The sequence below is a fragment of the Oryzias latipes genome, chromosome 5 (genome assembly GCF_053564925.1).
Source record: "Oryzias latipes strain Hd-rR chromosome 5, Olatipes_Hd-rR_3.1".
NCBI lineage: Eukaryota > Metazoa > Chordata > Actinopteri > Beloniformes > Adrianichthyidae > Oryzias > Oryzias latipes.
In genome coordinates, this window is record NC_136241.1 from 5,970,934 (window position 1) to 6,041,807 (window position 70,874).

The window sequence follows — 70,874 nt, forward strand, 5'->3', positions numbered from 1 at the left end:
TATAGTAATGGGATGAAAAGTGCATTGCTCGGGTGGGAGCAATCTTTAGGTCCACGGAAAGCCTTTTCATGGATCATGTGGTATAAAATGAGTGGAGATTTGGTTGTTGACATCCCACTATCCCCTGTTCTGTCCTCACCACCCGGGTCAGGTCGCTCCTGTTCTGGTTTGGAGGACTTCCAAACCACACTGTCATACTGAGACGCAAGTCGCTCTCAGTTGAAGGTCTGGCAAAGTTCAATTCAATTCAGTTTTATTTTTACAGCCCAAATTCACAACAACAGTCGTCTCAGTGGGCTTCGTACCAGTAACTATAGAGTAAACATACAGTCAAAAGGATAATAAATGCATAGAACTCAATAGGAGAATACTAAACTTTAACTAAAGAGACCAAACTAAACTTGGCATCCCCGCCCTCAGACCCTCCTTCGCGGTAAGGAAGTTTGCAAGAATCTGAGGAGGCAGTCCAGTCCGCTTCAAATTCCTGAGGAAGAAGAGCTGAGCCTGCTGAGTCTGCTGAGCCTTGAAGCTGAAATTCATCCAGGTCCTCATCTTTGAGTTATGTTCCTTAAACAGCAGTGACAGTAAAGCTTTTAAACTCATTAACATTTTTTTTCAGACAAATTGCTTTTCGAACTTCTCCTGTTGAAAAATATATAAATAGAGAGACAGAGAACTTTGAATCCATATTTCTTGCCTGACCACAGTCTGCCCTTTTTTGCTGTGTAAACCCAGCTGACCATACTTGAGCCTTATTTGGTCATTAGTTCCAGAAGAGACCTCCACCGTTATCCTGCACCTTCGAGCCAAAGCTGCTGCTGCTTGTGTCATCCTCATCGACCTCAGGAGAACCACATTTTTCTGAAAGTCCAGCCGTCTCTGTGTGGAGACTCTGACACAGGCGCTGCAAAGTGTTGTGGACTTCAGAACAACAGCACATAGTTTCTGTTCTTTGATAACGCTCTAAATGGTGAATTCTCTCTTTTAGTTCATTCTTTTTGCTAACCTACATCAGAATGGATTCATACCTATATTTTTTTTTTTACCAGAAATCTTTAACTTTAATATATGAATGCTCCTCTTATATCTCAGGTCTTTAGAAGCTGAAAATGGGTCACTGAAATAAGTGTATTGATGAAAACAAAATTAAACTCAAAGGATCTTCAGAGTTAGTAAACATCTTTTATCTGACTTAAAGATAAATATAAGCTTCCTTGTTACCAAGCTCTGATTTGACCATTTATTATATTAAGTATATTCACCAAAAAATTTTCGTATTCTTTTATTTCTTAAGAAAATATTTTTTAAAGTTGTCAGAAGTAAACCAAGGGTGATGCAAAATATGACCTTTTTTTTTTTAGCTTACTTTAACTATGAAGAGTAAATCACAAGTTCCCGCCAATCCTGTGAATACATTTGAATGAGACATTTGCCACAAAGATAGTGCCCTCTTCCCTCCAGACTGTGCTTTTTTTATTCATAGATTCACATACTGTATCAGCTGTATCAAATTATGCCCCCCCCCCCCCCCCCCCCATGGGTATGGACCCCCCCTCTCTCGGTTTTATTTGCACTTTAGACATGTAGGGGGGGTGCTTGGACATCACTGCTAGCAAGCAGCAGATGTCCTCCTAGCGCCCTACCCGCCAATTTTAACTGCACCTTAGACATTTAAGGCTCCTTGGTGGGGAGGGTGATGGGACATCACTATGAGTAATCAGCAGATGTCCCCTCAGTGCCCTACCCACCAATTTTAATTGCACCCCCTTAGTACACACACCCTTTACTCCTCCAAATGTACACTCCAACACACATACATGCACACACACACACCCTCACAAACACACACGCATTTCGCAAGGAAGGTGGGACCTCGGACCATCTGTCCCCTACCCCATCCTTGGTAGGGGGTACTGGGCCCTTGGCAACGGCGGCCGTGTCCCCGGGGTGCTGGTTTCCTGGGCCCGGCAGTCCTCTATCCACACGGGGAGAGGGATCCCTGAGCCTTTAGGCTAGGCAAGAAGCCGGGGATCACATCACACCTGAGCCGGGGGGTGTCCGTGTCCCTGTGGTGTGGGTTCTGGTCCTGGCCCCTGGGTGCCGGGCCTCGCCAAATTTCCAACTGTGGCTGAGCCTGGTCGGGCCATGTTTACAACATCTCTTGTGGACCCCCTTCTCTCCTGGGTGCCCTCCTCCTAGGCGGGGGCAGCTGGGCCCTGCCTTGCTCCTTCCTGGGCCGGGTGGGGGGCTGCCTGGAGCGCGGAGCGGGTCTCCCTTGGGGGGTCCTGGCTCGTACCTGGGGTTGGGGCAGGGGGATGCCCAGAACTCCTGGGTGGTGATGGGGTGCTCGTCTGGGGTTGTAGGCGCTCCTCTCAGGCGGGGCCTTGCGTTGGGCCCTCCCGGCGCGGCGGGGGGGCTGCTCTCCTCGTTGGGCCGGGGCTGCGCTCTCTGTCCCCCCCATGCCTCCCTGCTCTCTGGTTCTGGGGGCCTCGTGGCAGTCCGGCTGGCCCTGGCCGGGGTGACGGATGGGATCGCCCGGGGGGTGGTTGTTCTCTATCTGCTGCTGTGTGGGGGTTGGGGGGGGGGGTTCTGGCTGCCGCTACCACTGCGGGGGTCTTGTTGTGGGGATGGCTGGACACTCTCCCTCTTTCCTTTCACATTCCATCGTCCATTTTAGAAGAACATAAAGATTCACTTAAGCACAGGTTTTAGCTTGCCTCTACATAAATAGTTTGCGTGATTGAATAAAATATTTCACACTAGTTGGTTTGAAGGCATAAGTATGCGTGTGTAAACATTATTTGTATTGTGTACATGTTGACATGTGAACATTTTTTGAGCAAACAAGTGTGTTTATAACATTTGAGTGTGTGGGGGGACAGGCCCCGCCCTTAAAACTTGTATTACATCTGAACCTTACTGTAATCAGTAACCCCCCCCCCCGCATAATCACCCTCCTACCCCCCCCCCCCCCCCCCCCTCTAATATCCCTCTCTCTTCCCCCCTTTCCTTTTCCATCTGGTCCAACACAAAAGATTTTCAAATATGATTAAAATGAATAAAGTTTGGCCTTGATTACAAAAGGGGTTTATTCAGACATACCTCTGGTTTGTCAGAAGATTTATAACCCCTGTTGTTAAAGTAAAATATGTCCAACACAAGAGGCCCTCAGCTCTCATCTGTTTGCCCAGCTGTTGGACGGGACAAGTTAAAAAATAAAAATGGTTTTAGAAGATATTTTAAATGACATTAAAGAGGAAGAAAATTGACAATGCAACAATGAGTCAGCAGTGAAAATAACTGATAAATCTGTAATGATAAACAAAGAATAACATGCAACTCAAACCTCAAAAGAGATTATTCTTGACAGGTAATGTCATATTGTATCAGCACTTAGCCGGTTAAAAAATTCAAAATATTAGGTACCAAGAGATCAGTCTTATTTAACTATTTTGTGCCTTTTAAACCTCAAATTCACATTGACTAAAAAAGAAAGACAAAAGGAATCTAAAGCATAACTGGGGAGTTCTATGCAAATTTAAGCCAGTTCAGTTGTAAATGTTAGCTAAAAAAAAAAGCCAGTGCTCCTTGATAGAGATCAAAAGCTTCTGCTATTAGTGCAGTGCTTCTCAATTATATTTTGCAAGGCCTCGCCAGGAAAAAGAAAATGTCCCCCCCCCACCCCCCACCCCCCACCCACACTCGCCACTATGACAATATATTAGTTTAGTATCTATAGAAATTGTGTAAATGTACCTCTCCCCTTTTGTGCCCCGAGCAATTGCCCGTATTATCTGTACCTAAAACAGCTACTAACCCCCCTGGCATCTGATCGCGCCTTCCCCACTATTTGAGAAGCATTGTATTAGTGAAACTTCACTTTGAAATTTGACTATTGTAAATTTAAAACATGTTTCCAAGTGATTCCAGTTATTTAAATTGAAATTATGTGCTGATCTAAAAAACATGACTCAACGTTGTCATCAAGAGGCTCCTCAAGACGGATAAGGGTATAATATATATATAATATATATATAATATAATATATAAATAATAGTCTTTATGCTAGTTTGCAGTGAAAGCCGATGTCCTTGTTTCAATTGACTAAGATTTAAAAACTCACTCCGATCCTCTAGTTTCAAAATGTTTTAACTAAACAGACCCAGATGCTGGAACCTGGAAGGAAAACCTAGGAGAGATGCTAGCTTACAGCCCTCAACAATCCCAACCTAACCTTAGTGGTACACGAAAAATGGCGAGCAACATTAGAGCTATCCAGCCGTAAAGATTTTCCAGATTCCAGCTTGGACGAGGAAAACAGAGACAAACAAAGTCGTCTACAAATGGATGGATCAGAATGGTGCAGAGCAGTGAGCCTGAGGCCTGCCAAGGGCATTTTCTACATCACAAATACGATCTTTTTCAAATGCCGTTTTTCATTTGCGCCTAATTCACAATTATCTGAATAAAGAAATACTCAGAAATGCATTTTTTTAGATTAATTTTCTTTATAAATGTCTCCTTGCTCACCAATTTTGTTGCACTGCTCATGTAAGGTAGAAAGTGTGAGGGGTTGTAAGAGTGTAAACAGATGAGAAAAATGCAATAAGAACATGTTAAAAACACCATAAACAAAATTTTCATCAGACTGAGTCTTTAACTTTTATAAACCGGTAGAGACATTATTGAAATATTAGTTATTGATACTAAAATAGTCAAAAGTAATCCTTAGACAACCATTTGTCTATTTATGTATTTCTCTGATCCTGCTCTGTTCCGTGTATTTGTCAGATGTTTCTGTTTTTGTGGCTTATAGTGTGAATTCTCATTCAGGCACTCAGGGAAAAGAGTTTTGTAATAGCTCCTTCCTAATAGAATGTGTTAGATAAATGAGAACCGAAATCCTGATACTGCCATGTACCTGCCTGAACATAAACACACACACATTTACTGACTGCTTGGACCAAGGCCTGCAACTATGACAAGAGCTGCTGTCTGCCTCGGTCCTCTCCCAGGCTTTAGGAGCGAATGGAGTAGAATGCTAAAGAATGCAGGAGAAGCCAAGCATACAGTCCCACCGTGGGGGCAGAGGGAGGTGGAGGCTTGAAGCAGAGGAGGAGGGATGGGTGGGTGGGTGCTGCTTGCCAAACTACAAAACTCTCTGTCTCGCTTTCCCCTCTTCTTCTCACATCCTCTCAGTCTGCAGAGACCCCATGTGTGTCAGCCAAGCAGCAGAGCATTCCTTCCGTCTATTCTGACTAGTTTTTGTCGGTGCTCCTACTGTCTGTCTTTAACCCGTTTTCCTGCTCACCGCTTAAATGTGGTTGTTTTTTTTTGTTTTGGCTTAAGCCATTTGAGACTGGTTATCGTTTATCTTAGTAACCCTTGTGCTATCCTAGGCACTTTAACGTTGGGAGTTGGGTCATCTAGACCCACTAGACAGTGCTCTGAACCTTTTTTCTTCAATGATTTGTGATCTTCACTGGTGTCCATGGATTACATGAAATCTTTCCACTTTTATCCACCTTTGTCATGGTAGGGAGAACACGTCAATGTTCATCTATACCCCTTGTGCTATCATAGGATAGCACAAGGGGAATGAAGATTAAGTAATTAGGAAAGAAAAAACAGTTCAAAGTATAAAGAATAAATACATGGAGATAATAAGACATTCTAGTGTGGGGAGAACACAGGTTTACAGTCTTTACAACTGTAAAGAATGACTGAGTGACTTAAGAAAACAACTATAGCGTGTGTGTGTGTGTGTGTGTGTGTGTGTGTGTGGGTGTGTGTGTGTGTGTGTTTGTACATGTGTGTATGTGTCGGGGGGGGGGGGGGGGGGGGGCTGTGTTCTGTGAAACTTCTCCACAGCAGGTGTCAGCTGAAGAAGGAGGCTCTGAGGCGGAGACATGGAGGAAGAAGGCAATTACTGTTGTGGAGCGTTTTGTTTTGTTTGTAGAGGCAGCATTGTGTGGCCCTGTGCTAATGAGGCCGAGCTACCTCGTTAATAATGAATTGGAAAAAATGTGACATGGGGATTGTGTGTGTGTGTTTAGTGGGGTCAGCCTCACCACAGGGTGTTGACATTCTCTTCAATAAGCCCCCACGCTGAATACGGTGTCACAGCATTGTTTTATATTCATCTATGAAGAATTACTTCTTTTGTTTTTCAATAATGTAACAGTTTCATCTGTGTCCTTAGTGTGGACTCGTATATATGTTTCAAGTTTTGTGAAGTGATGAAGATCCTCACGCAAACTTCACGCAGCATTTTCTTTTTCTTGTTGTCTGCTCATAATCTCAAACCACAGCTCCTTAGTCAGAATTGTCTGGCGGTAATGAGAGGAAGGATTAGGATTGGAAGCTGACCACCTTAGCAGTTCCCCGCTACACACTCACTCCCATCATCTTGACACCAATTCCTGTCTGTGTATGTGTGTGTGTGTGTGTGTGTGTGTGTGTGTGTGTGTGTTACGGCTCGTTGGTAGGTGTGTCTTCAGCGAGGTGAGATAGCGAATTATTACCATGCTCATGCTGGTTTTCGAACAAAGCCCCTGGGGTTCCTACTGACGACTGGGGAGACAGTATCAGACGATGTGTGGGGGAAACTGATCTTGCTGCGCGTGTGTGTTTTCGTGACCATCCGCTGTTAAAGGTCCAGGTCGGTACAGATCACAGAAGCAAACTGTCCAGCAATGGTTTGCCTTCATTAAATTTCCTTTCCCCTTTTGTGTTTGGCTTCTTTTGTGGCTTTTCATTTTCATCATGAATACAGTCTGATTTTTAATTTAGTTTTCTAGGGTACTATCTGACTACTCACAGCCTGTCAGAGCTTGCCGTCTTTTATCTGACTGTTTTTTTTTTCAAACTTATCTTTTAAAAGGTGAGTACTTCCAGCATCCTTTGCCTTTGTCTATGTAGCTGTCTGCTTTTGGCACTTTCTCTTTAAAAAGCTTTTTCCGTTCTTCTCCTCTCTTCTCCCCACTGCAAAGATAGTGCCCAATGTGTATGGTGTTATTTTTTAAAAGCACTCTTGTCAGCTTCCATCCAGCCATTTAGTGTCTCTTTTTTTGTTTCCTTTCAATTACCCTTCCTCATTTTATTCTTGGAGAGAAGACGTAACGTGAGGTGCATCCCCGTTTCCCTCATTTGCTTTTCTCCTCCTGGTGATAAACAGGATGGTGTTTCAGATTTATTAAAACCTCAATTCAATTGATCCACTCTGTTATTATGCATGTATACTCATGTAACCTGAGAAGGACACACCTTTGATCAAAACTTAATCCCTTAGGGCTAAAACAAGGAGGAACCCATGACCTCATCAGACTTTTGCTTATTTCCATGCCGGTCTCACCCGGCCCCCTGCTGACAGAGGTGTTCACACTGGGACCACGACTGACCCCTTCAATCAGCTCTTGTCATCTGGACTGACAGCTGCCATTGACATGTCTGGCCTCCAGTGCAACAGGGGAACCACTGACGGACAGCCAGAGCTCATTTGTGTCTTTGTTCTTCTAAAGACCATGTGTTTCTTTAATAACAGGGTTTTCTTGATCTCAACTTGGCACTGTGGACACAGCTATGGCTAAACCACTGCAAAGTATTTCCGTGAGGTTTCAAATCTGTCTTCTGTATGAACTAGAATACAAACAAAAGACAAACATTTGTAAAAGAGATGGAATTGTAGAGGTGATGGCTCTTTATGTCCGTGTGCACACACAAACTAATCGTTTCACGTAAAGTATCAATAGATTTTTGTGTTATAGTAATTTACACCAGACATGGGATACATGAACTTGATTTCTGCATATGGTGTTCACACTGGACTGCTGCTAGCTGATACTACAGTACTAGTGCATGTACCTACAGTTGGAAGAGACTGTAGGTGTGAAATGTTGAAGCAGTGCAAATCTTTCAATCTTTTTCTTTCACAGCTATATTCCGATATACATGAAAGACTTGGTGTTGAATAATTCCGGCTGGGCACAAACCGCAGTTGTTAATTTCTCCTCCATGATCACTTTTTAAAAGGTTGGCAATTCCGTGTTTTGAAAGGGATGCTACCTATGTGTCAATATGTCACGCTCCGGTCCGGAGTGAGACCAACAGGTCCAAGGCAAAAACAATAAAAACCACACCAGTGGTTTTTGTGAATGGAAAAATGCTTGTTATTTTATTTTACAGCAGGTAACCAGCAGCAATGTCAACACATGCTCTGAAACACAGACTCCTCTCTCTCCTCAGCCAGGAACCAAAATTCACACTCTTTTCTAAGTCATGGCCCCTACCCTGGGCCAGGTGGTTCCAGTTGAGGTTAATGGTTGAATTTTGGTCAAGCCTCCAAAACCCAGAGGTCGGGTCCTTTGACCCAGGAAGTGAAACTGAAAAAGGTAAGACAAAAGTCAGTAAAACATACTAAAATACATAAACATAATACACCCAAACAAACCACCCAAAATAATATAGGAGTTAACAGTGTATGTCATTATCAGGGAAGTTGCTCAGATGTTTTAAAGGTTGAATGTGTGTACCCACCCAACCAGCATTAGCTTGGTACTTGAGTGAGTATATGATGTGTACCAAGCATGCAGGTTTTGGATTCAACTCCGTGAAGAAATAACCTCTGTCCATTTTTTCTGGAAAGCTCAGCACTTCACGTCAACATTTTTTACCTTTTGACAAAAAAGGGTGTCAATACTGATCATTCTTATAGCAACGTAACAGTGGTGAGGCTTGCAGGGAACCGGACTGCATCTTACCCAGATGCAGAGTTCTTAGGTTTCGCTTTTGGCACATGCAGAGATACGCTGTTTCAGCTGTTTTGCTTTTCCTTGGCTTCCCCTAGTGGCGGAATTGTGCATTTCGGTTATTTCTTTAAACAGTCATAACTTGCCACAGGAATGGACTTGAAACATACTTCTTTTTTTTTTTTTTAAACATCCTTATAATTTTTACTCTTCATGACTGGGCCGGATTGAACCATCTGGCGGCATCTGATCAGTAACAACAATCGTGTTTGTTAGGTTAAACTACAGGAAATTGATGTTTCAAATATTTTATTTTAAAGGCAAATAAAAATAGAGAAAGAAAAAAAAACATAAAAGTAAAAAATCAAATAAAATTCTAAAGTAAAAAATGTATAAAGGTACATCCTGTTACATTGGAGAAAAAACTAATTTAAGTAAGTTAAAAAAAATTAAGAGAGGGAAAAAGGGAAGTGCAAGGCGGTGTCAATCAAAGTCTAAGCTGTGCGCATCTGAGCTTTTTTGGATGAAGTGCCTGCGCGCCAGATTAGACAGAGCTCGAGAGAGATCGGAAAACTTGTGATCCATCTCAACAATCTAGTTAAAAAGCATCAAAACCAGGTGGTTCCAGTTGAGGTTAATGGTTGAATTTTGGTCAAGCCTCCAAAACCCAGAGGTCGGGTCCTTTGACCCAGGAAGTGAAACTGAAAAACGGAGGCAGCTGGTAAGATTCGATCATAGTGCGGGGCATAATTATGGTGATCCAATGTGCACTTAAGCACCGGCTGCGCGCTTTCGCGTCAGCTGCCACGTCAGCGCAAATGTTTGTTTAGTCTTTCATTGAATGTCATTTACAAGAGCACTGCTATTTATGAAATATATTTATTTCTGTATTTTCAATGAATTCTCGTAATTATTAAGTTTCAACTTGACTTTTAATAAATTAATTGTGTAAGTTGAGTTAATTATGGAGCCATGAATCAACTGTTGATTAATGTTATATATTTACTGTTGTATTGATTGTGGTAAATTGATAAAATATGTCTCGTTCAGGTTTTTTAGCATATGTAACCAGCCCCCCACCATTACTGTCTAAACCTCTCAAGAAATTGAATAAACAGAACAAAACGGAGAAGTATGTCTGGGTGGTGTGAATTCCTGCTTCGAAAACTCCGTGGATGTTTTCCTCTTTCAAATGGGGCATAATAACTTGACAGTATTTCAGTCAGACAACTCATGCAGTAAAATATTTATTTTCACATCCTTTTCGTTTGGCATAAGGCTCCGTACAATTCCATGAGATAAGAGTTCCATAAAATTTTTAGGGTAATAACTACCCCTAACAGGGCTCACAGGTGGATGGAGGAGGGTGGGGCGACAAACGCAGGGCTTGCAGTAAAGGAAGAGAATGAACAACTGCACACCTGGACTTAAATAAGACGCTGAACAGGTGAGTTGATTAACTTGAACTCCCCTAGGGGAGTAACCGAGTAAGACACTGCTGAGTAATCTGCCTGAAAGGCCACCAAGGTCGCTCATTAAATATCATTTTTACTAGAAAAATGCAGAAGAATATTTTTTGAAGTGGTAAAAAGAAAACAAAGACCTTTAAACATCCCCTGGTATGTTCCCCTGTTCCTTCCAGACCAAATTTCTATTAAATCCACATTTTAGCTGTCCCACCAATGTGTAATGAATTAAATGTAATGAAACCTTATTAAGTGAACCCAGCAAAAACAAGACTATGATTTATTTGACTACAAATTAACACATCAGCAAGTCTTATAGGAAATGTCTCATTAATTAGTCACCCATAATTAGCTTTGGATTCCATTACAGCACTGTGTGTCTTCAGCATATGTGCACCATAACATTACAGAGTCACACACACTGGACACAAACAGGTTTTTGAACTTTTATTTCTGGAAATTAAAAGTTAAGCAGTTTCATAAATAAAGGAGACCAAACTGCACCAAATCTCCCTCCTAAGGGTTGTGTATCTTTCTTTCATTTCCCAAACACTGCGTTTTGTGAATCAAATTTCCTGTGCTGAAGTGTGAGTTTGTTTCTATTGGGGGCAGACGTGTAGGTCGACGCCCACGCCGCTGCTGATCCACAGGCTTGGTTTGCTTTGACCAATGGGGCCTGGTATTAGGAGGGGGTTGGAAGGTAGAGGAAGGAGGGGCTGAAGTATAGGTGGAGTTTCAATCTTTCACTTGTGCTGATGAAGACAGATTGGCTAACAAGACATGACGGAATTGCTTTTGCAAAGGAGGGGGCTGATTGCTCTATAGTGATATTGTGTTGAGGGCAGCTAAAGGGGCAGCTTGATTTATTGTTAGAGCAGATTGCCCCCTTTTTACCTCCCCTCCCTACTTATTCATTGAGATCCTGTATCGTTTAATTACAGCCCCCAGCCTCCTTCATCCTCTCATCCATGTCCTTATTAGGGTAGCCACAGCACATACCATACATCCACAAGAGGAATAAAACTATGTATAAGACGGAGCCTTGGGGTACGACTAGGTCCATGAAATGTCACAGACATGTTGATTTTGCATTTCATTAACACCTCAAGCTTTGGAAAACAGAAAGTGCTGCAGGATTTGGAGACAGAAGTGAAACACAGGAAGTGAAGAACAATAAAAACAAAGATGTATTGATAGGGGCAAATATAAAGTGGCTTTAAAAGAGTAATTACATGGAGGAGATTTGCTCTTTGTTTTGGTTTGGCTCAATCATTGACGTTGAGAAACTTTTCTCCAAAATGAATCTTGATCCATCAATTTAGAGGACACGTACATAACAACATAATCCTTTCTTCCAACAGCAACAAATAAAAACATGTGATATCATGTTATCTAATATGTCTATGAAGACTCTCATTCATCCAGGTTGATTCCATCATAGTAGGTTTAAAGGTTGTCACCTGTCCACCAATTTTAACTGTACCTCTTTAACACACACACACATACATGTAGACACACAACGAGAGAAGGATGCTCACGTTGCTCCCTGTCCCCCTGCCCCCCACGCTGAGTAGGATGGGCCGGCGTCTGCTGCCGGGTGTTGGTGGCGCTGTGGGGGCTCCTGCGTCCCTGATCTTGCGGCTCTTTTTCTGTGCAGGGAGGGAGTATACAACATCTGAGCGGGCTGGACGGATGCCCTGGGGCCGGGTGGGGCCCCTCTCTTGGGCATACAGGGACACCCCAATCTTTTCCATCGTTGCTTACAGCAACTAGTAGAGCCTGGTCCTCAGGCCTTGTCTGGGGCTTCCGCTGGTCGCCTGCGTCCGCCTTCCCACTCGGGTGGTCGGCTTCTGCCGCTTCCCCCCTCTTGACCTCGGTGGGACTGGCAGGCAGGTTGCACGGGTGTGCAGTGTCGGCTGACCATGGGCTAGACCGGCCTGCCTCTGGGGTTGGGGGCGGGTGGGGGCTCAGGACTCCTGGGCAGTGGCGTGCCTCTCATCTCGGCGCCGGCGTAGGTCTCGAGCGGTCGTCGGGGCATTATATAGCCAGTATAGGCTCGGTGCGCCTTGGGGTGGGGCGGGTCCCTGCCGGGGAAGGGGCTCCGGCTCTGCGTGTTCTCTGTTTCTCAAACTCCTTGGCCGGGGGGCTGCTGGGTCTTGACTTCCGTCTCCGTTTCTGTGGTGGGGTCTGGTGCACGGGAGGGTGGTTGCTCCTGGATCTTTGTCTGACAGTGAGGCTCTTGGATGTCCGGATGGGCCGGGTTGCTGCGCTGTCTGCCCCTAGCTCTGGGGTGTGGGGTGCCGGGCCTCCTGCCTCTGCTGGACCATTACATGTGATCAAGAGGCACTCTAAGAGGCACACATTCATTCAGCCCACCCGCTTATTCACCTTTGCACAAATACGGGCATTGGGTATTGTTTTTTCTCTTTTTCTACACCCCTCTTCATGAATATCTGTAATGCGAATATTGTGTGCCTGTCTATGTGCAGAAATTTTGGGAGAAAATCATTAAGGATTACTGCATGATTATATTTCTAACCTGTAAATAGTTGTGAGCAAACTATTTTTGTTTAATTAATTTTTTTTTGTTGTTGTTGTTGCTGTGTGAACTAAATTATGTAATTTAATTTACTTACGACACGTTTTAACTTTGTAATGTCGACTACCCCCCACTCTAACCCCTTATCCCCCATCTCTGACATCCCACTCTGTTTCTTTCTCTCCTCTTTTGTTTCTTTTTTCCGTCCGGCCCATCAAGGAATGCATACAAATATAATTTTCATGAATAAAGCTTAGCCTCAAATACAAAAGGGGTTTATACAAATACACTCTGTCTGTCTGAAGGTCCATAAACCCCAATTGTAACAATAAAATCTGTCCAATACAAAAGCTCTGATCTGCTTGCTCAGCTGTTGGACAGGACAAGTTAGATAAAAAAAAGATTGTCAGATGGAGTTAGTTTTACCTTTTATCCAAAAGGCATTTGGATAAGAGATGAACCAAGTCCAAATGACAACCTTTAAACCTACTACTCTTATGTTATTTAATGGTGTAAAATTAATTTCAGTTGAGGTTAATTCTTTCTCAGACTCCCTCTTTTCAAACTGTACCACAAGCCACTGCAGTTCAAAAACAGGCCCTTAGAAAGACGTCAAGGATTCTTAAAATTAGAAACATTTTTCTTTGAAAATCAGCAAGTGGGGTAAGAAAAATTGTCTTATCTAAACAAATTCTAGTAACTAAGGCATATTTTCTGAAACGGGCATTGTTTTGCTGTTGAAAAACTTTCTTGATAGGATTATTTTTCTTGCAAGAGAGAAAATGAGACAGTTTTTCTCGAGTCAATGGTCTTCTTACCTTCTTAAGATTTTGTTTTTGCTGTGTTTGCTCGGTTCCAAATCTTTTCACTTATTTTGCTTATTTCAGGTAATGTTATTAAGCAGCACAACTCCACCAATCAATCAGGACAGATAAACAGATCAGGAAATGACAATCAGAAACATTCAGTTTTTGCATCTTCTTTAATACATAAAGGGCTGGATTTTCTGTCTGTTGTATGACTTTCTTTTTTTTTTTTAGAATATCATAACTTTAACATTCAGTGCTACAATAAGAAATCTTGTCAGAACATTATTATTTGTATTTAAACATAAATCCATTGTTTTAAACTGTTTTTTTTTTCTTCACTTGTGCAGATCCTGTTTAAAATCCAAAATTCCTCACAAATCGACATCCAACGGGCTAAGCTCTATTATATCTTCATATTTCATGTTTTATTTGTTTGTTGTTAGAGACATCATCTCAGAGAGGGCTTACCTTTTGATCCTAGTGTTTCTAAATGTGAGGCAGAGCCTTTCTGGGAAAAAAATCTCTTCTGTCTTTGAGGCTGCACTCTTTTAATGAAGCTTCTAGAAATGGTTGGCCTGGACAACCATGATTCATGACCTTTGTAGGCGTGGAGTCAGATCTCTTCCTGTGCCTCTTAACCATCACCTCTAGCAACCTCAGCTTTTAATTTCTTTACCATCTCCTGTGATTTTCCAGTGATATATTAAATTCTTAATTGGACTGATATTGAATTGAACATCAATCTGAGCCACTAAGATTTGCTTTGTCCTGTTTTATTTTTCTCTGGATTGTGATTTATTTTACAGTTTAGAACTGAATTAAAATGACATAGATGAGGCAGTTAAAGACATGTTCAATGAGGGAGGCCTGGATGTAAGTTTAAACATTGTAAAAAAATGCCTTGAAAAATAGAAAAGATTGAAAAAAAAGACAAAAGTCAAGGGAGGGGTGATTTTGAACAGTAAAGAGGACAGCAGTCGCCTGTTGTTAAATTACAAATAAGTAAGCAAAAACGAAAACAAAATAACTTTTCCCCCAAAAAAAACTAACAGTAAACATAAATACAAAATTAAGTTTGCACCAACTAGTGAAATGTGTGCATAAATCTTTTCACTGCAGGAAAAGGACAATTCAAGAGAGGCTGGTAATAAAATGGGCAACTCACCACATGCAATTTATCACTGCAATGCTGAAATAGCAGCCTATTAAAACATTCATTGAGCTGATTAAACTACAATAAAATCTTCCAAAATTTGCAGTGCATGATTTATTGGACCACGGCCTGCATGTCCTTTCCAGCAGCGGCTGAGCTTAAAGAAGGGAGAGATCAGTTACTGCTGCCACCTTTTGGCTGATCAGAGTCTTTATTCAGAAACCACAACAGGATAAAGACTGTTCAATTGTTTTGAACATTCCTTGTAAATAAACGAACAAATCAACAGTTAAAGGTCAAACAATAAACAGCCTTAATAGAAACGTAATGTAAAAAACAATTTCATTTTCAGTTTACTGTTTTTAAATGTCAGGCCTGCATCTGTGTATTAATCTAATCAAATCACTTAGCATTCTCTGTTGTTTGTGTTGCAAAACAGCGGGAGTTAGATTCAATTAGCCATGATCTGAATGGTTACAACATTTATGATCATTTGTGAGTCAGCCTGTAACAATTAGGGCATCATGTTTTCATACATGAGGTGAAAGTGTTGAACCGATGCCTTTTTTTAATTCACTAAAGGCCGACATAAGCAGGGTTTGGAAACCTATGACTGACTGGAGTATCTAATGAAGTTATTTTAAACAAGAGTTAAGCACAACCACCTGCTGCTATCTGAGTCTGAGGCCATGCAGGCCTACATCCAGAAGGAGTTAGCAAAGGGCTTCATCCGACCTCAACATCTCCAGCCTCAGCCGGCTTTTTCTTAGTCAAATAAAAAGATGGTGGTCTGAGGCCGTGTATCGACTACTGCGGCCTTAATGATGTGGCTGTGAGGTTTTGTTATCCCCTGCCTCTGGTTCCTGCAGCTCTGGAGCAGCTTCGCACGGCTTGCTTCTTTACGAAGCTGGATTTGAGGAGTGCCTACTACCTCATTCGCATTCAAGCAGGGGATGAAAGGAAGACCGCCTTGTCCACTACCACGGTACATTATGAGTATCTGGTTATGGCTTTTGGTCTCTATAACGCCCTCTCTGTTTTCCAGGCGTTTGTCAATGACGTCTTCCGGGACATGTTGCAAGGCTTCGTTGTTGTTGGTAAAAGGGAAGAAATGTGAGTTTAACAAAACCATAGTTGCTTCTCTGGGTGATGTAATGAGTGTGGGAGGCGTGGCGATGGACTAGGCCAAAGTGGAGGTGGTACTGCAGTGGTTCCAGCCAACCACAGTGAAGGATCTGCAGCGGTTCCTCTGGTTCGCATCCTCCATCACCTGGACCTCTCTCAATTTTCCTATAGCAATTTTGGCTGCTTCTTACAGCAATATTTTTAACTTGCTTCGATTGTGAGAACATACTGGACCCTAAAGATGTGAAACTTTCACAGATTGTAGCCCAAAACCTTCACACAAGGTTTAAACATTTGTAATAACTGAAAGAGTTTTGAAGATATGAATATTTTTTGTGGGGAGAGAAGCTGCCCCATGAAATGCTTGGGTTTAGCATTAAACGTTCATATTACTATCATGCTAGCTGATGGATGGATGGATGGATGGATGGATTGATTTTAAGCATTGTAGTAAAAGCAATAAAGAATTCAAACAGATTTATTAAACTCATAACAAAAATGATGAAATGCATAGATTAAAAAAAAGAAAACAGAACAAAAAAACAACTTAAATCATATTTTCTTAATTAAATATAGTGATTTTTAACTAAAGACATGCTGAGCTTCATTTATTGCTTTAAAAGGATTGGGAAGAAGGTTTTTTATTCATCTTCTGCCGTTTTATCCCTTTCGGGGTCACGGGGGTGCTGGAGCCTATCCCGGCCACTTGTGGGCGAAGGCAGGGGACACCCTGGACTGTTCGCCAGTCTGTCGCAGGGTAGAATGTCCACAATCACACACCCACTCACACTAACATTCACAACCAAGGACAATTTAGAGTAACCATGAGTAATGAACCATGTTTTTGGACGGTGGGAGGAAGCCGGGGACCCCGGAGAAAACACACGCATGCATGGGGAGAACATGCAAACTCCAATGTCCCCCATTGATGTTCTGTTTCAGGTCCCCCAGCCAGGACTTGAACCAGGGGCCTTCCTGCGGTGAGGCAAGAGCACTAACCACTGCGCCACCGTGCAGCCCGATGTGGGAAGAAGGGAGTTTATATAATCCCACCTCTACTGAGTCAGTTCATTTTAAAGTTTTACATAGTAATTTTTTTTTTTTTTTTCGTAATCCGGTTCTGATCGACAGCTTCTGTTCAAGTTACAAAATCAAATTGAAGATTGATTATCTTCAGAAAACATTCACTCATGATTTCAGTAAACAGTAATGGTAACCAATATGTAATAATCATTGATTATCATTAAAACACATTATCACATTAAACCAGTAATTATTGCTTCACATTGCAGATCAAGTAAAGAAAATAAATATCCTATTATGGTTATGGAACCATTATATATACACTATGCTTGCTCGTTTGTTTAGTTTGGCATCTACCATGGTTTTTAAGCTAATTTGGCATTTAACTAAATTTTTTACATGGTTCCTTAAGAAACATTCAAATCCCTGAGCAACTTTTTAGGTACAATCTTGCATTTCTTCTTCTATTATTTTCTATCATTTTTCTGCCATTTATGGATAATTTTGCTTACTTCTGCAGTTTTTTCTGTAATTTACCATTTTTATGCCGCTTGTAACAATGTAAATGATCTTCTGCAAGTTTACTTACAGCTACAAAAACATCTGCAAAGATTATGAAAGGTTTTCCCTTTTAATAAACTTCGGCTTCTTCTGCTAAAAGTTATGCAATTAAGCAATTAAAAGCAACCACCTTCAGCAATTAGGCAATCAAATGTATTTCCACAGGAAATGCAACTTTTCTAGTTATGTTTATTCCTGCAGTGTGATAGATCTACAAAGTTGCTTTTTTACTGGGATGGTGGGGTTTGGAAATAGGGTCTGATCAGTTCAAATTTCCTCTAAAATCTCTTAACCAAAAACAAATTGAGGAAAATGATCCATGAGTTTGTTTATGTCAAATGTTAAGTAGATTATTTTGGCTGTAATCTAAGTCTGCTTTGCAGCTCGTCTTCTGTCACTGGTTTAAATTACATTGACCCCATTTTACCTGACACAATAGTCACTCTGTCATACTGTGCAATGAAACAGTCAGCAAGAATAATCAACATGTCTCTACGTTCAAATAGACATGATGATCATTTTTAATTATGCCTATTATATTTTTGGTTAATATTAAAAAAAAAAAAAACTAAGCTGGCATGCAAATGAAGGTAAAGGTGCCAAAGTGTTTCTCAATTCAGTTTTTTGAACACACCTGATTATAGATTGGGGCCACACGGTCATATGTAAAGTCAACATTGGCATGCTTTTTTAACCTAAAATTTCCATAAGCTGACACAGAAGGATGTCATTCATGCAAACCAATACCAGAATGTACTGCTATGAAATACAGATAACAGGTTTGAAATATAAAAACAATATTTTGAGCTACTTATGTTCAATAGAATAAAGTATTTCAAAGTAACATTTCAACACTGAGGGGTAGAGAAATGAATTTAATACCTCTAACCCTGTTAATAGCTGCTTGTGTGTGTGGGAGTGTGGGGTGTGAGGGTGTGTGTGTGTGTGTGTGTACAGCACATGTTTGTGACTAAATGCGTCAGCACAACTATTTGTGCCTCCATGTCTGCCAAGACGATAGTTAAGCTGGGCACTTTTGCAATGTACCAGTCAGAGTGAGCCAGAGGTGCTTGTGCTCCCACAGTGCAGCAGGACGGTTGCACTTCAGGTCTCTTTCTGTCAGCCCGCTCCAGGCCCAGGACCATGGCACAGCAGGCTCCCATTGACCCCACCAAGATAGGTGAGGGTCGAGCCATTGCTGTTCTGACCTCCGGAGGCGATGCCCAGGGTAAGTCAGTGTGATAGATCTTTTAGACAGGTGTTGTGTTGTAATCCAAAGGGTAGTGACTAAATGTTAACTTGTAAATCTAAACGAATAGGGTTAGGCATTTATATCAAATGATAAAGTAATCAGTATGATGTTTTGAGGACTGTTGGTTGCTTCAGACTAGCTTTATTGCTTGTACCTAGATTCAAATTAATGAATGTGAACTTCTCCTCATCTTTCTGTGCGAACTGCTGTTTCAAAAACACCAGTTGTGTCTTTTTAGCCACAGATAATTGTGACCTTCACCTTTTGTTTCTGGTTTGCAAGCCCATTTATTAATGACATATTATTTCCCACGATATTTTAGAAGCAGTTTTGGCTTTTGTGGAACAGAGTTGAATGGCGGTTGGTTGAACCACGGATCAGGACAGACTGTCCCATGACCTTTAACTTGATGAGGAACATGTCTGCTATGACCTTTGAAAGTTAACAGTGACCCCTCACTGATATCATCTCATCTAAGCCTTTTCCTCTTGGCTTCCCTGCTTCTCTCTAGGACTGTTTCTGTTATGAGGAGTAATTTTAGAGGCATGACCTTTCTGTCTTGTGTGTGAATTAGTGAGGTGGACCACGTGGGCAGTTTTACTCTTGCCCCTGCACTCTCCACCTTTGCACTGTAAGTGGAGATGCTGTTGGCACCCTGAGAGTTCATCTATCCACATCTTGTCCTTTAAGTGATCCCCTCTAGAGGGCAACTGCAGCCTTATTCCATTACCAGCAGAACAAGTTGTTACAGAACAAGTGCTTGCAGTTTACCACCAAGACTTTATTGTTTTATCACATATATATTTATAGGCACATAAATGTAATATGTGTAAATTGTATTAAAAAATATTTTAAATTATGTGATGCACAACTTTTCTCACATACATATAATCGAGCAAAATTTTGGCCTCATTGGATGTTCACATTTGTTCTATGAAATTGCAAAATTTATAAAACTTCACAGCATTAGAATTAGATTTCTTTAAGTTTTTTTCATTGAAGAATAGCAGTAAAATCAATCAAATATCACCTATAATAAATAAGACAGTGGTATTTTCTTGTCATTTTCTACAATGAAAGTCCACCAAACCCTTTATGGGATTGCACAATGAAACACAATATATAAAACACCCTGAATAAAGACAATTGATGAACTATGTCCCCATAGGGATGAATGCAGCTGTGAGAGCCACAGTTCGAGTGGGACTGTACACTGGAGCCAAGGTTTATTTTGTCCATGAGGTAAATTACCCTTTTTTATTGTTTTGCATTTTGCACATTTTCCACGTATTAAATTTCGGCCTTTTCTGAAACATGTGTGATATATGTATGTATATATGTATATATGTATAATAAAGATTTGATTCTGATTAATCAAGTTGTCATATCTGCCTTCAATTGTGTAATTATGACAGAAAAACATTTATTAGACTAAAGCTGTGGCCCCTGCATCAATATTTTAAAATATAAATATGAAGTAGTTCCTGCTGTCTTGTTCTGTGACTGTTGTCAGGGTTATCAGGGTCTGGTGGATGGAGGAGACCACATTCGCCCTGCCACTTGGGAGAGTGTGTCAATGATGCTGCAGCTGGTAAGTACCAGGACAATAATGCACCAGCATGTTCAACTCTGTGTTTAGGACCAACTAAACCCCATCTGTGAGTTTGGTGTGTGTGATCAAGTGCTATAGGTCAAATGATGCTTTAAAGGGCAAGGTTCATCATGGGACTTAGAAGTATTTAGGTTTCAGTTTCTCCCACCCCTTCCGCTAACGTGCTTGTTCTTCATGTTTATTTGGTGCTGAAACCCTAAAATCAGGGTGGGACTGTGATCGGCAGTGCCCGTTGTCAAGATTTCCGCTCCAAGGAGGGCCGCACAAAGGCGGCTTATAACTTGGTAAAGCTGGGCATCACCAACTTGTGCGTTATTGGAGGGGACGGCAGTCTGACAGGTGCCAACCAGTTCCGGACAGAGTGGAAAGATCTATTAGCAGATCTAATAAAAGCTGGTATGAGACCTGACCTTTAGAGCACAAACTACGTACGAGCAGAAGACGTTTTCTCCCAGTTCGCCAATGAAAATCTGTACCAAACTTTACTGTCATTTTCATCTGTGTTCAGGAAAAATTACAGCAAATGAGGCAAAAAATTCCTCCCACCTCAATATTGTTGGTATGGTGGGCTCCATTGATAATGACTTTTGTGGAACTGACATGACCATTGGCACTGACTCCGCCCTCCATCGCATCATCGAGATAGTGGACGCCATCACTACCACAGCACAGAGGTATGCAGGAAGTCATGTTTTACGTTTCAGATACAGACGCTGCAGGTGGCTTAACAAGATGCTCTTTTTTTCTCTGTAGTCACCAGAGGACCTTTATTCTGGAAGTTATGGGACGGCATTGTGGGTAAGTACACCTAGGGGTGTGACGATAACTGCATCACCGTCTCACCGCACTTTTTTTTTTTTTAAGTTCTGCATATGGTGCGTGATTGGATTTATAATAAACACATTAAACACATTCATCTTTGCTGATAATTTACTTTTACTAGTCCTGTATTCAGACCTCACCGCGGTGATCACAGCTCTAAGTACACACTGTGTGGGAAAACCATACTGCAGTGAAAGACCACTGAGTTGGATTTAAAGTTTGTTAGACGTTTTCTGCTGAAGTTTGTTTTTTCTGTAAAAGTTGCTAATGTACGCAAACAATAAAAAATGCCAACCATGTCACAATCATAAGTCTTGGATTAAAAAAAAACCTTGTTTCACAAGTTTTCTAAGATAAATTATAAATGTTTTTAAATGATTGCCCTGAAATGAGTAAGATGCAGAGCTTTATCAATTATGCGCCATTTGTCTGCAGCTACCTTGCTTTGGTGACAGCTCTTGCCTGTGGAGCTGACTGGGTGTTTATCCCAGAGATGCCACCTGAAGAAGGATGGGAGGATCATTTATGCAGAAGGCTGACAGAGGTAAATGTATGACTTTGTAGAACAACATTCATGGTCCAGTTGTGTTAATTTGAATAATTATTATTTTTTTTTTTTAAATGTGAGTCATGAATCTTCTCTTTGATCCCTGCAGCAACGAGGCCGGGGCTCTCGGTTGAATATCATTATTGTTGCAGAGGGGGCAATAGATCGCCATGGAAAACCAATTACCTGTGACCTAGTCAAACAGGTCAGTTAAATAGGTACGTGGGCATACCAAAATATGCAATACAGACTCATGTTGTGCTAATGTCTGGATGCACAGCTGGTATCCAAGAAGCTCGGCTTTGACACCCGCACCACCATTCTGGGACATGTGCAGAGAGGAGGAACGCCCTCCGCTTTTGACCGAATCTTGGTAATGCCTCACTTAAGGCCGTGTCACACAGCCACTACGTACATTTTTGTGCACGTTCCACATATAAAATTTCGGCCTTTCGTAATACATAATACGTCACTCATAAGTGTTGTGCTTGTCATTCGTAGATGTGCGCAGATGTCCGTCGAGGGTTTCGGCTAATGGGTCTTTACGTGAATTCGGTTTTGAGCTGTTCAAAATCTTTGTTCGGTTGAGAATTATGCAGTTTGTGGGTATTTTATGCAGTTTATATGCAATTATTACGTAAATCTTACACAATTGTTCGTGATTTTTGCCAGATGAAGACACTAATTTGTGGGTTTCTACGACCGTTCCACGTATGTCTAAGGGACTTTTCACACATGTACCACCGATGTATAACTGTCACCTTGCTGTGCGGCCCACATATCACATTTAAATTATGTAGCTGATGCTTGACTCACTAATGAATGCCTTGTGTGTGTGGAAAATGGACGGGAGGAGGATTACAGGGGCGATGTGGAGTGTTTCGTCAGGTGGTGTGGGGAAATTACCTGCAGCTGAACGTGGTCAAGACAAGGGAGATAGTGATTGACTTCAGTTGGAGAAATTCCCCGCCCTCCCCAGTCTGTATTCGTGGGATGGGTGTAGAAATGGTCTCATCCTACAAGTTCCTGGGCATCCATCTGGACAATAAACTGGAGTGGTCCGCTAACACTGAGGCGGTCTACAAGAAGGGCATGAGTAGACTTTACTTCTTGAGGAGACTCAGGTCCTTCAATGTTTGCAGCAGGTTGCTCCACATGTTCTACCAGTCTGTCATGGCGAGCACCATCTTCTTTGCGGTAGTGCGCTGGGGTTCTGGCGTCAAAGCAAAGGATACCAACAGACAGGATAAACTCACTAAAAAAGCAGGGTCTGTTATTGGCGTCAAGCTTGCCAATTTGGAGGAGGTGATGTGACTGCTGGCTAAATTGCTGACAATCCCTGCCATCCTCTCTACAAAGTGGTGGACAAACTGAGAAGCAGCTTGAGCAGTAGACTCATACACCTCCCCTGAACTAAGGAAGGGTACAGGAAGTCATTCCTGCCATCTGACTCTACAAACCATCTGGGAGCCATGTGTGTACATGTATATAAGAGTTTCTCTTCTTTGTATATTTCGTATTTATTTCACGGCGTTACTACAACTGCTGAATTTTCCTACGGGGATTAATAAAGTTGATCTTAATCTTGATCTTAATCTTAATAAACGGCGCAATGATCACAAACGGTTCATGTTCAACGTTGATTTTATGTGTTCTTCGCATGGTTTATTCGTACTTCTTCTGAGGTTTTAGTATGGTTCCTGTGTTATTTGAGAACATTTCACGTAAAGACCTCAACTTTTTTCACTTTTCCACGTTTCCATTTACATATGACCAATTTTCTTTTGTGTTATATGAGCAAAATGTACGTAGTAGCTGTGTGACACGGCCTTCAGATCCTAGAAAATATTCTCTGGTAGATTTTAATCCTGAGAAATGAGCAAAACTCTCTTGTGAGTCTCTTCATTCTCTGTTATTGTATGATTCAGGCTAGCAGGATGGGTGTGGAGGCTGTTATGGCCCTACTGGAAGCCACGCCTGATACCCCAGCCTGTGTGGTCAGCTTGTCTGGAAACATGGCTGTTAGGCTGCCTCTTATGGAGTGTGTGCAAGTGGTAAGTCAACCCTTAACAACTTACAATACAGAATCACTGTCAACAACAAAACAAAGCTGGAAATAATGTTTTAACTGGATCAATTTATGAAAAACTGTGTATTAAATGAATTCAAATGTTTTCTTTTTTCATGCCAGACTAAGGATGTCATGACAGCCATGGCTGAAGGCCGGTTTGATGAAGCAGTGAATCTCAGGGGAAAGTGAGGCACTTTTGTTTTTTCCCTTTTTCTTTCGTAAAGTCCTATCTTCTGTTGTGTTTCAAACGTCTGCCCATTCTTTTCTGACCACAGGAGTTTTGAGAATAACTGGAATACCTATAAAATGCTTGCCCATGTCCACCCACCAGAGACAAAAGTAAGAAAATGCAATTTTACTGAAATGTACATTTGTCAACCCTCTTGTGTCCCATCTAAATGGTGTTTTTGTTCTGACACACATTCCTGTCCATTGGTCTTTACCAGAGTAACATCAATATTGCCATATTAAACGTAGGCGCCCCATGTGCAGGAATGAACGCTGCCGTCCGTGCAGCTGTCAGGATCGGGCTCCTCCAGGGCCATCAGATGCTGGCAGTGCATGATAGCTTTGATGGCTTGGCTCATGGGATGGTAATGTCTTTACACACACATGAAACGACCCATGGGATTTTAGTTGGGGTCATTATTCAGCATACAGTACATACAGTATAACTGTAAATAAGAGTGAGGACAAGCTGAGTTTCTCCACAGATTGAGCCCATTACTTGGTCAGGAGTGGCAGGATGGACTGGAAAGGGCGGCTCCATACTAGGCACAAAAAGGTGAAGTGTTTCTGTATTTAGAATATTGTGTGTGGTGGCTTGGCACTACTGTGGTGGCTTGTAACGTATGTCAAACATCCGCACAATTTGAAGGAAAATGTTGTGAAGTGTGTTTTTTTTTCATTAAAAGATCTTTACCACATGAGTTCATGGAGGAAATCAGTCTAAGCATTACCAAGTTCAACATTCATGGTCTTGTTATCATTGGAGGCTTTGAGGTGAGCATCATGATGATGATACAACTGGATTTCCCCAAGTCCCAGTTTAAGTTCTGTATTCCCTTCTCCTTCCAGGCGTTCCTGGGAGGTCTAGAGATGGTGCAAGCAAGAGAGAAGTATGAGGAGCTCTGCATTCCACTTGTGGTTGTTCCTGCTACTGTGTCCAACAACGTCCCAGGAACTGACTTCAGCATTGGTGCTGACACTGCCCTCAACACAATTACCATGGTAATGCTACAGTCACAAATACCAATACCTTCACCGTGCAATAGGGGTGGTATCAGCAGAATCTTAAACATTAAAAAATCGTTGGCGTGGTCATGAATGTGGCAATAGCAGTCCAGCAGCTGTCAGACAGGCAAGAATGATGTCGTTATAAAATCGGGCAGTCATAAGGCGGTGGCAGCTGGATCACCGGTCAGCAGCAGCTCTGATCTAACGATGTGTAAATGTCTCCGAATGGTGGCCGTCCATATCAAGTGCCACCGGCCACCAGCTACACGGTAGCCGGGGGGTATGTACTGTACGAGCAAGAATCTGTGCTGCAAACTCAGCCTCACCCAATAACAACTTCTTTTTCTCCATGCTTGTGCTGGTTGCTCCTCTTCTATGAGTAGTGCAGCAAGCACAATGTTCTCAACCGCACCAACCATAAATCGTCAAAATGTAGGTCTCACAGTCATTGTGGTGCTATGAATACTATGATGAGTTTTCTGCAGCATCAATGTCATCTCATCAGCAGGACCCACGGGGGCTGGGATCACCAGATTGACATCTGGTTACCACTGGGCCCCCGGCCCATGTCAACAGCCCTTGATGCTATCGTACGATTTATAACAATAGGACGGTGGCAGTGGGACAGCAACACGTGGAACTGAAATTGAACGATCATCAGACAATTCTGGGGACTTTGGAAACCCTCCCATCAGTCAATTATCGCACTGCTGCCTTTCTGCCACCTTCCTGTTACTAGGCTGCTACCGTACCGTCCAAATGTGCCCGGACTGCCACTGACCGATGTCATAACTCATCCAGTTGCCTTAAAATTTAAACCTTTCCTTAGAAACCTCTGTGGCCACGGCACAGCATGTAAAAATGCAACTGCCACGTCTCGATTACAAATGCCACTGTGCGGCCAACTGCCGAATTTGCTGAAAACCTTGCATTTGGGTTGGTGCGCAGTGGCATTTTGGAATGACCAAGGTTTAAACAGAAAACCTTTGAGAAACACCAAAGCATCCCTCAATCCAAAACATGTTATGGTAAATATCTAGCGATGTCATTTCTCCACTGTGGAAGACATGTGATAGGATCAAGCAGTCCGCTGCTGGCACCAAAAGAAGAGTGTTCATCGTGGAGACTATGGGAGGATTCTGTGGTTACCTGGCAACCATGGCGGGTTTAGCATCTGGAGCTGATGCTGCCTACATTTATGAAGAGTCTTTCAACATTCATCACCTTGAGGTCTGCACATGGTCAGACACAGCAAAGCCTAAACTCTTAACGGGTTAATACATGTTTAAAACTGTACTTACAGTTCATCTGTTTGTAGATGAATGTAGAACATCTTGTTGAGAAGATGAAGACAACAGTGAAGAGAGGACTCATTCTCAGGTGTGAAAGAAGTGACACGGCTCTTTAGATTTCCCTCCCAGTTGTTAATTTTAAGGTTCATGTTTCCTCTCATATCCCACTTCTGTTTTAGAAATGAGAAATGCAATGCAAACTACACCACCGACTTTATCTTCAACCTTTATTCTGAGGAGGGAAAGGGAATTTTTGACTGCAGGAAAAATGTTCTTGGCCACATGCAGCAGGTTTGCTTTTTGTTCTTTCTTTCTTTTCTTTTTTTCTCGTTTCAGCATTAAAAAGGTCATATCTGCTTCAACCTCTCTGTACTCTGTTAGGGTGGTACACCGAGTCCCTTTGACAGGAATTTCGGCACAAAGATGGGAATCAAGTCTGTCCTTTGGTTGACTGACAAGCTGAAAGAATGCTACAGACATGGTGGGAATATGAATCACCCAAAATCTTTCTCAGATTGTTTTGACACTGCTCATAAGTAATGACGTTCCATGTTCTATTCCTAAAACTCACACCTCTAGGTCGCATCTTTGCCAACTCTCAGGACTCAGCCTGTGTGCTGGGTATGAGGAAGAGAGCTTTGGTTTTCCAGCCTTTGGCAGAACTCAAAGATGAAACTGACTTTGAGTAAGACTTCTTTAACACCATTTACCTTTAGAGTTATTTTACCTCTGTCCTGTTGAAGCTTTGAAACGTTGTCAAACTATAGTCAAAGCACCTCTCTTGTAATGACTTTATGTTGTCTTCTGCAGACATCGTATTCCAAAGAAACAGTGGTGGTTAAAACTGAGGCCCATCCTGAAAATCCTGGCTAAGTACAAGATCAACCTGGATATTTCTGAAAAGGCTGCAATGGAACATGTCATCAAAAGGAGAAGTGTAGTTCCCTAAATAGCCCATATATAAATATTTGCAAAGATCTAATCTCTGTATTTAAAATACACTGAGACCTTAGTTTTAACACAAGTGCAATATAAACAAATGAAAAACAGTTACTCAATAAAAACTTTCAGATCACATGACTTTAATGTGAGAAAAACAACATACTGTGTCTCCATTTAGTAAGGCTTTTTGAAAATTCTTTTGAAACACTTAAACTGTGTGCTTTTAATAAACAAAGAATAAAAGCAATAAAACCAATTTAAATAAATTTTAAGTTTGTTGTAAGTGGAGAGTGGAGTAAGCCCTTTTATTTGTTAAAGGACTTGGAAGGTTAGGAATTTTATACCATTAACCTTTGTGAAGGAGTTTTCATTAGGGTTTTTTCAGCTATACATAGAGGGGGACAAAAATATTTCACATAACTAATCCTCTGTAATTGGGGAAAAATACAATTTGGTTATGTCTCTTTAAGGAGTATTTCTACAAATTCAGTTTTCAAAGGATTTGAACAAGACAAACTGACTGGAAGATGCCCAAGAAAGCAGAAAACCATTAATGAACAAACTATGTATTCAACCAAGACAAACGGGTCATGTTTTAGCAATAAAACTTTCAAGAAAACTTCTGTAAAATAGCTTGTCTGGGTTTCTTTTAATCTGTGGTCTCACGGACGGAGCCTCACTTCTTTCTAGGAATATTTCCGCTTGTTTTAATCGTGCAACCCAGAGTTTTCTGGCTATATATATAAAATTGAATTGGATTGAATTGAATGATTTGATTTTCAGATGGCTACAGTCTGACTTTAGAGATGGTTTATTTTATTTTATTGTGATTTATATGATGAAGGTTTCCTTTGTGCTAATAGCTAAATCAGACTTTTCACTAAATGCCTTCAGGCTTCATGGATGTAATTATCTTTGGTCAGCGTGAAAATATCTGATCACAGCTGGCCCGCTTGTGCCGCCAACACTACAAGCCCCATGATGCAACTGCCAACAATATGTGCATTGAGAGTCAGCAAAAGCTAGTCGACAGTTTGTGCCAACCAATCATCACACAGGAGTGGGAATGTAAAAGATACTAACACATATCAGATTTTGTATGACAGAGTTACATAATAATGGGCGTAAAAATTATTTCAGACATTTCTAATGAGTGTTCAGCTCATCAGTGTAGTGTCGTGTAGGGGCCCCAGGCAATGGCCTACTTTAATCGTGTCACAGAATAAGCGGTGTTGAAGTAAAAAATGAAACAGCATTTCTGTAGATCCATTTTATTTGTCAAATTAGATATTTCTAATTGGATTTTGCTACACATTTACCAGAGAGCTTTTTGAAAATGAAATGTAAAATTCCATTTACTGTCTCGTTTTAATTAAGTGACAGAAGTAGCTGGGTTGAAGAAGAAAAAGCCGTTTGGTGGATTGAGTTCTCATTTTAATTTTGAGTAAACAAATGCAGCTTCATTTTGAAATTGAAAAAGCATTTCTGGTATTGAATTTTATTTTTAATTATGAGACACATATGCTTTCATAGAGAACTGGGCCTCTTCAGAAGGAAGCATCACATATACTTGGAGTACATCGTGGAGGAAGAAAGGATTGAAGTGGACAGCTGCAGGGATATCGATCTCACTGAAAGTCCTGATGAAAATGTGAATGCCAAGGTCACTGAGATATGTCAGAGCATCGTTGCAGAAGATCTGCAGCAGGTTTTTTATGCTATTGATGTTGCACATCGCCTTGGGAAACCCAATCCAAACAACACACGTCCCAGAGCGATCATCATCCGGTTCTCCCTAAGATCGTACAGAGATCCAGTCTGGAGGGCCACTAAAAACAGCTCCTTTTTACGAGAGAACAAGCTCCGCTTTGCCGAGGACCTTTCCACAGCTGTCAGATAAGCCCATCTGAAAGTGTGGCCCCTCATCCAAAAAGCCAGAGAGGATGGAAAACAGGCAGCCAGGGAAGAGAGTGTAAAAGTGGAGTAATGTGCTCACACCGTCTGGTCCTCGCTAACAGGCGGGCCGCTGAATTCTGAACCAGCTGGAGATGGCGGAGCAGAGACTGGCCAATGCCACTGTAACGTTAAATTGAGATTGTTGCCAAATCACTAAAACGAAAACAGGATGGATCTGACTAACATTAACATACAGATGCCCACATGGAAAACACAAGTCCAAAATAGAAAAATTTTACATGGAGTACTACGTCTAGAACAGCCCTTTTCTCGAATAGACTTTTGGTTAATTTCCAGTGATTTACAGGATAAGGATATTTCAGTGAACATCTTACCGTGTCCACTAAGTGACCATCAAGCTGTTCCTATTGAGATTGTTTTATGTCCCTAACAAAATGTCAGTAAATCTCATTATTGGAAATTAAATAACTTGTTGCTCAAAATTACAGAGGTGCAAACAAAAATGAACAATTTTCTTTCAAAATTATTTAATAAAGCCAAATTGGAGAATAATTTCTCTGTTAACTGGTTGTTGTTCAAATACAAATCAGCAAAGTTTTTGAGAACATTTGGTGGCGACTTAGCTAAACTAAGAAAGCAACAAGAACATGATCTGATCACAGGCATCTCGATAACCTCCGGATAGCTTGTCAGATGATCAGAAACTAGAATTGATCAAACTACAGGGAGACTTGGATCACATTTATAAAAGAAAAGCAGAAGGAGCTTTCATTAGATCTAGAAAACAATGGCTTGAACAGGCAGAGCAAAACTCTTCATATTTTTTTCTTAAAATGGAGAAGCATCAAGGAAAAATCAACACAATAACTGAGCTAAAAATCAATTATATAAATTGCACTGATGCTAAAATAATCTCCAACTATTGCTCATCATTTTACAAGAATATGTATTATTCACAATATTCTATAATGGAGGCTGAAATCTTTCTTAACTCTTTAAAAAATACCCGAACATTTAAAGATTCTGAAAGAGTCCAGTAAGTCTTGAAGAAGTCTGTGACTGCATCAAGGTGTTAAAACAAAACAAAACTCCAGGAATTGATGGATTAACGTCTGAATTTTATACATTATTCCCCCAGCAGATGGCGCCCTTTTTATTGGAAATCTACAATGAAAGTATTTCAAATGATACCTTACCTGGAGCATGGCCCAAGGACTTGTTACTCTTATCCCAAAACCTCACAAAGGTTTACTCTATATTGATAATTGGAGACCCATCTGTCTTCTTAATAATGACTACAAAATTTTAGCTTCAGTTTTTGCCAAAAAAATTAAATCTGTTCCAATGAATGATTATACTAGTGGGGGTCTGAACTTCTTGGATTTCAGTACCTTAAATTTGACTTTTAAAATTAATTGTGGAACTTCATTCCCAATTATGTTTTTTTCACAGGTTGGTGGCCTCGACTTTTTACTGCTCTGCACCTACAGGCCCGACAAAGTGCCCATCAAACTGTCTTCATTTCATATACAGATGCTGCTTGCTTGGTCCATGGTTTATAAACATAACTTTTCTCCTCACAGTTTTTACATTTGGAGCAATAGATATATTCTTTACAAAAACAAAACTATCTTTATCCAACAGTGGTTTGATCGTAATATCAGATTAGTTAGTCAATTATTCAATCAACATGGCCAACTCTACACTTGCACTACATTAATTCAGTTCTACAAGATCCCTGTTTCTTTGAAGGACCTTTCGGTTGCTTTTGATGCTGTTTCCCTCAACCTCCTATCTCTATAAAAGGATCTCCTACTGCATCTGCTCCCCAACTACAGCTTCATGTGACGGAAACTGCTGTCGGAACACTCTGCTTCTCAACTTTGAAAAACCAAAACAAAGCCGTCCGAAGACTGTTTCAGCAGGAGCTCAAAACAGAATCTCCACCCGTAACTTTCTGGACGTCACTTCATGGACACGTTTGTTGGGAAAAGGTTTGGCTAATTCTGCCAAACAAATATCTTATAAACAACAAAATGAAAGAGGTTTCATTCAAGATCTTTCATAGGTTTTATCCAACAAATCAGTATATGCAAAAGTTAAAAAAGGATATTGCTAAAAATTCTCCTTTCTGTTTTCAGTTTGAGGAAACGTTGATTCATATTTTTTGGACTTGTAAGAACACTGGAAAAATATGGAACAAATTAACAAACCTGAAAAAAAACTGAAATGAATTCAGATTTTACTTTAACATGGAAAAATATCTTATTTGATTTTGTTAATTATGATAATAATTATGACAATAATTGCATTTCATTTTATTTAATAAATCTCCAGATTTTTTTAACCAAGTAATATATTCACAAGAATAATTTAGCAATAAAGCTCCCAATTGTGTTGATTTACAAGCCCAAATTAGATTTTACTTACATTCCATTTCCCCTAGTACAAAAAAAAAACAATTAAAACATTTAATTTTGTTGAGCTTCATAATTTAATATAAGTTTATTTTGTGTTTGTATCCCCCCTGGCGTTTTATCTGAACAATTGAAATAAATAAACAAATAAATATTCACTTGCTGGACTGTAGGTTCACTTTGACTGTAATCTCATTACTTTTTTGTGGTCGTAATCTCTAGATTAAAGTCGTGCGTTTTTTCGATGTCCCTGATATACTCTGTCGTAGTACTGTTAAAAATATAAATGATACTAAAATTACACTTTAAAATGACCAACAGCAACAATTGTGTGCATCATATACTCATAATAAAACGACTATACAATACTTTTTTATCAACTACTCTACATCGTATCCTGTGGTGGCGTGGCTCGTTCGTAACCTGTTTGGACCTAGGTTCAAAAACTTCAGCGAACTGTGTTGATTCATGGAACTACAATTCCCATAACCCCATCTGCTTCCGCTTTAAAGCGGATGTTTTCATGGATTGGTTCGTAAAAGTCTTTCAAAAAAGTAGAAACCACCGCGCGCTTTGCAGTTAGGAAGTAGGACGCTAGTTAAATTCACCGAAAACATAACCTGTGTTTTGAAAGGTACATTTTTGGGCCATGAATTTACCTTTTTGTTGAAATAGATAACGTATTTCCTGCAAACAGAGGACGCCTGAAAGTAAGTTTCTTCTTCTTTTTTCTGGAACCAGAGATTTTTAACGGTAATATATCGTGTACGGTTGACGTGTAGGAAAGTTTGTTTATTGTAATTGTGTTTGTTAAACGGCTTAATTTTTTAATTTGTATTTGTTCAGGTGAATAAATGAAGTGTCTGAAAGTGGAAGAGTACATAAAGCAGACTGGCTCCGCCGAAGAGACGCGACGTTTAACCCAAGAACTACAGGTTAGAGAACGTGACTCAGCACACAGGTCAAGAGCGCACACTGAAGACTTAGATTTGTATTTTTAGTGTTTCTTCAATTAATTATTTTCTTTATTTGTTTTGGTTTTAATATTTTCGAGAATGTATGCTTCTATTATCTCCTGGGTATACATCCTCCTGACATCGATATGTTGATGTGTATATATCTGAACATTAATAATAAAATAAAAACATCTGTAGTAGATAGAAAGAAAGAAAGAAAGAAAGAAACAAAGAAACAAACAAAGTCCCAAAGGAGAAATTCAGGTGTCCGGTAGCAAAACACACAACCACACACAACAAACAGTAAAAAGACAGTTCACAAAATAATATCAGTTCATATCAGGCAGGTTCATTAAACAGCCTGATAGCTGTAGGGACAAATGAGTTCTTAAAGCGCTCTGTCCTGCAGCGCAGTGAAAGGAGCCCATTACTCCGTGAGCACCTCTGACCAGACATCGTGTTGTGCAAGGGATGTCTGGGATTGTCCAGGATGCTCTGAGTCAAAGCCCTCATTCTCTTCTGCAGCACAGATCCCAGAGAGTCCACCCTCCTCCCGTTCACAGATGCACATCTCTTAATCAGTTTGTCCAATCGAGTGCAATCCCTCGTGGTCATACTGCCACCCCAGCAGACAACCCCATAGAAGACAGCACTCGCCACAACCGACTGATAAAAGAGGAGCAACATGTCAGTACATACATCAAAGGACCTCAGCTTTCTCAGGAAGAACAGCCTACTCTGCCCTTTCTTATACAGAGCATGAGCCTGCTCCGACCAGTCCAGTTTGTGGTCAAGGTGCACACCCAAGTACTTGTAGGAGTCAACCACCTCGATTCCCCCTCCATCGATGATCACTGGCTGGTGGGAGGACTTCCTACTAAAGTCAATAATCATCTCCTTGGTCTTTGATGTGTTCAGCACAAGACCATTGTCCCTAGTAGTTAGAATTTTGAATTTTAAGATGGCATAATGATGTACTTTAAATTCCAAATATGCACTCTGACATTGTTTTGTTTTCTTCAGAAATATGTCCGCTCTCAGCTTGGCCTCCAGGGCCGGACTCTGTGTGATCGTGTCATCAGGGCCTGTAACCATCAGCTTGGAGTTGGACCTCCAGACGTTGAACACATTAGTCTGTTGGTGGAATTGGTCGAGCTGTGTCTGTGTGGATATGATCGGTGTGTGGGAGCTGAAGCTCAGAGCAGTCCTCTGTACATGGAAAAAATCCTCTTCCACATTGTCAAGAAGCTAAGCTCCCTAAAGGTTCCTACTCTGTGCAGTCATGTTGCTGCTCTGCTTTTGAGCAGGCTTCCCCCAACACTGCAGGTCTGAGGCACACAATGCATGTCTCACAGAAGTGTATTTGTATTTTTTTACTTTAACTATGCGTGTTTGATCCACAGGTCCAAGAAGAGCACTGTGTTCTGGTGCGAAGCTGCTTCTCTGTGCTTTGGAATGAACTATCTGCTGCCAAAGACGAGAAAGTCCTTCATCCTCAAAAGAGACTCTGCTGCCAGTTGCAAGCTTTGAGTTTCCTCCTGTTGGACATGGACGCTACGGCGTCGTTTTCCTCCAAAGCTCCAAAGTACACGGAGGAGGCCATTCTGGAGTTTGAGAGTAGCTGTGGATCTGTGATGCAGGAGGATGCGTTGTTTCTTCTGCAGGAAATGCACAAGCTTTTCAACAGAACAGTGAACTGTGTTCAGGGCTGCCGGGGAAGTGAGGCAAAGCAGCATTTACCAACATTCATTCTTTTCATTCTTTCTGAGATGATGCTGCTTGCAGTGAAGATGCTCTGTAAAGCTGGTCACCACAGCCTGGCGGTTAGCTTCTTGAGTGAGATGGAGGTGAAGGTTTCTCAGTGTGTTGGTTATCCGTGCACACCACTGGTGCTGGGTAAATGGGGAGTAAAAGTTCATTCGGAGATAACCTCAGGCAGACAGAATGGCCAGCCGCTGACAGAGTGTGCTAGAGTGCTGAGGTCTCTCTCGGTTGACCTGAGTGGCGTTGGGGGGCGCGCTCTTCTGGAGGCGTGTGGTCTCGTTTTGTGGGCTGTTGAAAGCAGAAGTGAGAAGGGATTGAGTGGACCTGTGCTCCTTGCTTTCTATTCTTTTCTTGAGGAGTACCAAGAGTATATACTAAAAATGTTAGACAAGGTTTGTATTTTTTGTAAAGAAAAGCTTTTCCCAGCTGTTAAATAAGATCTCTTTAGTAGTTTTTTTTTTTTTTTCTCCAGACTTTGTCGAAGCATTTGGACAGCAGGAGACTGCAGCAGACCCTGTGCTTCAGCATTTACCAGAGCTTTGTATTTGCTTATGAGAGCATGCTGGCATCGCAGGTGAGAACAATACTTGATGGCGAAAGACTAATTCACCCCTCATGATGCTAGCGTTTGGTTGTAAACACGTCTTTACTCTAAAAACCTTTTCCCAGCTGGAGGAGCCGGACCTCCTGCAGAGAGTGCTGCTCTACTGCCAGTCTACAACTGGACTGCTGATGAAGGAACTTCAGAAGTTGGCCAATGAAAATCTATTCACCAAAGCAGGTTTTTTAATATCGTCTGTTTGGAGGTTCTGCCTTTCAGGGGTGTTGTGTTTCATTGGTAGGACCTTTTGTGTTGCAGTGGTTGCTGTGAGCAACATGGTATGTGGTTTGTACAACCGTCACCTGTACGATCAAGCCTTCACCATAGTGGAGATCCTCTGCAAAGATCTCTGCCAGAAGCACGCCGTTTCATTGTCTGTTGATAGGGTGAGTGTCAAAAACATTACTCCTCAATGTTGGCTAAACCATTTTGCAGAAACGTGCTGTTATTTGAATTTGTAAATTTCTGATATAATTTCTGATCTCCATACGTGGTCCACGAATATCAACTAACTTTGTGGCAATAGGATGCAGTCCAATTCTTTTACCTAAATGAATACAATCTACATCAGGGGTCGGCAGCCTTCACCACTCAAAGAGCCATTTGGATCAGTTTCCCACAGAAAATCAAACACAGGGAGCCACAACAGCCTTTGGAAAACCCGGTGTTTCCAGTGAACGGCAGCATTTCACTTGTTTTTAGAGTTTGTGAAGTGATGTTCATTTTTATTTGTATCCTCTGTCATTTCATGGGTTCAGATGAGAAACTTTTCCAGAGAGTCATCAGATCTAACAAATTTGTGGTCATTAACCAGCAGTTAATCTGCTTCTCCCATAGATTTTTGTCAACAAACAGACTTATTTTCTCATTGGGATCAGGATGTTTTTGGGCATAAACTGTGTGTTTATTCTGGGATGTCTCTCCACATTTGATATTTTGTTGTTTGCCAATTCTTTATTATATATCAATCATACTGGTAAAGTTGTTGAAGGCAAACAAATCTACCCAGTTGCCATTAAATACCGTAAATTCCGGACTATACAGCGCACCCGATTACAAGCAGCACCCACCCATTTTAAAGTGTTTAACTAGTTTTGTACATACACAAGCCGCATCAGAGTACAAGCCGCATGTATTGGGCAGCATGATCATCCTGACAAATCACATCCTGATTCCTAGGATAAGTGTGACTCAGTAACATACTGTGGCTGGGCCAGCCTTGCCTGAGGCTCATGTATTTAAGTACACCCACATCTGCCTAACAGCATGGACCTCTACTCTGTTCACAAGTTTCTCAGTTATGTTTTTTTTTTTTTTTTTTTTGTTTCTTTTACTTATTGACAATCTAGGTATCATACATAAAATTACAAACAGTAACCATGTAATCAACATTACATCCCTCAGTTATGATGAGGAAACTTACATCCGCGATCCCCCATTTCCCATGAGTCTTAGGGGCTAAAGGCGGGGCCAACGCCCGGCTTGCCACACTGTTGTACGTGTTTAAGAATGAGCAAGTATCAGCAGTGCATGGAGGGGTGAACGGGAACAGCTCTCCTTCCACTTGTGTCGCGGCAGCGTTATGGGAATAACAGGGCTGGTTAAAAACACACACCACTAAAATAAAGCAGCGGCGAACTTCTGACGCGCGCGCCTCAGCGCGGCGCGCGCGTCAGAAGTTTCCGTCCAAAACAAACAAACACGCCTCTGCGCTCCGCGCTCGCCAAGCGGGCTCCTTGTCTCCCCTTCCTATCCGAAAATCTCACACGGCGGCTGTGAGCTTTTTAATGCAAAATGCCGCTCAGTCCTTAGAAACCGTGAAACGATCACGTGGATTTGTGTTTCCAGTTGTGTCCCGACAAAATAAAGGCTGATGTTATTCACACATATTTACGTGCAGCCAGCCGAGTCACTATGACTCAGAGGTAAATACACTTCTGAGCATGCGCTGTTCTCTCCTTCACGCAGCTGACCGGCTTTTCCAAACCCGTTGGTGATGGTTGATTTTTTTCACGCTGCTTTTAACTTGAAAGCTTCATCATATTGTAGCGGCGATCACGTGCACGTTGGGTCTAATGGCACCAAAGGATTCTGGGATGCGGCAGGGCATGCGTGTTTCGTTTTGTTGAACCATGACTGAAGTGTCTTAGACCTGAACTCAGGTCCATGCTGTTTGGCTGCTTAGAGGTGTGTTACAAAACTAATAACTCGTGCTTGGTGTTAGACAGAGAATTCAAACCATCCACCGAGTCTGTAAGTGCGAACATGGCGGCCGTCAATTAAATCCATAAATTAGCCGCGTCACTGAATAAGCCGCAGGGCTGTAAGCGCAGGAAAAAAGCAGCGGCTTATAGTCCGGAAATTACGGTAGACTGTTTTCCTCAGGAATTTCCATTTTCTCGAAATTCTCCATCCTTATCCTACCTGGGTCGGAACATTGTTTGGATCTCACGCCGGCGGGAGTCGTGGCGGTGATGCGGGATGATAGTTTAGATTTTTTTAATCCTAATATTTAACCGCTCCAGAGACGAGCAGCTCACCTGGTTCCGACCCGCTCCTGGTTCCGAACCGCTCCTGGTTCCGACCTGCTCACAAAATACAACAGGACGACCCGGCGAGGTTCTGCATCATGAGGCCTTTATCCACTCAGCTGCAGGTTGCCGACTCCTTATCCAGATATTTATTGTTCTTTTGGCATTAAACCTATGAATGAAAATGCCTTTTTAAAAGAGACATTTTGTTATTTTTTTTCTTCTTTTTTTTTGCAGGCCCTTTTTATTTTGAGCAATAAAACCAAAAAAACAAACAAAGGACAGAACAACTTAAAAACATGACATAAAAACCTGTATTTTGTGTATTTTAGAGTGTTCGGTTCTCTGTGGTTAAATAAAAAGTTTGTCCTATTAATTTATTTAGCTATTTGAAGTGCTGTGAAAAATTGTTTATCATATTTTTAGTGAACACAAAACTGTGGTTCACCTTCAGCCAATTGGAATTGACCTGACTTAGTAGAAGCAAGCGTGTGATTGGATGTCTTTTGGTTTACATCACGTTTAGAAAAAGACAGTGACAGAAACACAACAGGAAAAGAAATCGATTATTTAGTTCTGGGTTGATTTTATACCTCTTTACCAACGTAATCTTGTTTGTATCTATGGTTGTTACCGCTGTTACTCCCAGTAATAGATGAATTTTTGAGACGTTTCTGCATCCTTTACGTCCCTAGTTTTAGATCTGGCTTTACTGCTTGTGAATAATGCTGTTGAATTGTTGCCGCCCAGTTGAATCGACCCTTCATGCTGGCTGTGCAAACGTCTCGCCGGGCCGGGCAGCTGGACCGAGCCCTGCAGTGGGTGATTCTGTGGCTGAAAGCTCTTGGAGACAACATCACCACTCACATGTCCGAGCCTGTGTCTCTTTGGGTGAAAACCAAGACTGATGCAGTCAATAATTCTGATGAAGACATAAGACTCAGGTAGCAACAAGTCCTATGATGAAGAAATGTTTTTTTTTCTAGTTGAAGTAAAGCCCCTCCTGTCTTCCCTCCCTTGTTCTCCTGTATCGCGATGGTTCAGAACGTTGCGTGACGGCTTTGGTGCTGATGTTCCTGATGAGCAAATCATGCTTTGCCTTTTGGAGGAAGAGTTGCGTACGTACAAGGAGTTGCCAAGAGACACAGCCCAAGAGCGTTACAACACTCTCTGTGATCTCCTGGACATCTGTAATGAGGAAAGTTCTCACAGCCATCGCCGTGCTCTCTACCTCTGTGAAATGGCTCAGGTTGTGTGCTTCCAGGACTTTGGAGAACACACCGACTGGTAAGAGCGTTTCTATGTATTTTCCATAATTTACTAATCAATACTTGGTAGAATGTCTTTTTCATTTTATGCCTTGTGCCCCTATGTTCACACCATGGGAATGAAACTGATCCTCTCTGGCCATGTTTGCTGGGCACTAAAATGATGGAAATCTCAATGGTTTCCTTTGTGTCCACACAGTGCTGCAGTTGATTTCACGCGTGAAGCTCTGCGTCTGCTTGGAGACGAGGTCGAGACTCCGGAGAACTCTGACAGACTGAAGGATGACAAAGCCCACGCTGAACTTTGGCTTTTTATCTGCAGTTTGGAGAAACATCTTCAAGAGGTGATCCGCCTTTGATCATCTGAATTTTCATCATTCTCTTTGTATTTCTCCTAAGCAATCATTGAGCAAATTTTGTTAAATATCTTTTGGTGACTAATTGAGATTTTAAAGTCCCGCTCTGATTATTTTTTTTGATCTATTTTCAAAGTGTTCCCAGTGGTTTTGAAATACGTTTTTAGCCAAAATCCAATAACTTGCGGCGTTTCCTAGGACATAGTTTCTGCAGAGAAGCAGAAGTTCATTAGAAATGCACCTCTGAGTTGTGGGCGGGACTTCAGGCACAGTAGTAAGCCTCTGCTTATGGCACGATGCGATATTAGTGATCAATATTGCGATGACAAAATAACTTGTGATACATGGAAAAATAGCAAAACAACCAAAAATATTTTTATTTCACTGCAGCATTTTAATTTAAATAAGAGTCGACATAACTTAAATTACACTCTAAATCAGTGGTCACCAACCTTTTTAACGCCACTGACCGGTATGACGTCACACTCAGTTTACGCGGACCGGATATTACCATGTAGGCGGATGATTATGTCAGTGTTTTTCAACCAGTGTGCCGTGGCACACTGGTGTGCCTTGGGAGATGGTCAAGTGTGCCGTGGAGAAATTGCCCTCATTCACTGATCTAAAAACATTTCCCATCTCCAGGATATCAGCTCTTTGTTCATCCAAACAGGCCCTGATAAAACACTGAGGAGTTAGGAATATCAAAGATCTTAAAATTACTTTTTCTTTGTGTTTATTTAATTCTATTAAAGACATTTTGATAAGGATTACGTTACCGCGATTTACCTGCAGCTATGACAGTTTGCGGAAAAGTCCCGTCCCTTTAACTGTCTCCACCAATCATTCTTGAAGGCTTAATCACATGTCATCAGTCTGACCAATCAGAAGTGCTTAAAGTCTTCACTTCCTTGTTCTTAATTCTGCTGATAGTCGCTCAGTTTTAACAAAAATACCGGCTAAAGCTCTTCTTTAGCGGTGTAGCTTTCCACAGAGTCCGGTGTCAGACCGTGAAACAAGTGGACAATACAATAAATCTCAGAGACGCCAGTCTTTCTGCAAGTTTTCGGCACTTTTCACACTACATCTCCCATGATGCATTGGCTTAAAGAGCCAGTGTCCCAGTGCACAATGAGTTGTCCTTGCGAAACGCCTTGAAACCCCAACAAACAAACAGTTTCTAAATTTTTCTAATTTAACTTTCATTTCATCTCTTAGAAAAAACAGCCGCAACTTCTTGCTTTTCCGGCCACAATTATCACAAAAATACACGTGAGATTGCGGGCGGGCGGGGGGGGGGGGGGGGGGGGGGGGGGGGGGCTGTCGATCAATACAGACCATGAATTTCTGTTTTTTTTTTTTTTTTTTTTTTTTTTTGGATGCTGGTGTGCCGCGGGATTTTTGTCAAGGTTAAAGTGTGCCGTGGCTCAAAAAAGGTTGAAAAACACTGGATTATGTTAACAAGACTACGATGAAGGAGGAACAGAGACATAACAAAACAAACTCTGAGCTTTTATTTTGACAAGCATGACATTGTACATTGCTCAGGTCTCATCATCCTCTCCCCTTCCCACACTCGTGGTGCAAAAATGAAGTACTGTCTATCAAATGTAGCTTTCTTTATTTTGGAAGTGGAAGGCTCCTCTTCTGTCTCCTGGCTGGCCCCTTTCCATTTGGCAAAGAAACTTTCCAAAGACGTTTGTTCTTTTACTCATTTTGTTAACTCCTGGGTTTTATTCTAGCGGTAACCTATTACGTGACCGACAAGAGCGCCTTGGCCTACGTCAAGGTGACATAGACGGATGGAACAGAATTGGTCAATTTTTCAAAATAAAACCTCTTTCAGATTCCGAAATAAATAAAATGGATGTAAGTTATTTATTCTTTCTGTGCGGCCCAGTACCAAATGACCCACAGACCGGTACCAGTCCGCGGCCCGGGGGTTGGGAACCACTGCTCTAAATGACCCTCGTCTACATAAGAGGCGAGGATCTAACATAAAAGAGCTTCAAAATAAATAAAAGTGCTCCATCCGATTTGTCAAATGCATTGATGGATTTATTTGATTGGTTGAATATTTCCAGCTGACATAAGATTGTTTTAGCACATTTAAAGTTATAATTTGTTGCGATTTTCGCCGTCTTTTGCGATATTTTATTTAGCATGAAACGACTACAATCTTTTTAAAAAATGTATCTTTGTGGGTTCTTAATTCACCAGGGTTTGAATAAATAAAAACTACAATTTTAATCTGAATTTTCTTTATACATGTCCTCCATCAGAAAATGCAACAAGAACAGGTTAAAAACACAATTTAAAATGGGGTGGGCCTTCAAATTATAATGAATATTATACCATTGATTCAAAAATGAATGCTCAATGGTGAAACCAACCTGCTGGTTTGCCTTAATCTGGATTGCTGTTGAAACTGTTTTTGTCTTTGATCCAGGCCATGGAGAATGAAAGGAAACAGAGGGAGCTGCGTGAACAGACGCCCGGTGTGAACAGTCACATTGGGAACAATGATTTTGATTTTGAAGAGAAGCAGAAGATGCATGACAGCAGTCTGGTCTATGAAGGTCTCCATTTTAACTTGGCTGCAGAGAAAAGTAAGAGTGCTACTTTCATCTATTAATTCATGTAAATGGTCATTTTTACTGAGTAATCTACACGTCGTTCAATAAAAACCATAGCAAACTACAGTAAAATGCAACGGACTACTCTGCAAATAATATCACGTTTAGCTCATATTGTGATCTCAAATTTTCCTATAACCATTTATATGGTTCAAATGTGGAGTCAAATTGAAAATGATGGTTTTTGATTTGAGGGCGTCCCGTTCGTCTCGTTTTAGAGTTGTGCCAGCCGTTGGAAAGAGCTCTGGAAATGTGGTCAGGTCTAATCCAAAGTGGAGCCCAGCCTTCTGTTCGAAATGCTAAACAGACCTGTAGCTCTGTCGCTGTGGCTGCAGCTCTCTTCAGACTCATGGGGAAGGTAAGGAATGACTCCAAACAAAATCATTTTTACTGTCAGTTCCTACTTATGGAATCGCTCCCCTTATAAAAAAAATGGCATTTATCTTTTATTAATAATTTGGGAAAAAAGTCATTATTTTTTAGCTAAATCAAATGTACCAGTAAGTTGTCATTTCCTTCTAAATGTTTTTAAGAGATGATCTATAACTGTCTGAATAAAACCTAAAATTTTACATAAAGTGTTAATTATTGGTTTTATTTATGCTGTCACACATGTAAGAGCCAACAGTTGGGTTGTATTTTAAATGATTGTTTTTCTTGTATGTAGCCGCTAAAGGCTTTGGAAGCGTACCAATGTGCGGTAGAGTTTTACCGTGGATCAGCCGATGCTGTGGGTTGTGCCAGTGCCCTCTGTCAGTCAGTCAGCATCCTCCTGGATCTGGGCAGCCCACAACTGGCTTTGGTAATACACCGTTCTATTTTGACTGCTTTGATAAAGTTGTTTTTTATTTGTACCGCCCATCATTTTTACTGGTTTGTATTTTGGATTAAAAATCACTTGTATATTTCCAAATTACTTTAGTCTCAGCTGGAGGAAGCAGAAAAAATGTTGGCTTCAATTCCCTCTGAGGGACCTTCCTCCATCTCAATGCTGGTCATCTTACTAAAAGCGCAGTACTTCTACAGTACTGGACAGGTAGGTTTCACTTACAGTGGGTCAAAGAAGTATTGATCAGTCATTGATCCTTCAAATTTCCCCATTTAAAAAGATGTTTGGTCTGTGATGTTCATCATAGAAAACACTTCAACTGTGAGAGACAAAGTCCAGGAAATCGGTTTTTTAAAGAATGTAGTTGAGCTGAAAATAAGTATTTATCTTCTAGAAACAAACAAAAGTTATGTCCTTCACAAACCTGTTCCTCCTTCTTAAAAAGCTCTTCTATCCTCCTCTTGTTGCTTGTATGTCATCTGTTTGAACTGGTTATCAGTATAAAACCTTAAACAGTCAGATTCTCCACCATGAAGGCCAAAGAGCTGTCGAAGGACACCAAGAAAATGATTGTAGACTTGAACAAGACTGGAATGAACCAATCTACCACCACCAAGCTGCTCAATGACATTCTGGAGCAATTATTAGATGTTTCTCTTTCGGCTTTTCCTGTCAGGGGTCGCCACAGCGAACGAGTCGCATGGTAAACTTGCCAATGTTTTACGCCGGATGCCCTTCCTGACGCAACCCTCTCAAAGCAACCGGGCTTGGGAACAGGGAGAAGCCCGGAGTCGAATCCTGGTTTCACGGACGGAAGGCGCCGCAAACCAGCACGAGCTAAACCGGCTCCCTCTTGGAGCAATTATTAGACTAAATACAAGATCCCCTACAATCTCCCTGGAGCTACAGGAAAACGGTGAAGAAACAGCCCAGAACTACACAAGGGAACACGCACAGTAACAACGATTACTATGGGAACAAACAATGTTGTCGTGGATTCAAATGTGCAGAGCTCCAAAGGTCCCCCTGCTTAAGCCAGAACCTGTCCAGGCCCATCTAATGTTCTCCAGAGACCATCTGGACAATCCAGAGGAGTACTGAGAGTACTGAGGAGTACACACCTCTGGCTGTGTTTGAAGGAGGATCAATGCTGAGTTACATCCCTAGAACACCATACCCAATGAGGAGCATGGGGGCGTAAGCATAATGCTTGGGGCTGCTTTTCTGCAAAGGGGTCAGGGTGACTGAGCTGTATTAAGGAAAACATGAATAAGGTCATTTATGGTGAGATTTTAGACACAAACCTCCTTCCTTGGATCTCCCAAACACATCACCTGGATTGTCATTTTACAGTTCTGGAGTGCTCTGGACCTCCATCCAATAGAGAATCTGTGGAGTTGAAAGTCTTTGTTTCTAGCAACAGCCTCAAAACATCACAGCTCTTGAGAAGATCTGCATGGAGGAATGGACCAAAACAATACCTACAGTGTGCTACCTGCCTAAGACCTACAGGAAACCTTTGACCTCCGTCACTGAAGAAAATGGTTACATTACAAAGTATTGAGGGGAACTTTAGTTATTGGCTGAATACTTATTTTCTGCTCCAATATACACATTTCTTTAAAAATCAAACATTGGGATGTCCTGGAATCATATTTTAGATTCTGCCTCACAACTTAAGAATTTGAACATTACAGACCAAACTCAGCTTTTTAAATGAGACAGCATGCAGTATCTGAGACTGACAGATACTTTTTTGCTTTCTACTGTTTCTCACTTTTTTCTTCTTTCTATTTTGGCAAATGTCAGGTTGACCATGGAGTTCCTCGTTTGTGTGAAGTCCTTAAAGTAGTGAGTGATGTAAAACAGTCAAAGAAGTGGTACTTACTGCGGGCACAAACGCTGCAGCTCTGCAGCTCTTATTTAAATTTGGACACTGCTCAACTTCCGCAAACACAACGGAGCCTCATCACACAGCACGGTCAGTGCTTTACAGAGTTTTTATGGCGATTGTGGAGTTTATGATTTTAACTCAAGTCTACCTTCTACCCCTCAGGCATAAGTACACCAGACACTGCTGTGTACGAAGGTTTGAAGCTTCTCTGCAGCCTGCTGATCACCTTGGTGGGGAAAGGTCTATATGGTGCAAATGGCAGCAGTTCAGATGTGCGCTTTATTCATCAAGGTATGTTTGCTTAAAAACAGCCAAATTCTATTTGAAGTTGTTTTCCTTCAGTCTCTATCAGAGAAAAGTACTTTTTCTGTTATCAGAGATTCTGCTTTTTCTAAGTTGGGGTTGTGTATAGAAAGGCGTTGCTTTGTGTTTGTTTTGTGACGCCACTTCTCTGGTCCACGATCAGGAGACAACCTGCTGCTGAAATGGCAGCTGCTCTCAGAACTGCTGGGCTGCTCCAGGAAGATGGTGGCGCTACGTAGCAGCTGCGGCGCCGTCAGTGACGCCAGACTTCAATGCCTGGAAGCACTGAAACTGGCAATCAAGCTTCAAGCCCTAAGCCAGTATGTATTCACAGGAAGATGTGGAAGGGTGTGCTTTCCTTCACTGAACTGCTGTTTTCCTCTCTGTTTGATGTAGATGTGCAGAATTACTTGTGATCAAGGCCGAGCTGGAGCTGATGCACGAGGAAAGAGAGGAATGTAGGACAGATTTAGACTTGGTCAAAAACCTTCTGGAACAGTGCACAGGTCTGTGAATGTGCAGATAAATAAGTCCAAATGGACATTGTGGGATTTTTGGATTGTCTAAAACTTCTCTTTGAATCTGTATTCATCTCTTGTTTTTTTTTTATTCCTCCGTCTTTCCCCTTCAAGACATTACTGCTCAGGTTCAGAGGACAGATGTGAAAATCAAACCAAGGAAAGGTCGTCCAGCTAGGAGACCTCAGTCTCCTCTTCCGAACACGGAGGACGATTTAAAAAACATCCTTAGCACCAGGTGGATGAGCAAAGATGCTGTGGTGGAGGATTCAGCCAACTCTCCGCCTTTCAAAGCTCTCCCTCACAGCTGGCTGTCCTCCCTCGGGCATGAAGCCGGTTGCGGGTGTCCATGCTGCTCTCAGCCCTCACTGGGCCGTTGCACTGCTCGCTGGGCTGCAGCCCAGGCAGATCTGGTTCTGAAGCAGGATCCCACTGACGAAAGAGTCGGTTTTAAACTTCACTTGACAACTTTATCTCGATGCAAGAGCGTTACCAACCAACTCAAAAAGAGCTTGTCTGAGCTGTTTCCCTCACGCCTGAGAGCCAAAGATGACTTTAAACCCTTACTGATGCAGGATGTCATGAGCCGTGTTTACCTGAGCATGGCCCACGCCAGGCTGGGGATGAGGCACAACAAGTCCTGTGGGTTATGGCAAATTCTGGAAGCTGGCCTAACATTTATAGATTCATTGCCCTCTCCTGCTCTTAGCGCTGTAAAAGCAGGCATTTTGGGAACTAAAGCAATTGCGTCACTAATGATCCTGGCTGCCCAAAACAACCGTAACCCTGAGGAACTCTGTTCAAGCGTCTGGACTTGGAATTCACCTAAACCGTGTCAAGATGCTAAAGCTAAGGAACAAAAAGGGGTTTCTTCAGCAACAGGCAAACGGCAAACAGAAACGGGCAAAAATTCAGCTGTTCCAGACAGAAAAAAGGAGCCGAGGAAAGTCAAAGTCCTCAAACCCATAATTCATGTGACCAGCTCCTCCTATAAAGAAAAGTCTCTGCTTCCCATGACACCAGTAATGACAATGTCTAAATCCTCTACTGGAGACCTTGGCTCTTTTGACTTCAACGCGGTGGTCCCTACACTGACTTGTACCCCAATCCAGAGGGTGAAATGTCCTCCATCGGGGCAGAAAGGGTCAAGAACTTGCCCAAAGCTGCACTTTCATGTGTTTGAAGAGTCTTCACCTTTGCAAGAGAAAGTCCCAGCCGTGCCTGCTGCCCCTAAACGGACAAAGAAATCCCGTTTTAAGGTGGGCAGAAAGGTTTTTTGGTTATTGAAGATGATTGTCTACTATTATTACCCAGAAATGCTGCTTGTCATAGTGACTTGATCAAACCGCCTCATCATATTCTCTCTGCGTTGTTTGAACACAGGTGGAGTTTAGTGATGAAAGTGATTCAGAAGCTAAGATGGAAAAAGAGGACAAAGAAAAAGGCAAGCTTCCAAGAAAACGAAATACTAGAAAAACCGGACCCAAACCCAAAGCTGCCCCAGAACCAACTGTAGAGACGATCCCACCCAGGAGGCAGGCGCAAAAGAAAAGAAGCACAGCAACATCTTGTGCTACTTCCTCTGAGGATGAGGTTCGGCTTCGTCTGCCAGCTTCCACCAGACCTGGAAGAACAAGAAAGCAGCCGTCCAAAAACGTTGAGGAACCAGATGTAATGAGGACCATCAAAGAGGAAATGAACGAGGTTTTAAACATGAGCATCGAGCAGCTGAGAACATCAGACACTGAGACTGAAGCCTCCAGTCAAGGTACAAAAACAAAAAAACAGGTTTGAATTAAAGAGGTTTGATGGCTTTCCATCTTTCTAATGGAACCGGGTAGTTTTTCAAAACCTCAAATTACCTTCTGCTGTTTCCTCAAAGCTCTGAGAGGATGTGAACAAAGAACAGACGTTTGTTTACAGGATGTGATTGAAGAATATTTACAGACTTGAACATGTTTCTTTTCTTTTAGATGTTGATTTTGAGGTGTTGCGAAGGGATGTTTGCTGTAACCTGGAGCGAGAGTTCTGTGGAGTGAGGAGCAGAGGTCATCTCAGAGAAGAGTTCCAGCTCCACGTCTCACACACTGACAACAAGCCAGGTGAGCTGAACTGAAATCACTTTTGAACAATGGGATCACATGAACACGTGTGTCCGGTCACCAGAGGAGCTAAATTGGTTTTGGACCAAAATGTGGGAAATGCTGATTTTGTTTGAATGCTAGTATTTTATGTTTAATATGAGTCAGATGGAGGGATTTTTGTGTCATTACTCAAAACAATTTGTACTCGAGAGAACACGAAGATGAAGGTGGATGCCTGTGGTTGAACGTGGCGCTGGCTGTTTCAAACACAGAGGAGATGGAATTTAATGAAATGTGAGCGTTGCGCTTGGAATAATGGCACAAAAATCCCTCCATTTATTTACATTTATTTGTGTGCAACCAAGCACAAAAACGGATGGAAATTCGTGTTGGCCACGTAATCCAGCCAAAATGCACAGTGCTGCAATAACCCCAACACCCTAATTGAATGGTCACTTCCTTATAATGAACAGCATTGAGAATATTATCCAGATTTCTATTTTTGCTTCGTTTTCTTTCATTAATGTCCTGCAAGTTGAGTCAGAACAATAGAAAATAATTGTTTTCCTCACTCATTTCCAGCCCATCTCTCTCTGGAGGATGTTCAGTCGTTACTCCGCTCAGCCTGGTTGGCTACTCAACACTTCCCCTGTCCCACCATCTACCCAACCCTTTGTGGGCTTCTCGCTTTGACTATGGGACAGCAAGACCCTCTAACTACAGCTATGTTACACGCTCAGTCCTTGGGAGTCACAAGTCGGCACCGCACATTACGGCATTTATTCAGCTCTCTCCAGTAAGGACCGCTTTAGCACACTCTGTGTTAATGTAGAAAATGTTTTCTGTTTTATCCGAACGTCCTGCTACCATTTGGAATGTGTTTGTTTGGGTTTTCATTTGTATTTCATTCCGTAAAGTTCATGTGCGTGTTGGTCATGCAATTTTCTGACTCCGAAACAAAAAAAGCAAAAAAAAGTTTATTTATTTTTTCCTGCACACATTTCTAGAGAAAATCTCGTTTTTGCTGTCACTGTCTCCCTCTGAGAGAAACACCAGGGCTCTGATTTTATTGAATATCTCAGCAATCATGATGGAACTTTATCATTATGACCAAAACCATTGCTGTAACAGTTGCCAGAGAAGAGCAGTGGGGGGGGGGTCTCTGTGCAAAACACCTGGGCTTTTGGAAAGTAGGTGAAAGTCAAAGACAAGAAACTAAATTTGTTTTCTGAGTCCCACATAATTTAGAAACATGTATGGGGTGCCGTTTGTAAAGCTATACAGTCACATATTAAAAGCACTAATTTGGGTTATTTAGCCTGTTGGAGAGGAAAAAAACAGGTTTCATTTTTCAAATGCATATTTTCACCCTTTTTAATTTAATTTATTTGTAAATGTTACATTTACTATTTAGTTAGCAAGCTAAGTATTTAATTTTAAGTTAAAAAAAACATTTATAATTTTATATAAAGTTAACAAAATAAATATTTAGATCTGACCTAAATATTTATTTTCCAAACTAAATATTAAAGCTTTATAACTAAACATGTATTTTTTAAATACATTTAAGTCCAAACTAAATATTTAGACTTTTAACTAAATGTTTCGTTTGCAGCTAAATGTTTAAGTCCTAACTAAATATTTAGCTAACATGCAGATTACCTTGCTGATAAGCGGAAATGGACTATCAAAATCACCAGTCGTCCTGGAAATGAACATAAATGACCCTTTTTCTCTAGTTGTTATCTGGTATGAGGAAAACACACTTTTTCTTGTATTTAATATCAAACAGACCATTTTATAAATGTAGCTTCAACACTTTGATTTCTTTGTTTTATAACAGACGCCTGAAAAAGGCCTCCAATGAGTTGACAGAGAAGATGGACTCTCTGAGTCTGGATGAAGGAAGTGGGACAGTTTCCACTCATCCTGCTGAACACAAGTTGAGTCTAATGGAGCGACTCTTTTCCTTTCCCACTGTCGACCCGCCATCTTTCCCTCAGAAACACTGCCAAGACCTTACTGACCAGATTCAGTCTCTTCCTCCAGGTATATTTTTTTCTATCTTTAAAAAAATACATATTTCTCCTCACAATATGTTCTTCACATCCTCCTGAATAAGGGAGCAAAGAATTCTGTTTGGAATTGTGTTGGTCCTGCAGCCCCATCTTATGTCTTCTTAGTTTGCTCTTACAGACATTTCAGCTTAAAGTTGTAACAATTAGTCTGTAGCAGCACAGAGGACAAATGAATGAAAAAAATCCTGATTCTTTTGTCGAGAAATGAGGTCTCATGTCCCAATCCCGTCATCTTTTCATCCATTTTCAAAGACTTCCCAGTGGTCTTTTAATTACAATGATACCGTTTTTAGCCAAAATCGTTAAACCTGTGTGGTTTTCTAGGACAAAGTTCATCAGAAATTCCTCTCTGAGTGGTGGGCGGGACTATAGTAAGCCTTCCCTCATTTCCCACAATCCCTTTGGATATACTCCCTCCAGGGAGCGTACAGCTCGCAACACCAACCTATCATTAGCAGTGCAATAAAAATGGTAAGCAATGTCGGAGCGATCCAGAGCCCAGCTCAGACAAGAAAAACAAAGCTGTACGGTGCATTGATCTGTTTGTCTGCAAGTGGATGATCAGAAGGGAGCGGAGCAAGCAGCTTGTGATCTGCCCACTATGGCAGCTGCGTCACAGCTACAGGGTTTTTTTTGTCTGCTCCTGATTCACAATAATTTGATTAAAGAAATACTCAGAAATGCAGTTTTAACCTTAATTTTCTCTATGCATGTCCTCTACCATCAAAAAAATAAATGACACAAGAACATGTTAGAAACGTCAAAAACACACATTTTTTATTGGAGTGGGCCATTAACAGTGGAATCTAAACTCCATGTTGTGACATGTTGTTCCATGTGGCAGTAATGTTGGTTTAACAACGTGAGATGAATGTCTGAAAGTGCTGCTTGGTTTCGATCTTCTCCTCTGCAGGAGTGACGGTGTGTCTAATCTCAGTGGTTGGGGTCAAAACCTTGGAATTGGAGAACAGTGTGATACTGACCCGTCTGGAGAAGGGCTCTGCACCGGTCACTCTTCACATCTCCACGTCTAAACAGCAGGTAAGACCCCCCCCCCACCAGAATGAGCGCTGATTGTTTCTGCATTTGGTTTGTTTGAATGATCAGTTTGGTTCAGTTCAGCAAACAGCTGTGAAGATCATTCAGAGCCGTTTTCTCCCTCTCTTTAGACCTTTTTTGCAATCTGAAATTTAGACATTGCGGTGGTGAATTTTGAAATAGCTTGTGAGATTTATGGTGTTAAAGCTTTTGACCTTTTTCCCTCTTTGTGAGACTTCTGTCGAACACATTTTGCAAACAGCGAGTGAGTCGTTGGTCTCAGACACGGTAACACAAGCCCAGAGGGCTCCGCCATGTTGCAGACAGCTCTGTAGTGCAGGCGCTGAGAGGTGACGTCACTTACATGCGACAGAAGCTTGCAGGATGGGCGGGTGAGCAGACACCTTGCTGGCACAAGTAAATGCAGAGTTGTGGGGAAGCAACGACAGTTTAAGCTTTTATTTATCGGTCCTTTTTCTCTGCAAATTTCTTTTCTTATCGGAATTATCAGCATGACGTCATAATGTCCTTTACCGGCCGATAATTATCGGTATCCGATATTATCGTGCAACCCTAGTTCTGTGTAGTTATTCCTCATGAAGGGCCTGCAGAAGCTGAGAAAGAAAAGTTTTGATTGTTTCATCTAGTTTTTCATTTATAATCTGTAACCATTGCCAGTGTCTCAGTTGGTATAAATGAAAAGGTTTTTATCTTTCTAACAATGACAGGAATGGAGTGTAGTCGAGGTCTTTGAGGAATATAACAATTCTTTATTTCAAAGCAGCAAACCGTTTAGAATTCAATGTTCCAAACCTTGTTGCACAACTTGGTTAATTGTAATGTTTGTGTAAAGGTTTTAGCTGCTAACGTCAGCCTCCTTTTTCCACCTGCATCTATGCATAGTTTGTTTTCAGATGTAGGAAGCAGGAACTATTGGAGCTTCAACAGACCTGTAAAATGAATTCACTGAACATTAACAGATGTGCAAATTCCAGCTCACAAGCAGCAAGGGAAGTCTGCACTTGAGTAGAATAGAAATGTAAAGCTCTGCTTAATTCCTGTTTAAAATATTCTATTTTACAGAAGAGATCTTAACAGGCACCCAACCTCAAAATGCAAATCTGAGCTTTGATATCTAGGACGCTGATTCACTACGGAAAAAGCCGGAAAAAGATTTTCTGTTGATCTTATCAAGGTGGAAATGTTTTGGTTTATCTAAAGCGATTCACCTTATCAGAGCAAAAATGGATCTAAGTAGTCTTTATTTTCTCCTGACTTTTGGCTTCCTGATTGTTTGGAGTTAGTGAGCACTAGGCCTGCACAAGTAATCGCAAATTTAGCGTTATCGCGATTTCAAGCAGTGTAATATCCATATCGCAAAAGTCAACGAAAATAAATGGTTTCCTTAAATGTGCGAAAACAATCTCCATGGCAACTTGAACTATTTAATGAATTGAATAAATCCATTTATGCATTTGGCCAATCAGATGAAGCTTTTATGTTAGATGTTGCCCGAGGGTCATTTGGAGAATAATTTAAGGTTTTTTGACTCTTATTTAAATTAAACTTGTGCAGTGAAATGGAAATGTTTTTACTATTTTTGCTATTAATTTATCGCAAGTTACATAGTCATCGCAATATTGATCAATAATATCGCGTATCGGGAGTTTTCCTCACATCGTGCAGCTCTAGTGAGCGCTCTTCCTGCCCATAGACAATCTTTGTTACAATCACAACCAGCTATTCATCCCAATGCTGTTGTGTTTCCTGTTTTGTTTTTTACACAGGAATTTAAGCTTTTCATTAACCTGTTCTGAATGTTTCTGCATTTTGTTTGTTTGAATAGATGATCAGTTTGGTTCAGTTCAGAAAACAGACGTGGAGATCATTCAGAGCTGTTTTCTCCCACGGTCCATGTCTAGACCCTTTTATGCAATCTGAAATTTAGATTTAAGGCAGTTCCTATAAAAACCTCCAATATTATGGAATTTAGAACAAGAGTATGAGTTTACCTAAATACACATTTTTAGTGCTTTTCCAGAGCAAAACGTTTCCTAGTACCCTTTGTTCAAGTCGCATTATAGACTGTTTCACTGTGGATCAGTGTAACTTTTGTGTGAAACACAAAGGTAATACAAAGTCCATTAGGTCTGAACTGATGCCACCTCAAATTGACTGAAATTTTTCAAACTTGGAGACAATCAGATCAAACCCTGTGAAAAGAAAACACTGAAACTTTAGCTTAAAAATTGTGATTTATTAAAATAAAAAGGTCAAATTATTCATTTCTTGCTCTCAGTAGAGGCAAATCCTGTATTAATATGATCAATAACTGTCGGCATTACGGAAATGATGAAATGCATAGATATAAGAAACAAACAAAGACACTTAAGTCACGTTTGCTTAGTTAAATATAGTTATATTTAACTAAAGTCAAGTAGAGCTTGATTTACTGCTTGAAAAGGAGTGGGAAGAAGTTTCTCTGTGCAATTTTGTGTTTTTTTTTGTTTGTTTTTTTCTTTTTGTACTAACCCACTGTGTTCTGTTTCCTGATTTGCTGTAGACCTTGTCAATCAATTTCCTTCGTGCAGTGTTCCTGTACAGAATGCATTCAGCTTGCAAAAATGTCTTTGACTTATTTTCTATGGTTTCAACGAGAGAGAAAAGTGTGAGACTGTTCATGTCTGTCTGAGAAAAGTGGATTAGTGTGTGAGGAGTTTCACAGCCTGAAACCTACAGGATTATCGTAAAAAGATAAATAAATTAAATCTATGTATATTGCGAGTAGTTTTAAGAATGTAACTCCCGCTATAAATGAGGGAACACTGTACCTACTTTTCTAAGAAGTCACTTTTTTTTTGTCATGTTGGACTCCTATCTGCTGTTCTTTTCTTAATGAACCTTTTCACTCTGACAGTGTTGTGCTGTTTCTTGCAGATCAAAATCCATCAGCTGCTGCAGGAAATGGACAGCATTCTAGCAGAACAGAAAGTTGTGAGCTGCGTGGCAGAGAAGGCGCTGTGGTGGGAGGGGCGTCGGGCTCTGGACTCCAGAGTCGAGGTCAGTTGCAAAGACCTGCATGTACTTTTGTGATTAGAAATGATCCAAATCACTGATGTGGGAAATTGTTGATGAATTTTCCAAACCTGAAACCTTCAAACGTGGGTTGATGTTTCAGCACCTGCTGAAGGAAATGGAGGAAGTCCTTGGATGCTGGAAGAGCTTTCTTCTTCCTCTTACCAAGGATCCAAAGCTCTCTATTCAGGCCCAGCTCGTCTGTAGAGCTCTATCTGCAAGAGGAGTGACAGTCGGTGTGGAGATGCTGAAGGTGCTTTTTTTTTTTTTTTTCCTTTTATTGGTTTACTCGAGAGCCTCCCCCCACTTTAAACCTTTGACTCCTTCCTGTCTTAGGCTGTGCTCTCAGCAGCTCCTGTGCTTTCTGAGGAAGATCTTAAAAGATTTACACTCGGACTTTCGCCTAAATGGGACAAGGAGTGTGATCATCTTCTACAATCTGCAATCTCACAGCTGTTGGAGAGGGAGGAACCCAAAGGTCACGTAGTTCTAATCCTAGACAAGGTTGGTTTATTTCTGAAAGAAACTGAACTCTGCAGTACGCAGCGACTCATGACTGTCAGAATGAAAAGAGCAGCATTGATGATGCATCTAAATCTGCTCTGCGTTTGACACAGTTTCTTCAGAAGCTGCCATGGGAAGGCATGTCCATCCTGAAGACCCAGTCTGTCAGCCGAATGCCGTCTCTGCACTCACTGCTTGGGCTGAACATTCAGAAAGACGTAACTAAGCTGGAGGGATTCGTGGGGATGATGTGATTTACTTCCTCACAGTTTGATTTATAGTCTAATCAGGTCTCTCCCTTTCAGGCTGATTCTCAGTCTGTCTTGAGCTCTGGTGTGAACCCCAGGAAGGTGTTTTACGTGCTGGACCCTGACGCCAACTTAAAAAACGCCCAGGATCGATTCAAGGACTGGTTTTGCAGGTTAGTCCATTAATACCTGCAAATCTGCAATCCACTGGCTCACATTCAGTTATAAAAACAAAAACAATAATGGATTAGATTTATCAGCGCTTTTCCAGACGCTCAAAGCGTTTACTGAGTGTCCATTATTCATTCACTCCTCATTAATACTTGGTGATGGTAACTGCTAATGTAGCCTCAGCTGCCATGGGGCAAACTGACAGAGGCGGGGCTTCTGGTACGCACCTACAGCCCTCTGACCATCACCGGAACATTCATACACATTCACACACGAGTGGAGCCACACTGAAGGCAGGCAGGGTGAAGTGTCTTGCCCAAGGACACAACAAAAGCTGAATGGCAGAAGCAGGGATCGAACCGCCGACCCTTCGTACCGGTCTTTTATCTTTTTTTTCTTTTTTTCTTTTTTCTTTCAGTAAACCAGACTGGCAGGGTGTGTGTGGTGTTCCTCCTGACTCAGGCCAACTCGAGGAAGCTGTTGCAATCAAGGATTTATACATGTGAGTATATGTTTGTACTGAAAGCAGGTTGGACCAAACAGAAATAAGATCATCAGACTGATGTGTGATCACTGATTCAGTTAGTCACTGAACCTAGTGTTGATTATTGATCTTTAAAATGTTGTGATTAAAGAAAAGGAATCTGGTGCAACTTTAAATTTAATACAGACACTACTCCAAATGTGTGTTTGTTTACAGAAGTAATAACGCGGTCTAGTATCAAACTTCAGTCCTCGAGGGCTGTTTCTATTTAACCCCCACCCTTCTGGGTTTTTATTGCCAAATCACCTGAACCAGGGAAAAGGTAGCAGGGACATCAGAAAAATCACCAGTGCCCCCCACCCCATAAGGTCAGGAGTACCTGCTGGCTCCAAGAAGCCAACATCCCATACGTCGATCGCCATCAACCAGTTAGTCAACCCATAAGAACCCCAAACGTAACTAATGTAGAATACTCCATTAACCAAGTGGAGCACTCAACACTTTCTGATAGTTTTCTGTTGCACTGATGTCACCATGGGTTCTTGCAGGTTAAGTTATAAACTGACCAATGACATACGTCAATAAAAGAAGCTGGTGCCCGCCAGCCCCCACTTCCAGCATTCAAAACGTTTGACTGATTTCGTGTTGCCTGCTTCCAGTGGCAGGGGGTGTGGCTTTCCAACAAGCTCACCCCTGATTGGCTAGATGGGTTGCCATAGAAACTTTGACTGAGACCAACTCGGACAAATCACTGCTTACTGATGTCATCTGGTTCCAAAATGGCGACTGAATTAACTTAATTTTATTGGAGCTGATCAGGATAGAAGATTTATGTAACTTTGGCAAACTGAATGCATTCTGCACAGGAGACGCAGCACAGAGAAGATTGATTGACAGTGGTCAGCAGCCAATCAGGGAACAGAACACAATGCACTAAAATTCAAAACAAAAAACATTTGCAAAACAGGGAAAGGTGAATTGCGATACTCTGTAAGGAGGGAACTCTGTACACTGTAACCTGTTGTATTTTTGTAAATGTAAGTAGAGCTCCAGACTTGATGAGCAAACTAAATGGTAGTTTTCAGATCTTTTGTCGTTTGGTTTTCCTCACACTTTAGTTATGTGGGCCACGGTGCCGGTGCAAGATTCCTGGACAGCCATTCAGTCCTAAAGCAGCGGATGAGAGCCGCCTCTCTTCTCTTTGGATGCAGCAGCGCTGCCTTGGCTGTGAGGGGCAACCAGGAAGGCCAAGGCATACTCCTCAACTACCTAATAGCAGGATGGTAAGTAGCCTTCTCGGGTTGTTTACCTCGTTCCATGGTCCATTAGATTAGAGGCCTTGTTAAAGACCCACTCCAATGAAAATTGTGTTTTTAACATGTTCTTGTGGCATTTTTCTCATTAAATCTATGAAAAAAAATTAAGTTTAAAATTGCATTTCTGAGTATTTCTTTGTTCAAACTGTTTTGAATCAAAAGCAGATGAAAAAATGCCAGTAGAAAAGCTTGTAGTTGAATGAAAACTACAATTGATTATACTTTAATTTAAACATGCTAATATCCTTCATAGAAACACCAAAGGCCGTGTATTTCTGACATCATAATCAAATCTATTAATCTGCTTTATATTTGCGATAAGCAATTTAACCAGAATAATGTGATATCTTTATTTTGTTCATAGACATGGAACATTTTAAAACATTTCAATTTGATTTTTAAACGTCACATTTCCTCCTCTCGTTCTTTAATTTCTAAGTTTTCTTCAGTTTATGGGAGACTTGTTTGTTGTTTCTGTTTTTTAGCCCCTTCATTTTGGGTAACCTGTGGGATGTGACTGATAGAGACATTGACCGCTTCACCAAAGCCCTGCTGGAGTCCTGGTTATCTGCGGGGTCGGGCGCATCTATCCTGGAGTTCATGGCTTCATCACGTCAGGCCACAAACCTGAAATACCTGATAGGGGCTGCACCTGTGGTCTACGGCCTTCCAGTTCACCTGCAGTAGGACTGAGGCTGCAAAGAGGAAGTGACATTATGGAGTCATTTCTTTTGAAGAAATGTTTGACTTTTACTAATGTATGACTTGTATTTAACTCAGCTTTTCTATTTTTAACTATTTTTAATATTGAAAATGATTCCAATAGGTTTGTACAAATGTTTTTAGCAAATGATTTGCTTTTTTGAATAAATGTCTTCATGCATATTTTGCTTGTTTTCCAGAGGTTATTAAGACTCCAAAAACTAGTATTAACACTGTGGGAGCAAACTTGATTCTCTGAAACTTTCTTTATAATTCACTTTGGGATTAATACAGCATAAGACTAGCTGATCTGGAGCAGGGAAGATTGGGTCTACTTGACCTTGTTGATCAGATTTAGGGAGAGATTAGTTTAATTTTCGAACTACATTTCGAGTTCCGGCTTTAAAAGTTGTTTGAAAACTGGTTGTTATTGTTTAACACCTGAGTGACGCAAAGGACCATCATGCTACCCAATTTGCCTTCATATGCACATCTGAGGTGACGACAAATAAAAACTTTAGTGTAAGAGCTTGAAAAAACAAAGTTTAAGGAAGACTTGCTGTAAACATTCTGAAATGGCTCTGCATCAATGTTGTCTACATTTGTAGATTTTTTCTCTACTTTGTGTTACTTGAATATTGACAAATCTAATTTTTAATCTGCCTATGAAAAAGGAAGCAGGACGTCCTGAAAAAGAGGGGAAAAGTCTTAATTTGGTTCTTTTGAGTTTTGGTAGAATTTGCCGTTTTTGTCTATGAATAAGAGTATAAACTACGCTTCAAACCTCAGGTAGCCTACCTTAAGATTTAATTCCTAAATCCAAACTTCAAAGCGGGTGATGGCATAAAGAAAGTAGTGTCAATTTTGTCTAGAAAATACTAGGTCATTAATCTGCATGTTTCAATATTGAATAAATATTAAGCAAAAATAGAAAGTTCAAATATTTGTCACAAACACACAGTATGACATGCAGCCAAATGCTTCGTGTAACTGATATGCAAACTAGAACAAGTATGGGCCCCTATACTTGACCCACAGACTGCATGGCAGTTGTTCAACCTGCAGATGTAATTGACTAAATTAAAAACCAGATTATTGTACGTTTCCATGGTCTCTTATCGTAATTTTAATCTTCTTTCTCTTTTGGCTTTTCCCATCAGGGGTCGCCACAGCGAATCATCCTTTTCCACCTCACTCTATCATGAACATCTTCTACCCTAACGTTAGCCAACTTCATGTCCTCTGTTAAGACATCCATGTATCTCCTCTTTGGCCGTCCTCTTGCCCTCCGGCCAGGCAGCTCCATCTCCAACATCCTTCTACCAATATATCCACTATCCCTCCTCTGAACATGTCCAAACCATCTCAGTCTGGCTTCTCTGACTTTGTCGCTAACACAGGCAACATGAGCCGTCCCTCTGATGTACTCGTTCCTTATCCTGTCTAACCTGGTCACTCCTAAGGAGAACCTCAACATCTTCATCTCCGCTACCTCCATCTCAGCCTCTTGTCTCTGTCTCACTGCTACCGTCTCTAACCCATAGAGCAGAGCTGGTCTCACCACTGTCTTGTACACCTTTCCTTTGAGTCTTGCTGGCACTCTTCTGTCACACAACACTCCTGACACTTTCCTCCAACTGCTCCAACCTGCCTGCACTCGCCTCTTCACCTCTTTTCCACACTCCCCATCACACTGAACTGTTGACCCCAAGTACTTAAACTCCTGCACCTTCTTCACCTCAGCCCTCTGTAACCTAACGCTTCTACCTTGATCCCTCTCATTCAGACACATGTATTCTGTCTTACTACGACTGACCTTCATGCTTATCGTAATTTTAATATTCTGCAGAAAAAAACCCATTCAATTTCAATCAAAGAAACTGTTATGCAGAGTCTGCGTTAGAAAATAGTCATATAAACTAGAGCTAGTCAACATATTTAAAAAGGAAGTTTTCTTCTTTCCTTTTATTTATTTATTTTTTGCATTTCATTTTAAATCATATTTACTTTGAAACAGCTTTCATGTTCTAATAAACCGGAAAATATGTCAACCGGAAGTACATCTCGCAACCGGAAGAAGAATCCGTCTTTTGTCACCACGCTTCCAACATGGCGGTGAATCTCACAGACCTCTCTCTGCCGCAGTTAGAAGGACTCAAAGGCCAGCTGGACCAGGTAAAATGCGTGAGTTTAGACTGAATATGTGACCGCTGCTTCTTCATGAAGGCGTCTACGCTAAAGGCGGGAATGAGAGCAGCGCAGCGGCCGCGGAGGGTCATGATGTTTCCCCGCAGGGGCGTGGAGTTTCAGGTGCTGCTCGGTTGTAAAGAAGGGTTTTTGAGTTGACAGAGAAAAAACCGACAATAGTTTATTTTACAATTTGTCCTTAGACTTTATAGGATTTAATTGATACATAGACAGGATGGGTAGCGACCTTCAAGAGTTAAGAGAAATGAGTCACAGTTTGAACTTGCCTGGCCTTATCATTATATTATTTACATTTTTTTGTTAAATTTTGAATCAGGCTTATTGTTGTCATTCAACCAATACACCCGCTATGAGTGACAAAGCAGCTGAGTTTTTACAATGCACACATCCGGGGGAAAAAACGTACCTAACGGTACAGAAGTGAACTGAACCGAACCTGCTGTACTGAAACGCTTCGGTTCAACTACGTTTATTCTTACACCCCTAGAACATATAATACCCTTATTGATAAGGCATTCTGGCGTTGGGAATTATTATAAATTCTAATGAATTCAAGAAATGCAACAGAATCTATCCTGGTGAAGTAGTCACAGGTGTGCAGTTTAGTGTAGTTTACCTCTATGTGGCAGATGTCAGTGCTAAACATCTACAAAATTAATCAAATAACAACATCACTCACTGAAGTAAATTGTTGTAGCATTTCAGGATATGACTATGTTAATGAAAAACTACCTAAATTATTGAACACAATCGTGCTGGAAAGAAAAATTGCACAAAAGCACGACTGAAACCGTTACCAAAAAGCCTGTGTGCGATCATTTCCAGCTGAGCGCCGTCCAGACCGCGCTTGGTGGCCGAAAGAAACTGCCAGCTCAACATTTCTGCAAACTGTGGCCACGGGGCAGCAGGAGTGTTGGCATAACTTGGTCATTTCCAGGATCTGCTTTTGCAACCTCAGTTTCTCAGCTTTACTATCAGTTTTGTTTCACAATGCAACAAAACATCACACTTATGCGTCAATAAAAAACTGGAAACATTCGTTTTCTAAAACTAGTGAATGGTGGTGTATCTGAGTACATAGATGGAACTCCTCTGGGGTGTTTCTTTTAATTTTTTTTAATTGCTTTTTTGAAATTCATGCTGTGTTTTTTTTCCCAGGAAGTTGAATTCTTGACTTCTTCAATTGGCCAGTTCAAAGTTGTGCAGACCAAGTATGTTGAAGCAAAAGACAGTTTAAATGTACTGACCGAAAACAACAAAGGTATGTAAAATGTCCCTTACTGGTAATTTGTTTGATCATTAATGTTTTAAAAAATGTTTTATAGTTTTACTTCTAACTTTGCTTAGGATGGCACCTCTTTTAACCGTCACACCACGTGCGCATAGATCAGTGTTTTCACACCTTTTTTGAGCCACGGCACACTTTAACCTTGACAAAAATCCTGTGGCACACCAGCATCCAAAAATAAAAATAAAACTCCTAGTCTGTTTTGATCTACAGCCCCTCTGCAATCTCACATGCATTGTTGTGATCATTGTGGCAGAAAAAGCTGGAAGCTGCAGCTGGTTTTCTAAAAGATGTAATAAAAGTTAAGTTAGAAGATTTAAAAACTGTTTGGTGTGTGTTCGTTGTGGTTTCAAGACGTCAAAGGAAGACTCATTGTACACTGATACGCTGCCACTTTAACCCAATGCATCATGGGAGATGTAGTGTCAACAGCCGGCAAACGCCAGACAGACTGGCGTCTTGGAGCTTCATGGTTTTGTTCCCTTGTTCCACGGTCTGACACCGGATTCTGTGGAAAGCTACACCGCTAAAGACGAGCTTTAGCTGGTATTTTTGTTGGAACTGAGAGACTTTATGAGCAGAAATGGAACAAGGAAGTGAAGACTTTAACCACTTCTGATTGGTCAGACTGATGACGTATGATTAAGACTCCAAGAATGATTGGCGGAGACAGTTAAAGGGGCGGGACTTTTCAGAAAACAGTTAATACTGCAGCTAAATCACGGTACCGTCATTCTTATTTAAAAGTCTTTAATATAATCAAATAAACACAAAGAAAAAAGTATTTTACGACACCTTTTGCTTTGATTCCTGCTTTGCACACTCTTGGCATTCTCTTGATGAGCTTCAAGGTGACAGTGATGTTACGGAGCGAAATAACAAGAATAAACAAATACGTATCGTACACACATCCTAAATCCTAAGCTCCAAGTCGTGTTTTAAGCCCTTGACGTCAAATGTCAAGTCAGTGCATGTGAGGCTGAAGTGTCACTCAAGTCCCAGGTCCAAGTCTCCGACTGTCCTTCAGTCTTGGAGGCTACAGAATGTCTAATATATACAGATGGTTGAATTTAACAACTTTCCCTCTTTCTTCCATACAGGAAAAGAATTACTCGTCCCCCTCACCAGTTCTGTATCCTTTATCCATCTAACTATTTTTAGTCTTTTGTAGTCATTTACAAAGTCTATAGTTGTCATGAAAAGGTTTATTTATATAATAAGTTCCACAAATTAGATAAACTCCAACAAACCGTTTTCATTTGCTGTGCATCTGTAAACAGCTTGTTTCTATTGACCTTAAGCAGAGCTGCTGAACAGATGTACGTCCCCGGCACATTAAACGACGTGGAGCACGTGTTGGTGGATGTGGGAACGGGATATTATGTGGAAAAGGTAAAAGTGGAAGCACTTTGAAACTTGAACTTCATAAACAGTCAGTAGACTGTAAATCTTACTGTTTCTGTTCCCAGAATGTGAAAGATTCAAAAGAATTCTTCAAGCGCAAAATAGACTTCCTCACCAAGCAGATAGAGAAAATTCAGCCAACTCTCCAGGAAAAACACGGCATGAAACAAGGTAGGCCATTCTCACGCATGATATAGGGCTGGGAATTATTCTTATTTTTGTTGTATATCATCTTATTACTTTATGGAAGACAAAAATAACATTTAATGAGGCGCTAATGTGACTGAAGTGATAGTTTTATAGTCGGGACAAACTATAGTTATTTCATTATCCTCAGATTTAATGAAGCATCTGTTGCAGCAAAGAAAGTTTTTTCTTTTTAAATATATTTTTGTCCCTTTGGCATCCGGGTTTAATATGTTGGTTTTCCCTCTTGCAGCTGTGATTGAAGTGATGAACATGAAGCTGCAGCAGCTGCAGAGTCAGCAAGGATCACAGGCGGTTGGGACCAGCAAGGCTTAATGAGAGCAACACTTTCTGCATTTTTAACTCCACCCACAAAAACTCTACCGATACTGTTGTGTTGCTTTGGTCAGTCGGATCATTAAAGTGCTCACTATAACTTAAACAAACGTTTGACTTTGTTTTTTTAGAACGTACCGATAATCCCTACATTTTTTTTTATTGACAAGATGTTTAAATATATCTTATATTTCAGTTTTAACTGATTTGCTTGTTATAACAGGCTTTTTAGTGGACATGCAAGTTAATAAATGTTGTCATTAGAATTTCTAAGTTGATATAGTTTTCAAGAGCAGTACAGCAAATATATCATCTGAAGCTTTTTTTTTTTTTGCCTACTTAAATCTTTTTACAAGCAACCTCTGCTACAGAGACCTGATGGCTGCATCAGCTAAAGCAGTTCTGTCAGAAAACTGAGGCATGGCTCTAAAGAGGATGGCTCCTTTGCCTTTTTCTCTCCAGAACAAGTATCTGGAAGCGTGTTGCATTCAATGAAGAAACAAAACACTGGGGATTTTTTTTCCAAACGGGCTGGGCTCCAACCTCATCTGCTCATGAAAACTGTAAGATGGGCTGCAATTAAAAGTAATAAAGCAACATTGTGTCCGTGTCGTAGACATGAATCGTTTTGTTCCTCTGCTCGTCTGTTTTGTTCTTCCATCTGACTTTATCCACAAACATTAGAGACAAATGTTGGACGTCGTCCTATTGACCGGGACAAACTGTTTTATTTTTGTCTGAGAGTCGATCCTGGTGACATGTGGCACAAAGCACCAAAGTCTGTGGGTGGCCTGCTGGACGCTCACGTTGTGGGTGTGGTCAACTTTGTGCCTCCGTCTTTTTTTCCAGATTATTTTGATATCATTTTTAAAAAATAATTTTCTTTTCCTTTGAACTTTCCCATCGGGGGTCGCCACAGAGAATCAGCTTCCCCCGTCTAACCCGGTCTTCTGCATCCTCTCCTCTAACACCAGCTACCTTCATGTCTTCATACTCTGCATCCAGAACCTCCTCTTTGGTCCTCCTCCAAACCTCTTGCCTGGCAGCTCTAGACTCATTCATCATCATCGCATCATTCTACCAATTCTCTGTCTCTCCTCTGGTCATGCTCAAACCATCTCTGCTGGTCTCTCTGACTTTATCTCCAAAACCTCTAACGTGTGCTGACCATCCTGGTCGCTCCGGAAGAAAACCTCAGCATCTTCATCTCTGGTGCCTCCAGCTCTGCTGTGCAAAGATGCTGGAGTTCGGCAGGAACTGGTACACGCCGTTCCAAATGTTGATCCAGAGCTCAATGGGTGACACGTCCAGTGAGAATGCTGGCCATGGAAGAACCGGGATGTTTCCAGCTTCCAGGAATCGCGTCCTTGCAACTTGGCGCAGTGCATTATCATTCTGCAACATGAAGTGATCTCGTCACAGTATCTCTGTGAATGGTTAATGGTGTATACTTGCATAGTATATATAGGTTTTTTACCTTCTTACAAAGGCCCAAAACGCTTTACAGTTACAGTCCCATTCACACACACACACATTCACGCACTGGTGGCTCCGCTGCTGAACACTGGCCCTAACCTTCCACCAGAGGCAAGCTGGGATTCAGTGTCTTGCCCAAGGACACTTCATCATGGGCAAGGTGGGAATCGAACCTGCAATATTACGATCATGGGTCACCCGCCCTACCGCTGCACCACGACCTGTGGGGTGCCATGGATTATCTCAGCAAACGAGAAGAACTGATCAGATTTCTAAAGAGAGAAAAGGATATTTTGTGTTTGTAACAAATGTTTCAGATCTTTGAGTTCATCTCAGGACAAATGGGAGAAAAAAAGAAGTGTTGCGTTAATATTTTTGTTCAGTGTACATAAAGCACTTTGAGTAACATAAGTTTGAAATGTGCTTTACAAATGAAGTTTGATTTAAGTAAACAAAAAAAAAAGGAAATCTTTTATTAACCTTTATTGACAAATATTGCACATACAGAATATTATACCATGACACAATAATTGCAAACACAAGTTGAGAACAGAAAAAACAACGCATATTTTTAACCTGCCAGAAGGTTAAAAACACACATGAATTAAAGTGATAAAACTTTTAAAAAAATGTTGACAATAAAAAAAAACAGTAAAATAAGAAGGACTCATAGATTCAGATGGTTTTAACAGCTTTTTTGTTAGATCCGGCAATCTGATGGACAAGTCTGGGTTTGGGTGGGACCAAGTGTGAAATTTGGAGGAGTTATGGTGTGGGGTTGTTTTTTCAGGACTTGACCCCTTAGTTCCAGTTAAAATAACTGAATTCTTCAGGATACCAAAACATTTTAGGACAATTCCATGCTCCCAACCTTGTGGGAACAGTTTGGAGCAGGCCTTCCTCTTCCAACATGACTGTGCACCAGTGACCAATGCAAGGTCCACAAAGACATGGATGACAGAATCTGGTGAGGATGAACTTGACAGAGTTCTGACCTGAACCCCATAGAACACCTTTGGAATGAATTAGAGCAGAGACTGAGAGCCAGGCCTTCTCCACCAACATCAGTGTGTGACCTCACCAATGACCTTTTGGAAGAATGGTCTAAAATTCTTATGAACACACTCTTACATCTATATCCCTATATTATCCCACCCCTGTTGTATTTTACATAACTTTTATTACAGTTTCCATAATTGGGCTCTTAAAACTGTGTTTCTGAGTCTTTCTTTGTTCAAATTGTGGTGATTTAGAAGCAGACAAAAAACACCCTTAGAAAAAGCTTGTAACGTACAAACTACACTCAGCAGGTCACAAGCTTCCTGCTCTGCTCCATTCTGATGCCTCCACTGTCAGACAAATAGATCTATGTACGTCTTTGTTTTCCTTGTCTGAGCTGAAATCTGGATCAGAACTGTACGGTTCGAATGCTCCGGTATTGTTCACAATTTTTGTTGCTCCGCTAAGTCTATGAATTAATGTGGTTTTAATATTTGATGATATACAAACCATAAACAACATTAACATCAGTGGTTGAGCATAAAATTGCATAATTTCAACAAAAAGATTGCTTCATGTTGATAGTCCTTACGGAGTTTCTGTCGCCCTCTTGTGGTTACGTACAGAACAACAAATAATTTGCATTGAAGCTGAATTAGCAATTGGTAAGTAAAAATTCTAAATATGTTTTACCAATATTTAAATTACAGCCCACTTTGTAGCCTACATTATCATCATGTTTGTTTGAATTGGGTTGAGCATGTTAATGCCATTATTGTGGCTGATTAACCTGCATTGTTTCAATGAATTTAAATATTTAATGTTTTCTATGTCAAAGTGTTGCATTGACTGCATCTGAAAACTGATGTAGAGTGTTGGGAACCTAAAGGTGGAACGGATCTTTATTCTGTATCAGCTGAGTCATGTTGAACAGGATTATTTGCACTTTGTGAGTCAATAAAAAAAAGACAAAAACTTGAAGTTAAAAAGTGTTTCCTCTGCTGTCCTAAACCCTGTGCTATCCTAGGGATATCACCATATAGGCACTTCAACATTGGGAGTGGGGTCATCTGAACCTTTTTTCTTCAATGATTTGTGATCTTCACTGGTGTCCATGGATTACATGAAATCCTCTTCACCTTTGTCATGGTAGGGAGAACACGTCAATGCAAGGGTGGGGTCATAGGATAGCACAAGGGTTAACCTGCGTCTTCAGACCGCTTTCCTGCAGTGCGTGTGGCGTTGAATGACCCTGACCACTGCCGTCAGTGATCTGCTGGGCCCCGCTCAAAGCCCCTCAACGTGACCTGCTACTGCTCTGGTAAACACTTTGCTTCACAAAAACTCTTTTAGGACCTGAAGTCTTTTATTTTTAGCCCTTCTCATGAAGCCATACACTGGAGCCACTTTAATGAGGTCAAAGGTCAAAATTAATTTTGTTTAGTTTATTGCAGAGAGTCAGTAGGTAAAATGTTGATGATATGTTGAAGTAGAAAAGGGTTAGATAAATGCTCCTAAGTGTAAACCATTAGACCTGGCGTTCTCATAGATGGACATCACATTTTGGGCTCCTTCTACCACAGTAGCTGTGACGATGTGCACACTTACTGGACTACTTAGTGGGAAGTGTTAGTATAAACAAAGTCATTCAACCAGCACAACACAATTATTTTATGTGAATCACACAAGTCTCAAATAACATGGAATAAACATCATTAGCTGCCATCTATTGAGCTCAACACCACGGAGTCTAAATGAATGTTTAACACTGCACTGCAGTTGTATGACTGAAAGGAATGGCGGGAAATTGAGTTTACAGATTGACTGGACGTTTTCTACTATAAGGCACAAAAATATATGACAATTTATTAGATTTAAGGATTTATTTTTCCACTAATTAAAAAAAAATCTTAACAAGAGAGCCTGACAAGTTGCTTATGTCATCATCAAAAACCTAGTTGCTGATGTAATAAACATCTGATGATGTGGTCAGGACTCAGTCAAAGCATGTCAAGACATGTCATTGGTCCAATCTTTACAAAAAGGACCTAAAACAAAATCTTGCAAAGTGAAGTGCATCACTTGGTCTTTCATGTTGAAGAGCTTCACTTGTGAAACCACGTTTTGGAGAAGAAACTCTGTAATTTTACCAAAACAGGATTTCCACTTTTGATCCTATTTTGAGAAAAATGCATCAAAGTCAAGATGATCAAGAAGAAGTTTCCCTTTGGGAAATTTTGCATAAAAAGCAAGTTTCTTCATTTTTTTCATCACCTGAAAGACATAAATTCACTTCTGTGCCAGGTGGCAACAGGTTTTAAAAATCCCCAAATCGCTCATGGAATTCTGACACCTGAAGGGTTAAGCTGCTCGTTGAAAGGAACCAGGAACAACAGATCCTTTCCACACGTTATATCCGAATTGGGGACTTTTGTCTGGATTCATGCAGACACTTCAGGTGGAACATGGCCCCAAAGGCACTTGGATTCACTGACCACTGAAAAATCCCATGTTTGGTCCCTTGCCTGCATTGCAGCGGAGCTGTTTCTGGGATTTCCCTTCTACACAACCTATTGTGATTGTGAGATGATCTGGAACATAACACAGACTCACGGCCACTCTCCAGACCATCTCCCCTAAAGAGAGAATTCTCTCTAGAGAAAAGTGTGAAAATGTTCATGTCTGTCTGAGAAAAGTGTATTTAGGCAGTGAGGAGTTTAGCTGCCATAATCGTCTGTAATCATCCTCCATGGATTTCACCGATCGTGGTTATTTTTAAAACATAACTCCTGCAATAAATGAGGGAACTCTGTACTGTACTCTGTACTGTGTTAGGTAACACGGATAAATGCGTAGCTGCAGCAGAAGACATAGAAATTACCGTGTTTTCCGGACTATAAGTCGCCCTTTTTTTCATAGTTTGGCAAGGGGTGCTACTTATTCTCCGCAGCGACTTATAGTCCGGAAAATACGGTAGCTTTTTCATTATAACTGGATGAAAAAACAGATGTGCAGGACACAGCTGCTCAGTTTTAGCTCAAACTGTGAGACGTGAGGAGCTGCAGCCCTCAAAGTCTTTATTATGATTATGACAGGAGAGGATCTACCCTTTGTTGTTTTTTTGTGTGTTTTTAATGTATCAGTATATTTTTCCTGAATTTTTATCTTTCAAAATCATAGAGTGTTATTTGTTCATTGCTTTATTTCATAAATAATGTTATTTATTTTATTAAAAGGATCATGAATAAGTGAAACTTTATTCATACAGCACTTTACAACTCCTTGAAGGTACCAAAGGGCTTCACAATAGAAAAATGATCTAAAATGGAAAAGTTTTAAACTAAAAACTCTAGAATATTCTGTTTTAGAATTTAATTTTCAATCCATATGTTTTAATCTACATGTTATGTTATATCATTCTCGCTCCACGAATCTGCTCCTGGTCCGGCCCTTCTATCGAATTTTAGTACCCAACATGGCCCGCGAGTTAAAATAATTGCCCACCCCTGGTCTAAATGCTGGATCCAAAACCAAAGAATTTTACTCCAGAAGTGGGACAAACCAGTGGCTTTTGAAGTCACCCAAAGAAAATGGGAAAAACATTCCGAAAGACGTCAAGTTTGTTTTACTGGAGGACTTCAGAAAACTCAGGAGTCTGTTCCATGACAGAACAGACTAATGTGGAACATTTTGTTGACCTGATAAAGCAAATGTTAGCATTGGATCCTGCAAAAAGGATCAATCTTGATCAGGTGCTGCAACATCCAGGCAATAGTTGTCTTCATCAACAAAGTCATCCCACACCAATTAGATGAAAATTCCTCATTAGACAGCACCCAAAGACAGCTGCTAGACTAGGAGCTATGCAGCTTTCTGAAACGGTTCAGTTTGAATTTTCACCATTTCAGTCTGGACTCAGGGGAGGAAGTGCAGGGGGGCGGAGACAGTCCAGTTAGCTGAAACTTAGCTATCCTAGGTTCCTTTCATGTTTGGTCAAAAAACGTAAAGACACTGATAATGGTATGCCTGCTTTAGCAGGTTAGGGTTCGATTCTCTACGGTGCTCTGCAAAATTTTTGGACTTTTAGACATGAAAAGATGAGCATTGCAACCATGAAGCTGGATCAATGCTTATGTCCACCTGAGGATCAGAGAAGAGTATGAGTGGAACATTTGAAATGCTTGGCTGTCTAGCTGAGGCCCCCACGGTCTGTTAAGTCATGGTGAACAGCGCTCTTCATGGCTTTTTGTACAGCTTTGCTCATCATGTACGTTCACCATGTCTGTACGGTGGCCCAGAAGGGTCACAACACAACACATTAACTGTTGTGTTGTGACCCTTCTAGGCCACCGTATGACTGATTTGTTTTGCTGGAGAACTCTTAAAGCAGAAAAATGTGATCGTCTGCAAATTACAGGTGTGGGTAGTATTCTAGTAGCTGTATACGGGAAATGCTGGAAATGTGACATGAATTCAGTTGTGAAAAACAGAAAAAAATCTTTAGCATTTCCTGAATGAACGTTCTGTTTTTAATAATTATTCAACAGATGAGGAGAGTTGGCAAGTTTCAGAATTATTTTAACACTTGTGAATCAATAGGAAACTTCATATCAAAAATTTGTCCTCTTTTGTAACTTTTTTCATTAATATCATAGAAGAAGTGTACACAAGTTTCACAACTATTCTTTACCCCTTGTAGTCAAACGTGGAATTGCAAAATACCCTATCTTTTCGTAGTAGCCTTTTGTTAAAAATCATGACATGAAACCAACCCCATTCAATAGAGAAACATAATGTGCAATTTTCACATTTTTTCTTTACCCCTAGTGGTCAAACGTGGAATTGCAAACCAAAAATTACACTTCTTGTCTGAATCACGTCTATACTAACATCAAACATGCATACAAAGCCACCCCCCACCCCCACCTCGGGCAGTCAGACCATCTTTCCCTTCTGCTCTTACTGGCCTACACCCCCCTCATACGCCAATCCAGGCCCACCACAAAGACCATCACGACCTGGTCCAATGATGCCCTTCCCATGCTGCAGGACTGCAGGACTGTCCAACGGACAGACTGGAACTTATTCCACCATCAGGAGCTGGAGGCACTCACAGGAACAGTGCTGGACTATAGAGTTCTACATTGGAAATGTGACTGCGGACAAAACCATCAGGGTTTTCCCAAACCAGAAACCCTGCATGATCACCCAAGTCCGCTCCCTCCTCAGAGCTCGAGACGCTGCCTTCAGGTCAGAGGACGGAGCACTATACAGTGCTGCCCGAGCTGACTTGAAAAGAGGAAGCAAAGCAGACAAGGCAGACCACAGGATGCGCATGGAGGGTCACATGTCCCGCAACAATCCACGAGAAGTTTGGCGGGGCATTCAAGACATCACCAACTTCAGAGGCTGATTGATTATAATGATCTGTTTGTTTGATATTGTATTTCGTTGTTCCTTGCAAGTCTTGCACTGTAGTGGTGGTGTAGAAAGATCAACATCCCAATCCCTCCTTCTGTATTCCTACCATGCCAGTTTTTCCTCAAGAATATCTGCCGACCTTTGATTGCAAAATATATTTTAAATCATTTATTTAATTCAATTCTTTCTTTCAAATGAATCAGTGTGAAGTTGTAAATGGCAAATCTGTGAGGCATCGTGTGCTGCCATCTAGTGGCAAAAAGTATGACTACAAGCTTGAGGATTTTTCCTTTTTTCCAGAAAAGAAAGTGTCCACTAAAATGTGGACTACACCTACAACAGAGCCAGCATTACATCTACTATATCATCAAAAGCTGTAGCATTTTTTAAATGTTAAATATTATAGAGCAGTTTGATAAATAAAAGAAGTCATTTATTTGTTGCTTTCTTCCAGCCAACCACAAGTTTTTTACCTTTATGCCAGAAATTTAGAAAATTGTCAAATTGTCAAAAAAAAAGATGGGAGCGGTCAGATTTATAAAGTCCATATGTGTCTTTTACGAGCAGATTTTTAAGATTTTAATATAATTAAGAAAATGTTGTACTGAAGGGTTGGGCAATCATTTTTTTCCTCAGGGGCTCCATGAGAAACTGAAAATATTATGTAGT

At 41.1% G+C, this 70,874-nt stretch overlaps 3 protein-coding genes across 4 annotated transcripts; all 3 read left to right on the plus strand.

The window, feature by feature from the left end:
* Positions 1–18,397: 18,397 nt before the first annotated feature.
* On the plus strand, positions 18,398–27,827 carry pfkmb (phosphofructokinase, muscle b). The gene is made up of 22 exons (XM_004068566.5): positions 18,398–18,651; positions 19,844–19,917; positions 20,189–20,266; positions 20,494–20,683; positions 20,796–20,961; positions 21,041–21,085; positions 21,545–21,653; positions 21,766–21,861; positions 21,937–22,029; positions 23,585–23,710; positions 23,848–23,912; positions 24,003–24,066; positions 24,174–24,320; positions 24,441–24,511; positions 24,642–24,729; positions 24,805–24,957; positions 26,029–26,193; positions 26,282–26,343; positions 26,435–26,546; positions 26,637–26,736; positions 26,835–26,940; positions 27,066–27,827. Exons 1-22 carry the CDS (start codon positions 18,567–18,569, stop codon positions 27,202–27,204), a joined length of 2,334 nt encoding a protein of 777 aa, XP_004068614.1. The 5' UTR covers positions 18,398–18,566; the 3' UTR covers positions 27,205–27,827.
* A 4,217-nt stretch (positions 27,828–32,044) lies between these two features.
* espl1 (extra spindle pole bodies like 1, separase) lies at positions 32,045–57,070 on the plus strand. The gene is made up of 32 exons (XM_004068567.5): positions 32,045–32,241; positions 32,378–32,466; positions 33,511–33,813; positions 33,891–34,643; positions 34,724–34,825; positions 34,921–35,032; positions 35,111–35,238; positions 38,134–38,327; positions 38,428–38,670; positions 38,851–38,995; positions 41,457–41,616; positions 41,862–42,001; positions 42,311–42,445; positions 42,566–42,679; positions 44,282–44,453; positions 44,529–44,657; positions 44,833–44,989; positions 45,066–45,175; positions 45,302–46,446; positions 46,571–46,955; positions 47,161–47,289; positions 47,854–48,067; positions 49,115–49,320; positions 50,263–50,390; positions 53,325–53,447; positions 53,566–53,715; positions 53,799–53,966; positions 54,080–54,184; positions 54,272–54,387; positions 54,804–54,887; positions 55,988–56,152; positions 56,671–57,070. Exons 2-32 carry the CDS (start codon positions 32,386–32,388, stop codon positions 56,870–56,872), a joined length of 6,498 nt encoding a protein of 2,165 aa, XP_004068615.1. The 5' UTR covers positions 32,045–32,241; positions 32,378–32,385; the 3' UTR covers positions 56,873–57,070.
* A 1,836-nt stretch (positions 57,071–58,906) lies between these two features.
* Positions 58,907–62,906, plus strand: pfdn5 (prefoldin 5). Of its 2 annotated transcripts, none has more exons than XM_004068505.5 (6): positions 58,907–59,062; positions 60,254–60,356; positions 61,484–61,515; positions 61,701–61,775; positions 61,853–61,958; positions 62,227–62,906. In XM_004068505.5, the coding sequence occupies exons 1-6, from the start codon at positions 58,997–58,999 to the stop codon at positions 62,307–62,309; spliced, it is 465 nt and encodes a 154-aa protein (XP_004068553.1). In that variant the 5' UTR covers positions 58,907–58,996; the 3' UTR covers positions 62,310–62,906. The 2 variants fall into 2 exon arrangements, with proteins under 2 accessions (XP_004068553.1, XP_023810515.2); XM_023954747.2 differs by lacking the exon at positions 58,907–59,062 and adding an exon at positions 59,120–59,197.
* The last annotated feature ends 7,968 nt before the right edge of the window (positions 62,907–70,874 follow it).

Bases quoted from the DNA above. Each gene is read 5' to 3' on its own strand.
- espl1 (XM_004068567.5), top strand. From the start codon at position 32,386: ATGAAGTGTCTGAAAGTGGAAGAGTACATAAAGCAGACTGGCTCCGCC. The intron at 33,814-33,890 runs GTCTGAGGCACA...TTTGATCCACAG, and splicing joins GGCTTCCCCCAACACTGCAG to GTCCAAGAAGAGCACTGTGT. The intron at 54,388-54,803 runs GTTAGTCCATTA...TTTTTCTTTCAG, and splicing joins TTCAAGGACTGGTTTTGCAG to TAAACCAGACTGGCAGGGTG.
- pfkmb (XM_004068566.5), top strand. From the start codon at position 18,567: ATGGCACAGCAGGCTCCCATTGACCCCACCAAGATAGGTGAGGGTCGA. The intron at 20,684-20,795 runs GTATGAGACCTG...ATCTGTGTTCAG, and splicing joins AGCAGATCTAATAAAAGCTG to GAAAAATTACAGCAAATGAG. The intron at 20,962-21,040 runs GTATGCAGGAAG...TTTTCTCTGTAG, and splicing joins ATCACTACCACAGCACAGAG to TCACCAGAGGACCTTTATTC.
- pfdn5 (XM_004068505.5), top strand. From the start codon at position 58,997: ATGGCGGTGAATCTCACAGACCTCTCTCTGCCGCAGTTAGAAGGACTC. The intron at 61,516-61,700 runs GTATCCTTTATC...GCTGCTGAACAG, and splicing joins TCGTCCCCCTCACCAGTTCT to ATGTACGTCCCCGGCACATT. The intron at 61,959-62,226 runs GTAGGCCATTCT...TCCCTCTTGCAG, and splicing joins AAAACACGGCATGAAACAAG to CTGTGATTGAAGTGATGAAC.